Raw genomic sequence first — 72,089 nt, forward strand, 5'->3', positions numbered from 1 at the left:
ACTTGTCATTGTATCCAAGGCGGCACTCATCGCCTCCTCCTTTCCTTCTCAGTCCTTTATATGCGACTCCAATCTTCATGATGTGTCCACTACCCTCCACCTCCCAGTAACAGCGAGTCCCAGTCAGAGCCTCTGTGCATAGAACTTGGCACCAGTAGTCAAATCTGTCAGGGTGATCATGATATTCAGTCTCTGTCCCCTCATATGTCACCTTCTTGTTCCCTTCAGACAGATGGAGGTCTCTGTGTGCTGTGTTGATGTCCAGTGTGAGAGGACAGAAGTCTGAAAGGAGAGAAAAGAAAACGAGTGAGGAAATCTGGGAGTGTGTGATGGGACTGGGGACGGAGCACAACACAATTAACAAAAACCAATCAGGAGCTGCGCTGATAAGACACTAATAGTAAAGAGCTCATCTGATTGGACAGAATCTGTGGGGATTTAAAATAAAATTCTGTAATCACAATGAATCCGAATCCCTTTTATTCTCCAGTATTTCATGAGCAGGAATCTGACTTGGTAGATTTGGAGCTCCTTATAACGGAACACAACATCACAGACAAATAACAGAAATACCTGAAGTGAAAAGACAAACTTCAAACCAAGTTGTAGAATAATCCAATTATAAAGGAGATGTGCTGATAGTGATGTGCCGGTGAGAGTGTGTAGTGTGTATTCCCATGTCACACACACATGTCCTCACACTGTACAAACACACACCTTCACACAGTCTCTGACAGAACACATGAATACACACAGAAGACGGCTAAGTCACTGCTGGGAGAGGCTGTCGCTCTGGCTAAGAAACTCTGGAGGTGTCTGTTAGTTTGAGTTTGAATTGACTGAAGCGTTTGGGAGTTTGTGTGAAGAAGTGCTGAGCTGTTGAGATGAGTCCGTGGTGGTTCTTATGACACGGATAGTAACACGAGATGTCTACAGGTCTGCACAGATGAAAAGCACAGCAGACCTCACCACACACTCTCATTTATTTATGGAGTGTGACGTTGGTGAGCCAAACCAGACACCAATGGAGAATGTGATTACACTTTCAATTACGGCTTTGTGAAACTAAACGAGGATTGGCTGTTAAATATTTAATTTCTTTATCTGGCGTAAGAAGTCCAATCATAGTTGTGCCTTCTTAGTGATGTGGTGGTGTTCATGTCCCAGGTGAAAAAGTGTTTGTGATTGTTGTGCTCAGAACTTTGAAGGAGTCCATCATATTGACTGCTGAATCATTCATTTCTAGTGTTAGAGGTTGTGACTGGCGTTTGTGAAAGTCAGTGGCCATTTAAAACTGTCTCAGGGTCTTGAGCAGCAGGGTGTTGAAGCTCACCAAGACAAAAGACGAGACCCTCATTTCTAGAAGGTGTTTCATTGCCGTTAGTAATTAGACCAATAGTGGTGGTGTCATCAGTAAATTTAACGATTTAACTGAGGATCAGTGGACCTGCAGTCATTGGGGTACAAGGAGTAATATAGAAGGGCTGTCCACTGCCTCAAGGGGAACCTGTGCTGATACAGAGACAGTCTGAGAGGTGGGAGTCCACACAAACGTATTGTTTCAGGTTAATCAGAAAACTGTAAATCCATTCACAGATGGAAGGATTCAGTTCAGAGTGTAGAAGTTTAGTTATCAACAGCGCAGCCCCAATGGCATTAAAAGCTTAGCTGACGTCTACAAACAGGATTCTGGCAGAAGTTCCTTTACAGTCCTGATGTTCGAGCACACAGTGAAAGCCCATGTTAATGGCGTCATCCACAGACCTATGTGCTCGAAATGCAAACTGAAGAGGGTCGAGATCAGTAGCAGGGACAGATTTCAGATGGCTTAGAAGAATCCGTTCAAGTATTTACATTAAAACTGATGTAAGAGCAATAGGCCTGAGATCAGTGCGGCAGCTTATTTTATCACTTTTAGGAACAGAAACAGTAACAGAAGATTTAAAGCAGATCGTGTGAACTGTGCAAAAGACGGGCTAAAGATGTCTGTGAAGAGAGCAACGAGGGGCCTGCACAGGTTTGATTGTGTCAGGTGAGACAGAGTCAGGGCCGGCGGACGTCTTACACTTCTGTGCCGTAAAAAACTTCCAGACGTCGTATTCCTGCATAGAAAAGTGAGAAGAGGGGGAGAGGCTTTCTGAAGAAGTGGCTGCTGATATAACAACCTTAGAGATGAAGGAGACGAGGGGATGAAAGGACTCAGCAACTTGTTGGTCAAATCTGCCATAGAACTTGTGAAGTTTGTCATGGAGGGATGAGGAGTCCGAGTGAGCATTGGGAGACGACTTTTAGGAATTAGTAACAGACTGAAGGCTTCTACACACAGAGGAGCGACTGTTTGCTCCACACTGACGCTCCAGTTTATTTCTGTGTTTCCATTCAGCGTTTCTGACTGCATTGTTTAGCCGATTCCTGGCCAGTCTCTAGGTTTCCTAATAACCAGTTTTAGGGGCTTTTTCTTTCACCTGATGGAGATTCCTTAGATCTTTGGTGAGTGTGGAATGGAATTTAAAATCTATTGCTAGCTTCTGTATGAAAATCTGCATGTTCTCTGTGTGGCTAGGTATTATTATTAACAGAAGTGTGCTTCCAGCTGTGGAATGCAGCTCTCAGCCACTCCCCGGTTGTCTCAAGCAGTGTCTGGTTATTGTCCAAGTAAGATGCCAAACATATGACAAGCTTTCTGATAAGCTTCATTTTCAAATATAAGACTAATCAGCAAAATTTTGTAAAGAATGTTCTGTGGCATTGAATGGAACTGCTCTATTTTTTTTCTAACCATTCTCTTTGAAGATTTTGTTATAAATGCAGCTGAACCCCCCCTTGTCGGGGGCCTTCCTTGCATTTTCTCTCTGTAAGGAAAAGCCACTCTGCTCAGCAAGAAGTCAGAAATAAAAGATTCTGCTTATTAGAAATTGGTGTCTGCCTGCTATTTGTTTGAACCTTCGTCCACACTTTTCTGACACCCAACATGGGGCGGAGACGGACAGGTGACTCCTCGAGCGGGATCGTCCAGAGGACCGGTAAAAGGACCGACTCCGGCCGGGTCGGAAGGACCAGCTCCGGCAAAAGTTAGGACTGGCCTGCCTCGGCGTATCCTGCGTGAGAAGTCCCTGGCCTCCTCTGACCGAATCGAAGGTCGAACCAACTGGGATTTCCCCAGCAGGTCATGAATTTCTTGGTGAGTAGAACGAGGGAGTCCGATTGAGTGAATGAAGTAGCTCCGGGATTTGACCAGTTTACGGGAAGTTAAGGAAAATAAATACTGTATCACTAACGTAGTGGATGGTAACTGGAAAATAGGGAATAATACTTGGGTCCCTCGGGGGACAGTGTAAGATACTACAAGTACGTTAGTAAGTTACTCCCTGGGAGCGGGATAGAAAGGGGTGAGTGGCACACTCCTATTAAATAGAGGAATGGGAGTAAGAAAAGCATAGTATATGAATTGAGTATCTGGGAATAACACTGAGTGGGTGGACGAGTTTTCTGTTCCTAACGTCTGGTCATAATCCTGCTTCTACAGGTTGCTCTGTGGTGGAGACATGCACTAGCAGTTTGGCACATAGGAGGCGTCTGACGAAGGAATTGGTGTTAAGCACATCTTGTATTCTGGACTCCACGCTGAATATTGTTGTACGATTCTGCTAAACAACGGACACAAAACCACTTGAGTACTAATCCGGGAGTGGGACAGGACTGGGAGCAGAACGCCACGAGGGCTGAATTGTTCTACTGTGGTCCAGTGCCATTCATTATGGGAAAGCAAAATAGTAAACCGGTCAAAGAGACTCCTTTGGGAAATCAAAAGTTTCTGTTAGAAGGATTATTTTTGGAAAGTGTCTCGGACATGAGCTTTCACTCGGGTCCGAAAGGGGGTTCACCTAGGAAACTAATAGAAAAGAAAACCGGATTAGACTTTAAGAAAGCATGTAAAAAATGAAGGTAGAGACAGAGCCCAAGCCTGAAAGTAAAAGAAAGAAGACTGAAAAGAAAGACCCCTATACCCCGTAATCTGTCCACCCCCTCCTTACCAAACTCCCCCGATTCCACCTCCTGCACCCCCTCCTCCAACTGCACCCCAGTTAACAGACGAACCATCTGGAGCAAGATTTTATGATGAACAGTATCATTATGACCCGTCCTCACATATTGACCCTGAGGAAGATGATTCAGATCATTCACAAGGTGCTACTGGGTTGCAATGGCAGAAACCAGAAGAGTCATCTGTCTCCCAGCGCACGAGAAGTCAGACCCTCCGCTCTAAACCTATGGGCGGTTTTACTTCCCCCTTCGGCTCCCCTAAACCTTCTGGCCCAACATTCTCTTGCCCCCTCATTGAAGTCCCCAACCCCCGACATGATCCCGCACAACCCCCAGGCAATAATAATCCCACTACCATACCGATTCACCGCAACTGGGATATTCAAGAATTGAAGGATGTGGTGTCTGAACTGCCCGACCCCAAAACGGTCGGTGGACTGAAATCTGTGCAACAGTTACAGCAGCTTGATGACATGTATAAACCAAATGCTGCAGAGTGGACACAGGTGCTCCACCGAAAGCTGGGCACCACGTGGGCAACTGTAAATCACGGTGATCTTAACGGTGCCCCTTGGTGTTGGAATGAAGCTCTTTCCCGAGGCCCCGGGAATAAAGGTCCTTTCCTCGGCCAGTGGGAGCCTTTGAAAAGAGCCCTGGCAGAAAAATATAAAAAGGGCACAGACTCGTCACTAATTTCAGCCGCTAAGCAGAAAAAAGACGAGACAGTGGATGAATGGGTTCACCGGATGCAAGATCTGATGGCTAATCACTCTGGGCTAGACAATGAAAACGATAGAACTCGTGCTGCAGTGTCTCCTTTTGTCTCAGGACTGAGAAGTGATATTCAGAGCAAAGTTCGCATGTCTTGCATAGGCTGGGAAAGTGCTACGTTCGAGGAAGTCAAGCGTCATGCAGAGCATGCTGAGAGACAGACTAAATTAAAAGAGTCAGACACACAGACCAAACTGTTGGCTGCACAAATAAATTACTATACTGGTGGAACTGATCCGGCTAGGGGGAGAGGACGCAGAAATTTCTTTGGAAGGCGAGGGAGAGGACGAGGGTTCCAATTATCAAGCCCTAATAATCCTTTCGCTCAGATGCCTGACACTTCGGAGCAGACGCCAGCGTCATATGCCTGTTACGACTGCGGTGAACTTGGACATTTCAGACGCAACTGCCCACACAAGCGCCCTCTGCCACCCCCTCTCCTTGAGCCCAATGACATTACTTGGTCCTAGGAATTAGCAGGGACCACCAGCCACTTTTTCCAGTTTCCTTTGCTTACTCGTCATGCCGATACTGATCCTTTATTGACTTTAATAGTAAACGGCAAAGAAACTGTCTTTCTTGTGGACACAGGAGCCACGCGCTCCACTTTATCGCTGTTGGGGGTCCCTGCCTCGAAAAGACACTGTGAAGGTTCTCACTGCTTCAGGACAACCACACACGCTACTAGTTTCAAAGCCTCTGCAAGTGCAACTCAGCACCTACAGCTCTCCATTAACTCATCGCTTCCTGTTAAATCATTTGTGCCCTGTGAACTTGCTGGGAAGGGATCTTACGACTAAATTGTCAGTCTCAATTTCTTTAACTAAACAAGGATTTTACTGCTCCATTCCTAAGCTCCTATGCCAAACTACACACCCCAAGCCCTCTTTTGCTGCATGGACCCTTGACATCTCACCACACACCCTCCTCTTGAAAGCCCTTCATTCTTTCCCCTCATGCCTATTTCCCCACTTCCAAGTCCCGATATTTCCCGGCTGAAGTAGACACTCCTTGGTTAGAATCTTTTCTTTCCTCCAGCACATGCCCTGAAACTTTGCACATTCCATGTATTTTTGTTTCATCTACTAAAGCTGCTGCGTCAGTTCAACTCACATATTCACAAAGTATTTTCTATCTAGGTGGTTCAGTGCCCCATGTCTCTATCTAAATCTGACACCGTTCACTGGGTTGAAATTGGGGACTGGGTTAAAAAATGTTTAAATAGAACTGATTGGCTGTACGTTGCACTAGGTATTTTTGACACCTCAGACCATCTAGTTACTAAAATACTAATTCAGATTGATCTGCCAGTTGTTCGTTCCCTGTGTCACCCGTCTCTCTCTTTATGTTCATTGCAAACTGATAGCATTCCATGGCTCTCTTCGATTCCTGATACACTGTGGTCTCAAGGGAAAATGATTTTGGCAGAATAGCAAATTGTGAACCTCTAGTAATCTTTCCAAAATCCTCCTTCCATCCTCGTGCACAATATCCTCTCTCTCCTGAGGCTGAACTCTGAATTGCTGCTGTACATAAAGAGCTCGTTAAAAGGGGGCTATAATTCCTATTAAATATTCTCCTGTAAACTCTCCTATCTTGCCAGTAAAGAAAGCTGATGGCTCTTGGCGCTTTGTCCAAGACCTCAGACAAGTCAATTCTGCTATCTTTCCTAGAGCACCGATTGTTCGTAATCCTTCCACTATTCTGTCTACAATCCCTCCATCTGCACGTTATTTCTCAGTTATTGACTTAGCAAATGCTTTCTTTTCTATTCCTGTACATTCTGATTCTCAGTTTTGGTTTGCTTTTACTTTTCAAAACCGCCGTTGGACATGGACCGTTATGCCACAAGGTTATACAGAGGCTCCTTGTGTATACGGCCAAACGCTTGCTCAAAACCTGGAAGGCTTCTGGCCTGACAGGGAAGTGCATTGATACAGTACGTCGACGATTTATTACTCTGTAGTGAAACAGAGAAGCATGCACACAAGATACGGAATTATTGCTCAAGTATCTTGCAGAAAATGGGCACAAGGTTTCTAAGGCCAAGCTGCAGCTAGTTCAAACCACTGTCAAATATTTGGGGCATGACATCACTTGTGGTACCAGAGCTCTGTCAAAAGACGGCATAACCACTATTCAAAACCTGCCCAGACCGGTCACAAAACAACAGGTTATGTCTGTATTGGGCATTTTAGGTTACTGTCGACAATGGATTTTAAATTTTTCTGAAAGAGCACAGCCTTTGCAAAGTCTAGCTAACACTGCTGACCTTCCACTTTCTGGCTGCATACAGTGGAATGAGCAGGCTGAGAAGGCTCTGTGTGATTTAAAAAGTGCACTACTCTCTGCGCCAGCGTTAGAGCTCCTTGACTATTCTCGTCCATTCACTTTGTTCGACTAAAAGGGAGATATACGAGTTCAGTACTAACACAGCTCCATGGAGAAAAACAAAGGCCAATAGCCTATTTTTCGGAAAAAATTGGATCCAATGGCTAAGGGACTTCCAACCTGTCTCAGAGCAGTAGCAGCCACAACAGAAGCCGTGCTAGCCAGTACAGATATAGTGCTCATGAGCCCCCTAACAGTAAAGGTGCCTCACGCTGTACACTCCATTTTAGTACAGGCCAAAACTTCACATCTCACTACTGCTAGGGCAATACACTATCAAAACATACTCTGTACTTTGTCTAATGTCACAATTGAACCATTTATACAGATTCCAGGTATGCTTTTGGAGTCTGCCATGATCATGGAGCATTGTGGAAATTAAGGGGATTTAAAACCAGTACTGGTAAGCCCATCCAACATCAGAAATTAGTCGAATCCCTCCTCGAAGCTTTAATAAAACCATCAAGACAGGCAATAGTTAAATGCCAGGCCCACACTGGGAAACAAGATCCTGTCAGCAAAGGAAACAACCTGGCTGATTACTTTGCTAAACAGGCTGCCTACAATAACACACTAATTTTTTTTTATTTCAACAGAAAGACGACAAGGACACTGATAATCAAATAATCTCTTTACAGAGTGCAGCCACGGACAGAGAAAAGAGAAAATGGTCCGAAGAAGGATCCCTCTCTGATGGGGTCTGGACTCACAAGCAAAATAACAAACCTTTCCTTCCAAAAAGCTTCTTTTCCGGTATGGCAAAAATCGCACATGGCCTGGACCACGCCGGAAAGGATGCTATGATTCAAGATGTTGAGAGACATTGGGAAGCCGTAGGCTTCTCTACGTATGCAGAGCAATTCTGCAGACGCTGTGCACTATGTCAAAAATTTAACGTAGGTAAAGGTACCCCGGTAAGTCCCGCTGTCACACCTAACCCAATGGGTCCATTCGAACATCTTCAATTGGACTTTAATGAACTAACACCATCTAAAGGGTACCGATACTGCTTGGTAATTGTCGATGTTTTCTCCCGATGGGTGGAAGCTTTCCCTTCCAAACATGCAGATGCAAAAACTGCGGCAAAAGCCTTGATAAAAGAAATCATTCCAAGATGGGGAATACCACAAAAATTGCAGACTGATAATGGTACCCATTTTGTGAACTCTGTAATAAATGAATTGACCATTTGGCTCCAGATAAATGTGCATCACTATTGCAAGTACCACCCTCAAAGCGGAGGTATAGTAGAAAGGTGCAATGGCACCCTAAAATCAAAATTGGCCTTAAGGGATTGAGAGGGAGGACACACCGCAGTTGGGACTGTTGCCGCTTGAAATTCTGACCGACGACCCATGCCTGTTGGCATGGTCATTGGCATCGTCAATCTGCATACTGTGGACAATGATTTTCTTTCCAGTCTTACAGGTCTCCGAGCATCCCTGAAGGAGGTCCACGAGCAGGTTAACCAGGCTTGGCTTAACTAGTCCTCCACCAACGGAGTCACAGATTCCCTTGGGAACCTGGATACTGGTCAGAGACACCCGAAGGAAGCACTGGCATCAACCTCGCTGGAGGGGACCATTCCAAGTGCTGCTATCCACACCTCACGCTAAAGTCGAAGGACTTCCGCCTGGATTCATGCGCCGCATTGCAAAAAATGGTATTCATAGCTTTGCTAGTCCTAATTTTTGTTATCCATCTGACTTTAGGACAAGGACAAACAGGTGGTGACCATCGGGCTCACCAATTGAAGCAAATACATGGGATTTTCCCATGTTAACTTTCCAAATAGGGAAATCTGCCTAGTTCCAGATTGACTTTTGTTCCATTGCTCCCTGTGGGTCCAGTGGACAAGACAAATGGACTGATTTAAATCCCTCCTCCAGTCTATCTGAATGTTCAAGCTGGAGTGATGTGTTTGCAAACACTGGCGACCAGGACTGGGGGTATAATCCGTGGGAAGCCCAGGAACATAATTTAAAACAAAGGTTTTCAATGAATGGTTTATATCCACTTTTGGCTCTTTGGGCCAATGGTTCTAATCCATTTTTGTTTCCCTTTTAGTTGCTTTAACTGTTATTCTTTTGATTTGCTGTTGTCTTATTCCGTTAATCCGTTATTTTATCCAGAAGTTCTTCACTGCCTCAATAACTAAAGCTTATTTTCTCCACACAGAACGCATGCATCTTCTTTCCCAGGCCCAATTCTCTTCCCGGTCTTCTTTCGACCTGGACTGTTTAGCTTAAACTCTCTTATTATTTAAACTTTTAAGTTTAAAAAGGGGGGAATGTGGAATGGAATTTAAAATCTATTGCTAGCTTCTGTATGAAAATCTGCATGTTCTCTGTGTGGCTAGGTCTTATTATTAACAGAAGTGTGCTTCCAGCTGTGGAATGCAGCTCTCAGCCACTCCCCGGCTTGTCTCGAGCAGTGTCTGGTTATTGTCCAAGTAAGATGCCAAACATATGACAAGCCTTCTGATAAGCTTCATTTTCAAATATAAGACTAATCAGCAAAATTTTGTAAAGAATGTTCTATGGCCTTGGATGGAACTGCTCTATTTTTTTCTAATCATGCTCTTTGAAGATTTTGTTATAAATGTAGTTGAACCTTGTCGGGGCCTTCCTTGCATTTTCTCTCTGTAACTTAAAGCCACTCTGCTCACCAAGAAGTCAAAAATAAAAGATTCTGCTTATTAGAAATTGGTGTCTGCCTGCTATTTGTTTGAACCTTCGTCCACATGAGCCATGGCTTTCCATTGTTATAAATCACAATAGATTTGCTGGGAATGAAGACCTCTTCACAGAAGATGATAAAAGATGTCACAGTGTCAGTCAGCTCATAAATGTTTTAAAAACGTGCCAACCAGTCTTGTAATGCTTCACCTGACTCATCAGTCCATGAAATAATAGATTTCTTGACTGGTTTAACTGGTTTTAGCCTTTGTTTATAAGTGGTTAGTAACTGTAGCATAATGTGGTAAGAATTACCCAGTAACGTGCGAGGTAAAGCACGAGCTGCTGCGACTTACTGTAAAAATCTCGTTTAGTTTCATCAGTCCAAAGAAATCTCTCCAGCACTGTGGCTTATCAATACGTCCAGTGTGATGCACACAATGACTCAGCAAAGCTTTGCAGGGCTGAGTGACTGAAGACCCCTGTGATTCTCATAGTGGACTGATGCATATTCAATGCTGTCTTTTAACATCTAATGGCTTCCACAAAATTTTTAATGCCATCTTCATTTGATTTAATTCCTACAATTTATTAAGTCATGAATAAATTAATAAAGTTTCTGCTCTACGGAGAAACTAATAGAGGATGTTGAATACTTTGTCAGCTTTAACTTGTTTCACATAAATTTGATTCTTTTTACTTTCTCGTATACAAAGTATAGAGAAAGTATAGTAATTATGAAAAAATTCAACCTTGAGATTTTAGACCTTCCCGAGTCCAAAAATAACATTTTTTAGAATTATGGCGGTGTGTGTGCAAACACGATATCTCAAAAACGCAATGAGATTGATAGATGAAATGGGCAAAATCCATCAACTGGAAGTGGTACTAAACAAATACTCTATTTTTTTATTCATGCAGCTGCAGAGTCCTATTTATTGAACTTTACTTTTATAATAACTGTTCAATATATTGTTAATTTGATTTGATTTGTTGTTGAGGGTATTTTATTGTACATAATATAAAAATATAATTGTTGTCTTGTGGTTTATTCTTCAAATATCCATTCCCGTATCAGAGTATATGAGAAAATCTATGGGAGACCACTCTATTTTTTAATCCATTGCTTGTCAATGCATCCGTATATCCTTATACTTTGCTTTCATTTAATGCCATGGATTATTATTATTATTATTAAAATTATAAGAGAATGTCTGAAGTAGAAAACATCAGAAAGGTGACACAGGAATACAGAAAGAGGAAACAGCAGGAAGTGCAAAGAAGAAAAATAAGACAATAGAAAAAGGACAAAGTAGAGGATGATATGGCATAGTTGGTAGGAATTCCCATGAGTCCACTTGACACTTCAGAGACTCAAGTCTACCAGACTGCTTTGGCATTCCCTATCCTGAATCTCAAAATCCCATAATGCACCAGGTCACAGGACCCCACCTCACTTTCAGCTCATCAGTCACACCACACTCACATAATGCTTTTTGCTGGCTATACTTTCATATCGTAAACCTGACCTAAGATATTAACAGTGAAATGATGATAAATTCAATGAATTGACAGACTCACATTGTAAAAACTCTTCTCTGCTCCGGGTTCTGGAGGCTGTAGGTTAAAGATTGGAGCTTCACCTGAAAATACAAAGAAAAGAGAAGAATGGAGAATGTTAAGTTTAGGGCTGTCAGTAGATTAATATTTTTAATTGTGAATATTTTAATTTGTGAATAAAGTTTAACTTTATTTACAAAATTAATCGTGACTAATCTCACATTACGGTGCATACAGTATTTCACAAGGTTTATTGGTATCACTTTAGATTAAGTGGCCATAATTACGTTGTATTTTACCATGTAATTGCCTGTATAATTACAGAGTAACTAGGTGTTATTACCTCCTGCTTACTGTGTAATGCTGAGGTTAAGCAATTAACTGTAATTGCTATTCCACAATTTATGTGCATGCCCCCTTAGAAAAACTGTGGAACAACAAATACAATTTAGTACCTAATTATATTGTTACACTGCTTTACACAGTAAGTAGAAATTAATAACACCTAGTTACTCTGTAATTATACAGGTAAATTCAATGGTACATACAGCATAATTATGGACACTTAAATCTAAAGTGATTCTGGTTTATTATTATATCCTATGAACCACATCCTCAGATCTATACTAATAAAAGGCAAAGCCCTCACTCACTCACTCACTCACTCACTCACTGACTCATCACTAATTCTCCAACTTCCTGTGTAGGTGGAAGGCTGAAATTTGGCAGGCTCATTCCTTACAGCTTACTTACAAAAGTTGGGCAGGTTTCATTTAGAAATTCTACGCATAAGGGTCATAACTGGAAGCTATTTTTCCCCATATAATGTAATGGAGTCTTGAGTTGGAGATGGCCGTGGGGGGCGGAGTTTCGTGTGACATCATCACGCCTCCTACGTAAGTACGTAGAGAACAAGGAAGAACTCCAAACAGCTTATGAGCACAAAACGCCATTTCACAATTGAGAAGGCAGAAAAACATTATGAAGCAAATGATGCATACAAGCATATTCATAAGTACAGCTACTGCGGAAACAAAGCACGGCGTGAACCGTAAGTTTATATTAAATTAAGTTCATAGACAGGCTGCCACTAGCTTGTAATTTAGTGCCTGCCCATATAAGGCCGTCCATCAGCGGCAATCCAATACAAACACTGCCGGTAAATGTTCACGGGTGAAGGACTGTGCTTATGCAGAGGAAGATGAGATGGTCAGGGTGGTGTTTGGCACAAACTCATTGAAACTGCAAGAGAAACTTTTAAGTGCCGGGTCTTAGCTGACATTACACGAGATGGCACCAGCACAGCTGGGAACCTTCGATGCAAGAACACCAAGCTGCTCACGGAACTGACGAGTGCACAGACAAAAGCAACAGTTCCAAAGAGTGCTGAACAAAACGAATTACACAATTGAAAAGGCAGCAAAAATATGAAGCGTCTGATAAGCATATTCATAAATGCAGCTACTGTGGAAACAAAGCACACGGTGGAAAAAGTCAATGTCCCGTTAAAGGAAGACAGTGTAAAAAAAACCCGTGTATGCAGTGTGTCAGGTCTCAGATAAAGAAGAAGACGAGCTGTTTATTGATGCAGTAAGGAACTAATCGATGAATGAAACCTCTTATCTTTACAACGATTGACAAACACGGAATGTAACTTGAACACATCCTACAAATACGACCCTGATTGAAAGAAATAATGATAATCAAATCCTTGATGACAGCAACACTCAATAACACTCACAAAACAATTACTGTATATTGACAATCATGTTACTGTATATTGACAATTTTCCCTTTCTTAGCACAAGCACAGCTGAGAAGCTTCCATGCATGTACTCCATAACGCTTTAAAAATAACGATTTAATCACACTTTCAATTCCAAGCAAACGGGAACTTTTGTCAATGCATGATTTCCTGGTACATCCATTACACTGATGCACACATCACAGCTACAAAATGTTAGAGTCGGAATAAAGCGCTCCTACGACTGATCATTTCGACTTCCCGAAGCCTTGATAAAAGCATGGTTTTGTGCACACTGAAAAGCAAGCAAAATTAGAGGCATTACAGAAAGCGGACTTTGTGGCTCTTACTGGGGATCATTGGACTTCCATGACCGTTAGTAATTCTAAATACATCTAATTACAAAATGTTCAATGATCACACTGTTTTAGCCTAATGTACAAAATAATTTTGGCTAATGTTACTCAGAGTTTAAAGAGTAAGCTGGTCAAATTACCTTTTATGTTTCTGACTTATTTTTTAAGAAGAAATCTGCACTTTATGTTGAAATTTTGGTTATTATTATTTAAAGACAATACTATTCTGAAAATGTACTTAAAGTACTTAAACTACTACTTTATTTTTAAGTCTGCCCAATTTTAACCAGGGATGATATTTTTGTTTCTGTTTTGAATTCAAATGCAGTTTAAAAGCTTTTTTTTCAGAAATTAAAACGGCTTCAGTTTACAATATTCATGTCCATGTCTATTATTTGAATCTGTCGCCCACTAAAACCGTTTTAAATTAAAAAAAACACATTTGCGATTTGGGGCAAATTTACGTGTGCGATTACATACGATTAATCAAGATTAATTCTTACACAGCCTCTAATTAATTGGATTAATTTTTTTAATCGAGTCCCACCGTATATATATATGTAGATATGTATATGTTGTATATAGTAGTATATATATATATATATATATATATATATATATATATATATATATATATATATATATAAAACTGTATATATGTATGTGTATAGATGTGTGTATATGTGTGTCTTTTTACTTCTCCGATGCCAATCGCAGGTATTTTGCTATGCAGTGTGTCAGGTCTCAGATAAAGAAGAAGACGAGCTGTTTATTGATGCAGTAAGAAACGAATCGATGAATGAAACCTGTCATCTTTACAACGATTGACAAACACGGAATGTAACTTGAACACAACACATCCTACAAATACGAACCTGATTGAAAGAAATAATGATAATCAAATCCTTGATGACAGCAACACTCAGTAACACTCACAAAACAAATACTGTATATTGACAGTCATGTTACGCTATTTTTAAAATGTTCCCTTTTCTTTTCTACCTTTTTAACACACTACTTCTCCGCATACGCTGGTATATAAATATGTATATATATATATATATATATATATATAACCCGATCTACATACTCGAATAATGGATACTTTATTCGCCATCAGTGATTGTTTTGGTAAAGCCATACTCAGTGTATTCATTAGATGAACGGTAAAAAAGTAAGAGCAAGGGGAGGATGACTTATTGAGGCATGCAGGCTGTAGTGCGTCAACTCTATCTGAATTGCGCGATCACATTTGAAAAATATATCTTTTCAAGTTCTATTTAGTCCATATGTGTCAAACTCAAGGGCATGGGCCACATCCGCCCGCAAGATCATTTTATATACTGTATTATTGTTATTAAAGCCGGTATATGAAGCGCTGGTAACACAATAAACTACAGATCCCATAATGCAGCGCTTCAGCTGCCTTCTAACACTTACCGCGTTAATCAAGTCTACCTTATGATGCTGCAAGTTATTGCGGCTAGCTCACACAATGCTGAAGAGAAAAGTTGATTCTGAAAATAGAGCCTTTAAAAACCGATGGGAGGCTGAGTATATGTTTACTGAACCCGTGTGTCTCATTTGTGGAGCTAATGTGGCTGTAATTACAGAATTTAATCTAAGACGGCACTATAAAACAAAACATCAGGGTAACCTGAATGCAATGCAGAAGATACAGAAAGCAGAAGAGTTAAAAAGAATCTGACACTTCAGCGGACGTTTTACCGTGCACAATCACAAAGTGATTTCAAGTGAAGCTGCTTTTATGGGAGACACAACCACTTGCCCCACTTTCCCTGTTACCAAGTAATGTTAAACCAAGTCGTCACTACGGTGTTCCCAAATACGCACTTTGCTGATAAACTGAGCGCACTGAGTTTGCACGTCGCTTTGGTGACTTTGAAGAACAAAAAAAGTCCGTCTACATGCGTTCTAACCTTGTGCATGTTTGGTAGCACATATCTGTGTGAGAAGCTCTTCTCAGTGATAAAGACTAACAAAACAGCACACAGAGTCGCCTCACTGATGAGCACCTGCAATCCATCCTGAGAATCTCCACAACACAGAACCTCACACCAAACAGAAACTAACCTTGTGGCCAAAAAAGATGCCAGGCGTCCAGCTCTAAAATGACATATGAGCAAAGACAACTGAATGATTTGATTTGTTATTGCTGAAAGGAACACATTTTATTTATATTTCTAGGTTTTGTTATGCTGCATGTTCATATTTGAATTTGTATAATTTTAACAGGATATATTTTTATGGAGAGCAAAATCTTTGGGATATTTAAAATCTAAGTTTATTTTTTATATAAAATTACATAAGAGTAAAGAAATAATTTGCTTATCTTTTTTACCAAGCAAGAAACAGAAAGAAAGAGGAATGTAAGGACTAGCAGATCCAGTGCAAAGAGGTTCATAAATGTACAACACGATCAAAACAGATAGACATACCATTGTACCATTAACACTGTTTAAAAAAAACTGGTGTTTCACTACGCTAATAATATTTACATTTTCAAATATTTACATTAAACATTCAGTTACTCAGATTGCCCAGAGGGGACTGGGCGGTCTCTTGGTCTAGAATCCCTAAAGATTTTTTTTTTTTATCTCCAGCCGTTTGGAGTTTTTTTGGGTTTTTCTGTCCACCCTGGCCATCGGACCTTACTTATTCTATGTTAATTAATGTTGACTTATTTTTATTTTTTACTGTCTTCTATTTTTCTATTCTTCATTTTGTAAAGCACTTTGAGCTACATTTTGTTGTATGCAAATGTGCTATATAAATAAATGTTGTTGTTGTTGATATCACTCAGCTAGTTACAGTAAGAGACATTAGAAAAAATTCTTAACAGTAAAGACTTAGACATAAATGTAAAAGAACAGGCCTTCTTCATGCAACTCAGTGTCCCTTCTGTTTTCATTCTGGTCCACCTAATGGACTTTAACAAAACATGAACAGTCACAGTACCTGGTGGAGTCCTTGACAGGATGTCCTGCTGGCTGATCTTCTCCAGACTCTTTTTAAGACCTGACAGCTCCTTTAGCAGGTCCTCAGAAGAAAACTCAGCCGTGACAGTAAAGCCGAGCGAGTCTCCATCAGCAGGAAGGACACAGAGAGGTGAGAAAGTCTGCAGTAGGAGAGAAGAGGGAACAAGGAGAAATAAAAAGTAACATTAATAAGATGGACCTCCTCTTAACTAAACATCAGTGTGGTGGACAATCATCCTGGGTTTAGATGGAGAGATTACTTATCATACATTCATTGGTTATTTAGAATGTTTCACATAATGGACCAAAAAATGTCATCAGCCTTGATTTTCAAAAAGCTTTAGAACAGAAGTCCAAGAGGTGAGTCATCAGACTGAAGATAAGTGGACTAAAGGCGAACGGACAGGCAGGGGCAAAATTGACTTAGCAGACAAAACAAGGCATTGGGCTCTTTGATAGAGCGATAGATAGAGAGACAGATAAAGAGACAGAGTGGACACTAGGGGTCACTGTTGCCCCTTTAAGCCCAACAGACTAATACTCAGGACACCAGGTAAAAGCGCCAAGAAGTATTTTTAATTGCTTTCTTCTTGCACAGTACTCCCTAAGCACAACAGTCACCATAACACAATCAAATAACACAATAATTACAATTTTGTAATTCTTTGTCCACCTCCACCCTACTCTGGCTTGCTTGCTTGCTGGCTGAGTTCACTACAGTCCTTTGAATAGTGCCCAACCTGAAAGTGCTTCTCTCCTTTCGCCCACGCTGACTTGCCAGCACTTCCAGGCCAAATGAATTTTCTTTAGCCCGTAAGTATTTCTGGATGTCAATCCTCGTGACTCACTAGCGCCCAGGCTATGAGGAGAGCAAAACTCCCCAGGTCCTCCTGCAGCATCTCCTGGTGCCATCCACAGTACCCAGCAGGTCTATAAAGCTCAACTCCAAGCCCCATAGTGCCCTGTAGGAATCCAGGGCACTGCTATGCTGCAGGGAAGACCCCATGTATTATTCGTGGCGGAGGCAGTGTCTAAAAGTAGTTGCCTTCCCGCATCCTTCCCTTCTAGGGCGCCCCATGGGTTGAGCTGCTGGCCGCCTCTTACAATAGATACATAGATAGATGGTATATTTGTCCCAAGAAGGAAATTTGCCAATTAATTTAAATCCAAAGATATAGACACACACAATCTTTAGTATAATTTTACCTTAAAAGGGTCTGCAACTAGAAAGTGTGTGACTTGTCAGAAAGACTTGGGAGCCATTTTGTGCACTCATCACAGTTCTGTAAACTGCCCTGTAGAACACACTTGTGGGACAACATCAGGAATATTGTGTGTTAGAGAAATGACAAAAGAGAATAAATGAAAGATAAGAAGAAGAGAGACAACCCTGGACTGTGGGGTTTGAGCTGTGAGGAAATGGTGAAGGCTTTGAATGTAATCAGTTAAAGGACAGAGACATGAGGAGGAGACATGACAGAAGTGTTTAAATATATTAAGGAGTTGGTGTCTTCTTTTACCAGGTTATGTCATTTAAAATGACTCATACCAAGAATATATTTCATATAAATTTTCTTCCTCAAAAAACTGTGGATTTACCTCCCTATCTTGTACATGAAGGCAGGCACTTTCAGAGTTTTGCATGTGGAAATATTAGGCACATATGAAATTGCACTGAGTGGTCAGTTCTTGCCATTTATAAAAACTCCTTAGATCTCTTGATTTTGAAGTTTCACAGGTCACACACACCCAAGTCTGATCAGACTCACCTGTAGGAAGTGGAGACGGTCCTTGGTCTCTGAAAGGTCCTTCAGCTCAGCTTCTCTCCTCTTCAGCTCCTCAATCTCCTTCTCCAGTTGCTCCATGACTCCTTCAGCCTTCTCCATTTCTCCCTTTTCTTGTTCTCTGATCCTCTCTTTCAATTTCTTGTGGGCTTCCTCGATGCAGTGAATCAGATCAGTGAAGCTCTTCTCATGTTCCCTCATTACTCTTTCCACAGAAAGCTGTTGGATAGGAGAAAAATATTGAATTGAGTCACCTAATTAAAAATAAAAGTCACAAGACACTTTTGTTAGTATTTTGATGTTGTAGAGGATAATTTGAATTAGGAGAAGGGTTGTAGGAGTATTCCCTGCTTAGTATTCCCCTGGTACTCTGGGTAGCAACATCTTCTTAAGATACTTGTAGGTCTGTATGCAGTCTTAATAAGCGGCTCTCTAGGATCTATGGGAGCCATTGGCACAAGCTGCTAGGGACAGCACTACTGTCATGTGAGGACCCTGCTAGTGTTACTCAGGGTGGTCTTTAAAAAGAGCCTCTCCTGGTCAATCTGAGTTTGAGAGTGGATCAGGACAATGTTAACCTGGAGTGGAGAATGAGAGGATCGGAGAAGAAGAAAAAGAATGGCTATTGTTGAGAAAAGCTGGTCTGTTATGACGTAATTGTGTGAAAATAAAATATATATACTGCAAATGTGAAAAGACTAAAACTGTTAAGTTTAACTTCATTAAGGCAAAGTTTGAGCAGACGCAGCAAAGTCTAAAGAGAATAAACTGGGATAAGCTTTTAAGTGTGGAGACAGTCAAGGAGCAGTGGAACAAGTTTAAAAATATTTTACATGTAATGCAAGACAGATACAGACCTAAATTTGGAATTCATAGAAAATGTAACAAAACTCCACAGTGAGTTAATAAAGAGTTAAAAAAGAAGCTACAAAGAAAATAAAGGATGAATAAGGAGTAGAAGACTAAAAATCCAAAGAGAATTGTAAGGCGTATGAGAACCTGAGGGCAACCAGTAAGAAGGATATTAGGAAGGCTAAAAGGCATTTAAAGAGGAAAAGAGCAGATAAGGTAAAAGATGACCCTAAAAGATGCTTTCAATATTTCAGTAGTAAAAGATCAGACTGAGGTGAAGTGCATCAGGCATAGTAAAGGAGAATTAAAAAACACAGACAGTGAACATACCTGGGAATTACGAAGGACTGGAAAATGGCAAATATTATCTCATTATATAAAGAGGGTTACCAGGCAAATCCAACCAACGATAGGCCAGTAAGCTGAATGTGCATCACAAGAAAATTAGCGGAAGGAATTATTAAGGATAAGAATGAGTAGCACATGGCAAGAACACTCAGCCTGGACTCAGAAGAGGGAGGTTGTGTTTTACTAACATGCTGCAATTCTATGAGGAAGCAAAAAAAAAGGCTATGATCAAAGTGGAGCAGATGATATTAATTTGGACTTTCAGAAAGCAGAAAAAGTGCCACATGAGAAGTTGGGCATCAAAATAAAAGATGTTGCAGTTCAGGGAGATGTTTCTAGATGGGTGCCGAATTGGCTTACACACAGGAAGCAGAGGGTGATGGTGTGATGAACCTCATCAGAACTGGCCGATGTTAAGAGTGGAGACCAGCAGGGATCAGTGCTATGGCCACTGCAATTTTTAATGTATATAAATGATTTGGATATGAATTTAAGTAACAAGATGATTAAGTTTGCAGTTCATACCAAAAGAGGTGGATTAGAAGATAGTCTGGAATATACAGAGGAAATTGGACAGAATAGAGGGTTGAGCAGATTTGTGGTATAAGGATGTAAATGTAGGGTATGAGGTACAAACTGTTCAGGATCATCAACCCCAAAGCTGGAGGTGTTAGGCTGTTTTCAGGACCTTTCAGAGCTGCACAGTGACTCCGATATCTTTGAGGCAGTAGGCAGGGATGAAGAGCTCTAAAAGTAGTCATAGTCAGGGATTCAGGAATCATGGAAATTGAGATGAAGTTTTGCTCCAGCTACAGAGAGTCTCACATGCTGTGTTGCCTTCTGGGTCACAGGTAGAAAATGTCTATGGATGGCTACCAGAGCAGTGGATGACCCAGGTGTCATCATCAAGCTTGTCCAGGTGTCACAGAATAATCAAAATAGGTGGGACAGACTGCCAGTTCTGCAGTACAGATTTAAGAGTTGAGTGTAACGCTGAGGAGCAGAATTGACATAGTGGTCATCTTAGGACGTCTACCTGTGCCACACCAGTCCATGTGAAATTAGGAAGATTAGATGGCTTAATACACTCGTAAAATGTTGATGTGGGAAGAAGTTGGGATGGGCTATATTTTAACTGGAAGGGCAATAATGTAAATTTAATATGTGTCACAAATAAATTAATGATAGCAATTATCTGGAAAAGATTGACCAACACAGATCTACGTGAGGAGTGCCAATGAGCAGTCAGTGTGGGTTTAGATGGAGGACTTCATGTTTCAATAATTATATATAATAAAACTAGAAAAGCGTAAACCAGTATGGAGGTCAGTCTGGCAGGAGGGCTTACGTTCAGTCACTTGTTCTTCCTTGACTGTCACTTCTGTGTCTTTTCTGGACTATATTATTGAGTGACAAGTTATATCCCATCCAATTTCTTTGAATAGAAGGATGCACCCAAGTTGAATGATTCTGCTGTGGTTGGTATTTTAGTATACCAGATAGCGCTGGGTGTATAATGTATGTTTATCCTAAATAAATCAGATTGTAAAAGTTTAGTCTGTCCAGGCACAGAAGTGTGTGTAAAGAGTTCTTTTTCTGCCGATGAGAACATTCTTATAAATGGATCCTGGAAGAACTGGGCATGAAACAGGAAGCAATTCTGGACAGTCAAATTACAGTCACTGCCAATTAACCAACCTGACATGTGAGGATGTGGGAGAGGAACTGGAGATACCGGTAGTGGTAAACACCTTATGGACCATGAATGGTGATCTGGAAGGCAACAGAAGTGACCACCGCACCACCTTACTGTCCTTTGTCATAAAATATTAATGATTAAATTGTAGCTCCGCTGCATAGTAAATGCTGTGTGTTTGCAGCTTGTCTGTCTGGTCTCCTTGTGTGGGTATGAAGATAGTCCATACATCCTGTTTGAGGAATAACCAAGTAATTGACAGCGCAGAACATCTGAAGGCTGGATAGCTGGTTGTAATAGGAATTTGCATAAATCACACAATTATATGAAAGGAGAACGAGAACAACAATTGGAGGAAAAAGACTAAACAGAGCTGCATCTGTTTAAAGGAACTCTGTCTGTGAAGACCTGTCTAAATAGGTGAAGGTCAGCGATCGTCTCCAGGGATGTGAATCTTGAATTTAATCCCAACTACCAGACTCGGTGAACTCACTGCACTCCTTTTATTTTAATGGCTCAGGACTGACTAGGAAAAATTTTACATTTAAATTTTCAGATTCTATCATTGGCCATCTTCTCCAATTCATTTCCACATTATAATCAGATAACTTGAACTGTGGAGTATTGTGTGAACTTCAGAGGGGCCCGAGGTGTTCATTTCACTCTCTCTATTTCTATTCACATGTATGTATGGTTATTGTGTGTTGAAAATCATTGTCATCTTCATCTTTGTGTCTTTCACTTTTATTTTTTCCTTCTTTTCTGAAATTTCCTTATAACTGTCTTTTTGACGTATACTGTACATATTCATTTGACTGTATAGAGCTGATGATATCAATAGATGAATGTACGGCAGGACTCTTCATGGGCTGATACTGGCCTGTTCTTATATTAGTTTAGGAAGGTGAGTGGCAGCAAATCGGCTCTTTTCAGCAGATCAGCATGTAAACAAGTGGAGGTGCGCGTTATCGGCACTCAGTCCAGCAGCCTGACACCTTCACTTATGGAGTCCAATAAAGCTGCGATAAATCAGAATGAACAGAGAAAGTCCATTAGGGAATGTTGTGTCGACTGATCCAATCAGAACATCAGTGCCAACCTTCATCATGGAGTTATTGTTAGGGAGAGTGAAGTCACCTTTAGTGGAGGAATGAGAAACCTGAGGACATGAGGGTCTTGTGGTCTGAATTCCTAATGACTAAAACATGAAATGCTGTCAGCAGTGAAACTCCAATAAGGACACAATAAACCATCTTCTCTCCTTCTCCATCTCCGTCCTCACACGTCATCACCACAAACTCACAACCCTTTTAGTTTTTATCCTCTCTTTGATATGAAGTGTTGTCTTAATTCTACTCACCTTCATCTCCTCCACTGTCCTCGTCGTCTCCTTCAGATTCTTCTCTTTCTCTTCAAGTCTCCTCCTAATTTCACTCAGTGTCGCCCCCAACTGTTTCTGTTTGGACACACAAGATGACACATGGTGGTCTCATCAGAATTCTCTTCCACTTTCTCAGCTCGTGGTGTAATTTTGAGTGATTAAATTTGTACAACACATTTGTTTCACATTCCATGACACAACTTACTGTTTCTGTCACATTTGTCTTCATTTTGACACAGTAGGTGACACACAGAGAGTTAATTAGACAAATATCACACAAACATTCAAATAAAGGTTTAATTTAACAGTTCAATTCAAGATGGAGTTTGGGCTTGAAAAGAGCTACAAATAAAGGAGACAGTCTGAAGGCTCACTGGTGTAGGAGTCAGTCTTGAGATTTACAGGACATCACATCGACAACCAGGATATCAGAGCTTCACACATAAAACTAAAGAAACCAAGCAAACCCAGGAGACCTCGGATGGCTAAGGACTGCAATTGTAGGACCAACAAGGCCATTGTGGAGTTCAGACTTGTGAGAACTTTGTCAAGTGTTTGGTCATTTTATGGAGTCAAGTGAGATAACCGAGGCCGAGAAGACATGAGTGAGTCTGAGGAGTTCAGGAAAAAGTGAAATCTGAAGAGGAGTTTAATGAACTCAGAGAAATCTGACAAGAAATCAAAGGAGTCACTAATAGAAATACTTAAAGAAAACATTATAACTGAAGATCTGAGAAATAAATAGTAACACAAGTGAAAGTTAACTAACTCAGAGTTCAAACATGAAGAAGAGCAAATGAGTCACACACAGTGGGCTGCTTTATGGCTTGGAGGGCATGTGGCTTGGCTATTTTACAGAGAGGCGCAGATCCAATTGTCATTGTCAACGTCACAGTAGGTAACAAAAGTAAGAGCAGACTGGCAATTGTGTAAGAAAAGAGTGAAAATGGAGGAGCTAAGATTAGGAGTAGAACACACCGGGTGGTCTTATCAGAAGTGCTGTCTGTGACACAAGACACTCCTGGGAGGACTGGAGAGATCAGAGAGTTTAACATGAGGCTCAAATTGGGTTTAAGATGGAGGGGCACAGGGCTAAGGGGCATCAGGGGGATTTTTACAACAGATGGCAGCTGCACCCCTGGCATGGGATCCACTGATGTTCTTGGAAGGCAAACAAGGAGGTCAGTCGTGGAATTTTAACAAGGAGTTTTAGAAGTCGAGGTTTACAAACTCATAATGAGAAACAGGCAGTGATACTAATAAGACTAAGGGATAAGCTGGGGTGGATATTAATATGAAAGTCAATAAAGTAAAAAAAAGATATATACTAATACAAAAAACAAATAGAATGAAACTAAAGAACTGGAAAACAAAACATAAGACTAATAAATTAAAAGATTATAAAAACAGTAAGCTACAAAAGAGTGAAAACCTCAAATGAGAATGAAAGTGAACAAAAAGAACAGGAGCGTGAGTTTACCAAGTCTTACCAGTCCATGTAGTAGGCCGTGGTGATACTAAAAGTGTAAAAATTAACTTTAAAATGTCTTGTCTACAGGGGATAAATCAAAATCAAATAAGCAGTACACTTTAAATAGGAGATCTGAATATGCGAGGTCATCAAAAAGAAAACAAATGAATGGCAGAAAATGAAACTTGACTAAGGCCAAGAACAGAAATGGATACACAAGATTTAGAAATGTCAGTGTGTTGGTGGTGTAGAATTTCATTAACAACTGACTGCTTCAAATCTGTACAGAGATTTGAGCAGAGAGAATCCAGGGTACAGGCCTGAAATTACGAGTGGGCTACAGACCACCAAATACAGACAGGAGTGTCAGACAGGCACATACAGCTTTAAATGGCTGAGACCCCACTTACTGAACTAATCTGCACATTCACACCAAGCGCACATTAAGATCTCATGATTTCAGTCTTCTAAAGAGTCCAAGGATTAATAAAACAACAGAGGGAGGTCGAAATTTACACTATGGGTTCTCAAAACTGTGATCTGATCGGCCTGCTCATATAGAATGATGCCCCTTCACTCTCAGGCTTACGAGTTTCCACTTTAGCCTGGCATAGCTAGTAGAGCTGACTGTTAGCTATGCTTATTACATCTCTGTTTGTTAGGCATTTGTATAAAAGTGTAAATAATAGAATTATCATGAACTCTTACCAATCACCCACTATTCTGTTTCTTTTCTCATTTCAGTATTCTGCTCTTCCACTTCTCCACTGCCAAGCTGTTTAGTAGCCCATGACTGGGACACCTGAGGTATCAGGAGCCTTGGAATTGAAGAGTTAAAGAACTGATTAGCCTGCCCAGCACAGACGTGTGCGGCAGAACGACCACCAGGAGGTGGGTGGCCAGTAGGCGGAGGTCTTCAGGCGCGTCGTACTTTCTCAGTTCAAAATGGCCGCTGAACCGACAGAGGTTTATATCCTCCAGATTTGCTGACAGTTGTTGTTTGATTTTCTCTCCTCTTTTGTTAGCTGGCCTTGTCTCGATATTAATGGAGGTGCCCTGATCGATACTTTCATGTTACTCAGTTTAAGGGGCGCTGATTAATGTCTGTTTAAACTAATCTTTACTTTTATGTGTTTGAATGTTGTATTGTGTAAAGTTTGTCAGCTTGTCTCCAGTGAACTGAACCTGCAGTGATATGGACAATAAAAAAAAAAAAAACTGCAAACTGAAAAATGGCATCTATACTATAAAGCAAATTAAAACTTTATGCGTATTGTAAGAATTTTAGATATAATCCCAGACATCAATATTAACTGACATGTGAGTGTAACGTGTCTCTTAGAGAGGCTGGAGGTGCTCGAGACACAAGTGATCAGAACACAAAGATCCTCCGCTCAGTTTAAAGAGAGCACTGGCTCACTCGACTGTCCATGGATCATACTGTGAATCTCATCCTGGACTCTTTCATGTCTTCTACCCAGTCTCACCAGGATAGCCTCCAGCTTCCTGCTGTCCTATACAAGCAAACAGACTCCTCAACATTAAGGAACAGATGTCTCTGACAAACTACATTTATGTATCACTTAACTCATGTTGCTTATTTAGCTTTCATTAAACACTAAATTCCACTCACCTTTTGTTCTTCTCCTTCCGTCTTCTGCTCAACCTTTTCATGACCATCACGTTCAGTCACTCCACACATCATGCAGATACACATCTCATCAGTTTTACAAAACAATTCTAGACTTTTCTGATGTTTCTCACAGAGTTTCCTCTTCAGATTTCTATCAGGATCAACCAGCTTGTGGTGCTTCAACACCGCTACTTCATAGTGAGGCTTTTCTCCTGTGTGGATTCTTCTGTGCCTCTGAAGACTGCTTACACGCGTGAGAACAACTTGCCACAATCTGGACAGCAATGAGGTTTCTCTCCAGTGTGTATTCTTCTGTGTCTCTGAACAGCTTTTTCTTGACAACAACTTGCCACAATCTGGACAACAATGAGTTTTTTCTCCTGTGTGGACTGTTCTGTGGTTCATAAGATTGCATCTACTTCGGAAAGACTTACCACATTCTGGGCAACAATGATTTTTTCTCCTGTGTGGATAGTTCTGTGGTCCACAAGACTGCATCTCTTTTGGAAAGACTTACCACATTCTGAACAGCAATATTTTTTTTCTCCTGTGTGAATCTTCATATGTTTATTAAGAGAACTTTTTTGTGTGAATTGTTTGCCACATTCCAAACATTTTTTTCCAGTGTGAATTTGGATTTCTTTCTCCACTTTCTGTCTATCAGTTTTGATGGCTTCTGTCTGTGTTACTCCAGTAGCTGGGAGAGAACTGCACTGCAAAAAGGATGCTGTTAGGCTCTCTGATGTTCTTGCTGATGTCTTTATACCTTTCTCCTTGTACTGAAGAGAGGGCTGACCAAAGGAAGGTGGAGAGAAGCTGCCATTCTGTAAATCTGAAATAACACAAACATTTTAACTGTATTTTCCCCTGAGACCTTTACCCAAGGAGACTTAAACATTTGAGACAATTGGTTATATTTCTCCTGCTCTTCGAACTGAAGCACAGACAGGTCACATGACTTACTCATGGTCACAGCGTCAATAACAGAATTTGAACCTGCAACTTCAGTGTTTGACGTCCAAATTCCTAAGCACTACCTGCCCTTAAAATAAATGAAACTGTTCAAGTAAAGTGGTGGCACACTGGCTGGCGTTCCTTCCTCACACCGAGGTGCCGTTTATGGTCTGGCCACTCCGTGTGTGGTCTTTACATGTTCTGCTGTTGTCTGCTCAAATTCTCCACCTTTCTCTTACAGTGGTGTGAAAAACTATTTGCCCCCTTCCTGATTTCTTATTCGTTTTGCATGTTTGTCACACAAAATGTTTCTGATCATCAAACACATTTAACCATTAGTCAAATATAACACAAGTAAACACAAATGCAGTTTTTAAATGATGGTATTTTATTATTTAGGGAGGAAAAAAAAATCCAAACCTACATGGCCCTGTGTGAAAAGTAATTGCCCCTTGTTAAAAATAACCTAACTGTGGTATATCACACCTGAGTTCAATTTCCGTAGCCACCCCCAGGCCTGATTACTGCCACACCTGTTTCAATCAAGAAATCACTTAAATAGGAGCTGCCTGACACAGAGAAGTAGACCAAAAGCACCTCAAAAGCTAGACATCATGCCAAGATCCAAAGAAATTCAGGAACAAATGAGAACAGAAGTAATTGAGATCTATCAGTCTGGTGAAGGTTATAAAGCCATTTCTAAAGCTTTGGGACTCCAGCGAACCACAGTGAGAGCCATTATCCACAAATGGCAAAAACATGGAACAGTGGTGAACCTTCCCAGGAGTGGCCGGCTGACCAAAATTACCCCAAGAGCGCAGAGACGACTCATCTGAGAGGTCACAAAGACCCCAGGACAACATCTAAAGAACTGCAGGCCTCACTTGCCTCAATTAAGGTCAGTGTTCATGACTCCACCATAAGAAAGAGACTGGGCAAAAACGGCCTGCATGGCAGATTTCCAAGACGTAAACCACTGTTAAGCAAAAAGAACATTAGGGCTTGTCTCAATTTTGCTAAGAAACATCTCAATGATTGCCAAGACTTTTGGGAAAATACCTTGTGGACTGATGAGACAAAAGTTGAACTTTTTGTAAGGCAAATGTCCCGTTACATCTGGCATAAAAGGAACACAGCATTTCAGAAAAAGAACATCATACCAACAGTAAAATATGGTGGTGGTAGTGTGATGGTCTGGGGTTGTTTTGCTGCTCCAGGACCTGGACGGCTTGCTGTGATAGATGGAACCATGAATTCTACTGTCTACCAAAAAATCCTGAAGGAGAATGTCCGGCCATCTGTTCGTCAGCTCAAACTGAAGTGATCTTGGGTGCTGCAACAGGACAATGACCCAAAACACACCAGCAAATCCACCTCTGAATGGCTGAAGAAAAACAAAATGAAGACTTTGGAGTGGCCTAGTCAAAGTCCTGACCTGAATCCAATTGAGATGCTATGGCATGACCTTAAAAAGGCGCTTCATGCTAGAAAACCCTCAAATAAAGCTGAATTACAACAATTCTGCAAAGATGAGTGGGCCAAAATTCCTCCAGAGCGTGTAAAAGACTCACTGCAAGTTATCGCAAACGCTTGATTGCAGTTATTGCTGCTAAGGGTGGCCCAAGCAGTTATTAGGTTCAGGGGGCAATTACTTTTTCACACAGGGCCATGTAGGTTTGGATTTTTTCTCCTAAATAATAAAAACCATCATTTAAAAACTGCATTTTGTGTTTACTTGTGTTATATTTGACTAATGGTTAAATGTGTTTGATGATCAGAAACGTTTTGTGTGACAAACATGCAAAAGAATAAGAAATCAGGAAGGGGGCAAATAGTTTTTCACACCACTGTATATGTGAAAGACAGGCCTGATCTGATCAATTGATAACAAATCAAAATCAGCCAATTTTCACTCCAAATGACTTGACTGATGATCAGAAAGTTAGTGTATCTTAACAACTGATCTAGAATGATAAAAACGTATGCTAGTTCCAACACTACCAAAATAGAGAAAAACGTCCTCGCCAGTCTAACTGTTTTGTCTTCCTACAAGAGATAACAAATTGGTGGTTTGTAATATTTCTGTAAAAAGAAGTCAGTGATGGAGGATTCTCTGCTAACACTTTCAACAATACAAACTTTATTCAGCATCTGAGAAGTCAACACAAAGGGACTGGTGTGAAGAACGAGTGGTTCAAAGGCTGAGGTGACCATCAAGCTTAGTCTAGCTCAGTCGCCTACTCTCACTCAGCCTCCAACAATGGCAGCACTTAGAAAACTCAACCTTATAATACTGACAGCAAGAACGCCAAAGACTTACTGTGACAGCAAAAAAGTGGAATTCGTAAGCCTGGACAACAAGCCACTTTCAGTTAGGGAAGATGTCACCTTCTAGATCATTTATATCCACAATTCTATCTGACAGTGCGTGTTTATTCACGGATTTATTTGTATATAAATTAAACAGGCATTAGATGTTTTGACTAAAATCTCTTTGATTAGCCTTTCAGTGAATGTGTAGGTAGATGGGAGGAAAGGGATGCAGAGTTCCACTGAGCTGGTAGTGAATATAAATCGTTATCAAGAGGACGTCGATTAGTTAGAAATTGTAATCAGCCCACTTATTTGTTTGTTGGGTAGAATGGTACAAGCCTAGTTTTTAGACCTAAATAAAATAATACTAATTATGCATAATAAGCATTGAGTGTGAATAGTCACTACACAGTTATGAAATCTATAACACATTAGTATCATAATGATTTTTTCACCAAATTAAACAATGGTACAAAGACACATATTTCACAAATGATTGCAAATCACAAACACATAAACTGCTTAGTGCGGTGTCTCGAGCACATAGGCGACTCAGAGTGACAGACGACAGCCGAGAGATCCAAAGAAACTTCCTCACCAACAGAACTGCAGAATGCATGAAGAAATTGTCAATAAAGATAAAACGATATTTGAGTCAGCAGCATCAGAGGTGAATCTTTATCTCTGTGAACCTCATACCACAAGAGATGCTGGGCCACTGGCTTTCTGGAGAACCAATAAAAGTCGTCGTCCTACCTGTGCCCTCCTTACACGAGCGAGGATAGCGAGGGTCTGTTCAGTACGACAGCACACGTCGTGGATGACAGGAGGACCAGACTGTCCTCAGAACATGCAGAGAAAATTATATACTTGGATGAGAACCGAGGCGTTCACGAGACTGTGTTGTTTTCTTCTTGTCGGAGTAGACAGCTACAAATATCTAACAGAACATTTTATTTGATTAGAAATATGGAGTATGATTAAGACATGTCTTTAGTATTTTCCAGCTTGTTTTTGTTCCATTATGTGTGCATTATGGGTAAATGTTCTTTGTGTATGCTGTATGCAGTAGCACTTTATTATGGATTGTGAAGTTTATGTATGGCTGAAATTACATTTATTATTTAAAAAAAATAAAACAGTATTATTATTATTATTAAAGGGCGGTATGGTGGCGCAGTAGGTAGCGGTGGTGCCTCACAGTTAGGAGACCTGGGTTCGCTTGCTGGGTCCTCCCTGCGTGTAGTTTGTATGTTCTCCCCGTGTCTGTGTGGGTTTCTCCCACAGTCCAAAATCATGCAGGTTAGGTGCATCGGGGATTCTAAATTGTCCCTAGTGTGTGGTGTACTGCTTTGGGCTGGCTCCTGAGGTTTATTTCCTGCCTTGCACAATATCTTGGCTCCAACAAACCCCATGACCCTGTAGTTAGGATGTAGCGGATTGGATAATGGATGGATGGTATTATTATTATTGATATCAGCAGGTCCTAATGGAATGGGTGATCAAAATCAACTCTAAAGACTCTGGTCAGAGCCTTCCTACCCAATAATATGTCTGAATTTGGGTTTTCTGTTCTAATATGTAATATATGCGAGGATATTTACATCCTCTAGAACCTAATCTGGCCTAAGATCTAAACATACAAATATATCTGCTTGTGTTAGAGGGGCACAGTGTTTAGCACAACTGCTTTATTGTTCAGGTGTCCTGGGGAAAACTCCTGTCAACATTTTTTTCTACATAGGGGCTGCAAATGGTGTTTCTGGTTATTCTGGTTCTTCCCCTCATCCCCAAAAACATGCAGGTGAAGTGGAGTGGTGACTCCAAACTGACCTGATCTAACTGTGGGAGAAAGAAGAGCCCAAGATCATCTCCAAGGGAAGATTTCACACCACTGCCAACTTCTCCAGGCCATGCTGCCCCAGCAAGTTCAGGCCGAGAGCAGAACACAAGATGCAGAAAGAAGACCCCGAGACCCCCTGAATGTCATCATGGCTCATACAGGTAGCTCTTGTCACTGTTAACGTCAAAGTGCGAGATTCCCATTAGAAAGATGAGGCACATATTAGGTGGGCACTGGCTTGAGCAAATTCACTCGTACTTAGTGCAAAAGAGTGAGAATTTTATTCTTATTTCTTTTTCTGGACATTTCTGACTTAACTGCCAGAAAAATTAAGAAATATACATGTCTAACAAAATATGACTTTTGATATTCTCACTGCACGTAAACCGATGTTTGAATATCATACATCACAGCTTCAGTCAAAGCTTCATGATGTTCAAGTCATGCTGAACACTTTAGATTTTTCCTTATTCATCCAAGTTTTTCTAACTTATCATTTATTAAGTAACCTATTGTTTGTTATCATGCACCTGAGCAGTTGGTCTTTATCCAAGTTCAATTAACCGTGTCTTCCACTTTCATTTCAATCTTCTAAAAACATCAAATCAACCACTGTTAGAATTTATAAATGCTCTCTTTCTTTTATATTTAATCACATTACTCACTTATTCCAACACTCCCAGGTGACTCTTCTCCTTCTCTCCCATTTCCCTTGGTGATTTTCTCTTCAGACTCTGATAACTCGGATTTCAGCTCTGTAGAATTCTCCTGAGTAGCCAGTTGTTCCGTATTAGTGGACCAGGGCTGTAAACTGGATGGAGATTCTTCACAGACATCTTGCTTGAAAATATCCTCAGTTTCATGTTTTTGAACTTCAAGACCAATGGAGAAATCATTCAAATCCTCAGCTTTAATGGTAACAGTCACCCACTTGCACTCCTCTTCCTCTTTAAAAACTGAAATATTTTCTTTGTGATCCTCCAGCTTCACACACACAACCTCTGGTGTGAGACGATCACAGTCCTCTTCTTTAATGTCCACCGTTCTTTCATCCATGTCATCTTCTGTGGCAGAGGCCATGCTCTGTGGGAAACTCGTCTCTCTCTTTAAGTGTCTTCTCTTCTCAGATTCACTTCTCACATGGACAGCCCTGAGCTGGAGGCCATTAGACACCTCAGTGTATGGCCCTGTGAAATGGGAAACCCTGTGAAAATAAAAGTGGGAGAATTAAGTTCATAAAGTCAGTAAAAATAATGAGTACACTTCAGGGTCACAGTGCCCTCCATAAGGTTTGGTTCAAAGACACATTTTTCTTGATTTCCTCCTCTGCCTCACAGTTTAAAATTACAAAATCAAACAATTCAGATGTGATCAAAGTGCACTACAGACCTTCATTAAAGGGATTTGCATACATTTCAGTCCCACCATGTAGATATGACAACACTTTATCTACACGGCACCATCATGTTTGGACACAGCAATGGCAGGTCTATTAAAGCCGTCATATTTAGGGCTTTGTTGGATATCCTTGCTGGACTTCAACTGCACATTTGGAGCTTCATTCTGTTAAGTTGTTATATTCTATATCTTATATATGTGCTCCTATTTGTGGAATTACGGGACTGCATCCTGACAGGGAGTAGGATATTCAGGGTTTGAGGAGGTTATTAGTGATGGTGTGTTTTAATGGGAGAGAAGAATAAAAGGTGTGTTGCTAAAATCAAAGGTGTTGTGTTGTTATTAAAGTTTAACATTCGTTGAAGAGGACGGCTGCTAATTATAGAATCCTGCTTGCATTTGACAAGAGAAAGGCATACGAGAGGTGGAAAAATGAAGATCTTTAAAAACATCCTAAAAAATGGCAGGGACACTTTTAGATAATGAAAATGACAAAGCAGTGATGTTTAATTAGCCAGTGACTCTTGAATTAACCAGCTCTGCTCATTACTGTGTGAACATCTCAGATAAAGAGATAAAAACGATGAGCATTGTGAACGTGAGAGTCTCAGAAACCAGGAGTACAGGAGAGAAGCAAAACACTTTGTTAAACTTCACCTCCAATGTGGACCTCCTTCACTGGACTGATTAAACAAACTGCTTCATTGCTCAGGAATCAAAGAGGCAGAGTGGGCCTCCTTACTTAAATAAATTGTAGAGAATTGTAAGACTCGCCTGAAATACGGCAAACTCAAACTCAGAGCAGCTGTTGGTTTGCTGCTAGCCTGTGAATACAATGAAACTGCGGCTACAGACTGACATGAAACGTCAAACAGGAGTATGAGGTCTTCACCTCACTGACATTTTCACACGTTTCAGTGCAGGAAGTGTTGTAAAGACAAAGAGACCATCAGAAATTGTGACACAATTCATTCATTCGTTCTCAGATAAGAGTACATGGAGCTCCTCAGAAACTACTTAGTGATAATGGTGGGGAATCAGAGAGAAGGCAGAGAATTTTAACATTAAAACAAAGACCACCGCTGCATACAGTCCCTGAGGTAATGGACTACCTGAGAGACACAATCAGTCACTCACAGAAATTATACAGAAAGTGATAAAGAATATTGGATGTGACTGGTTAGTGCCAGATTAGCCACGGGCACTACTGGTAAAGAATACCATGCACAATATTTATGGGTACAGCTCGTTTCAGCCGGTGTTTGGCGAAATCCAAATCTTCCTAGTGCTCGTGGACAGAACACCCGCCCTAGAAGGCACCACTAGGGGTGTGTCAGTGGAGCACATATTCTAGCGCTGGACACTCTAAGAAGAGCATTTACTGAATACGAGTGTTCAGACCGAATACAGAGCACTCCAGAGACAGGTTAATTCAGAAAATGATAAATCTGAGACAAAGTGGACGACAAAAGAGTGGACTGTGCAGAATGGAAGGGACCTGCAGATGTCACTGGACAGGGTGGATTTGTGAAATGTGTCAGATGTGGAGGTGCTCTTAGAAGGGCCCACCATTCTAGACTACGTAAAGGTGACAATCGACATACCACCAGCAGTGAGAGAGATGAAGAGAGAGATTAATCCAGCACTACGTCAGATAATGAAGACACTGGAGATGAGAAGGAGACTCTAAACTCTTCAGTCTCGTAGAAGATGTTGAAGTTGAGTAAACTCACGAGTTAAGACTAAGTCATTGTGCTTGTCTAAAAAAGGGGCAAACTGAGACATGTGGACAGAGATGGTGGCATACAGATAAAGTATTAGATTGGGCTGGCAAAGCAGAAATTGGTATAATTTACAGTTTACTGATCCTGACAGCACTGCTGACACAGAAGGGTCTGTCGGCACATCAAGTGTGGATAATCTGCAAGTTGAACAAGAAACTAACGAACTGCGACTATGGGAATTGTGTGTGGAAATACGGAGATATCAGCTGAGTCAGCAAAACAGGAAGAGATAAGCAGGTGGGAAAGAAATGGAGCATCTGAAGAGGTGGAAAACCACAAGATGGATATGTCCTTTAAAAAGAGACTTCAGCAGGAATCGTATCTAAAGACCACCTAGTGGCACGAGGGTCTGAGGGACAAGATAGGAGTGGGCTCAACAGGGATTCACCAACATGGGAATCATAATCTGCTCACCAAGGTCTCTGAGGCAGCACTGCCACTTTAAACAATGAGGACAGACAGTTGAGTTCCAGCCCATAATAGTAGAGTTGCGGCTCAGCAGCTTTCACACATTTTTTATGGCTTCATATGGTCCGACACAAACAGCCCAAATAGCTTTGCTCTGTTCTTCATTTAACACGGCCATCTCTAGTATGCTAAAGAAAAAGTACATAGAAATACTGAAAGTAGTTACAAAGGATAAAATATATTAAATAAAACAATACTGTTTCAAATATCACAAAAATGTACTCGTAATGCGATGCCAGCTGTACATTTTACTGTATCCTTCCAGCAGCACTAGCTTGTGTAATCTTTGTATTTTTATTTCCCATTAACACTAGAATTACCAGAGCCTACGAAAAAAATCGTAAATCCGTCCCACCTTAAATCACTTCTTAAAACCATTCTCACCTCCCCAGCGTCTTTTATCATCTAAATGTGCTGATAAAAGAAAAGCTGCAAGTAGCCAGCCAGGACTGCCTCCGTGGTAACTCTTGGTAGCGAGAACCAATCGGATCGCTCTCCGCTACCAAGATTCTACCAAGAATTGAAAGCACGGGCCAAACGCGGCCCGTATCGGCTACCAAGAATTGACCAATCGCGACCTGTTTCTCCTACCAAGAATTGACCATTCACAGCCCGTTTCGGCTACCAAGAATTGACGAATCACGACTACCAAAACTCGGAGAGGGCGGGCCAACCTCGTCAGTTAATGTATTCTGCAAAAGCTTGTTTGAGTCGGCACACAGACAAAGAGTTGCTTTTTGAACTAAATAAAAACAAGAGGCTGGTATGCTCTTTTTTTTTTTTTAATAATTAACACTAAATTATGTTCATAAAGCAGACCTACACCTTTAATACTCAGAGGAGTCTAATCATGCTGTAGAATAGCGCCTAAACATATAAGTGGTGTGTATGCTTGTTTACTAGAACACATATAGTTATTTTGCACTAAGTATATAAACATTTCTGTAATGGAAGGATTTTTCTAAAGAGAGGGGGGGATCAAGAGAGCAGATGGGCGTTGGTCGCTTCAGCGCGAAACCCAGCTGCATTACTAATGTTTTGGGAGAAACAGCCGGGAATGTTCTAAAGATACAGCCAAGGTTATGCTGACTTGTTTTTCACTTCGAGGGGCTTCACTACGCAATTCTTATTTTTGTGTGCCTTTTGGTACCAGACGCCGTCTCCGTCAGGATAAAGGGGCATGCTGACTTGTTTTTCACTTCGAGGGGCTTTACTGTACACAGCTCTTATTTTTGTGTGCCTTTTGGTACCAGGTGTCGTCTCCATCAGGACCAAGTGCAAAACAACACCCCGCCTGTGGAAAGGTGTGTGTGCTGAAACTAATCACTTCTGTATACACTGCTTGCACGTAAGCCGCTTTGGGCAAGGGACGCTCAATTAGTATATAAGGGAAGGTTTGCCCTCAGTTTCTTTGGAGGCTCAACCGTGGGGACTGCGCACCGCCCGGTATTTGAAAGGCACATGAGTTGGTCCTCTGACAAGACTGACAAGTGGGCCCCCTCAGTCTACTGGTCTAGGATGATGGCTCTGGGTCTTTTTATATGTCTGTAAGTATTGTTTTGTTTTGTATGTCTGCATTATATGTGTTTGATTATTATAATTGATTAAGTAAATAAAATAGAAGTATTGGACCTCTTCTCTCTGATTCTTTGCCTACTTATGTTCTAATCCCTTGAACCATTTTCCCAAATCAAAACATTTTGGCTTAATGAGGATGGGATTTTGGGGAATCTGGTAAAATATTGAACTATTAAGTGAGGCAAAGGAAATCAGAGATGTTTAAGAAGAAGGATAAAGACCCTGGGGAAGCTCCTTTACCTCTTCCCGGCTGGGAGGAAACAGTATGAGAAGACTGCGCCAGAGAATTGAGATGTGGGGGGGGGATCAGCACAATATTGGCAGAATTTGAATCCCCCCAACACCAGTGAATGTACGAGCTGCGCTTAAGAAATGTCAAGTGTCTGCAAAGAAACCCATAACGGGCTTGCAGACGCGGGGGTGGGTTTTGCTAACTGCAGTTAAGAGTCTGGACGGCTTGGTAGATGAAAAAGAAAGGGAGATTAATAAAACGCAAATGGACTTGGTGGGTGCGTTAGGACGGGCCTCGATGGCCGAATCCCAGGTAGCTGTATTATTGCCGCGGGTACAGCGGGCCGAGGGGATGACTGAAAAGGTAGCCTTATGCATAGCCAAGGTGAATGCGAAAAAGATGATTATAAAGAAGTTAGATGAGGAGGCAAGTGAGATAAATACCTGGCTAAACATTTGCGAGCAGCTAGCAGTACACGTAGCAATGTATAAAGAGAATACCACACAGATTAAGCAACGATCGCTCAGTGTTAAAGTGTGTGCTTTGATTTCGGGGTCTTTTGACCCTGAGAAACAGGAGATAAATGCAGGAGAACTTAGTTTGTCACAGATCGCTGCACTCTCATATCTGCTTGCTGATAAGAGAGCCGCTTTTGTTGAAAGGCAAGGACACGCAGCTCTTATGCTGCACGCCGGAGCGCAGTTTATAGCAGAGCAGATTGCAGCGGAGACAGGAGGCAGACACTCAAGTATGCTGGCGAGTGGCTTGCAGCAAGCCAAAGTGAATGCGAAAAAGGAAAATTAAGCGATAGAAAATGAGTATAAAATTATCAAGAAAGCATAATTAACGTAAATATAGACAATTAGAAGAAGTGCGAGCATTTGGTAAATTAGGAAAGTACTATAATAAGAATTCGGATAATTAAAATGTGAAGTTTTGAAAGGGTTAACTTGATTCAAAGAGTTGTGCTTCATGTTACTCCCTGTTAAAAACAATTTGAGTCGTTTTTACAGTCTGATAAGTAAAGCAGCCTTCAGAAAAATGTAGGAGGATAGCACCAAAAAGAATAACAAGCGTTGAGAAGAATATCATGCACGAAAAAGGAAAAGTGCACTGTATTTAACTTCAAAGGTACCTGGCGCCGCTAATGTCTGTGTATGTGAATATGCCTGTGCTGAACTTATTCAATGTGTGTGCCTGTATACTATGTGTATGCCTGAGCATTAATTGTTCTCTGTGTGTGTGTAAATATGTTTGTGCTAAAAATGTGTGAGCGTGCCTGTTACTTGTTCTGTGGTGCGTGCGTGTGTTTGGAAGTAAGAAAGCAAAAACATGGAGACTTCTGGGTAATGTAGTTCGATTAGGATTTGCTGAAGCTGCCGTGTGCATATAAACTTCCAGAGCTCTGAGTAAATATGAGTTAAAATAAATAATAAGTGATAATAAGTAACAAAACTGAGGTAAAGTTGAATGTGTTAAAACAATGGTTTGGGTGATTTTGTGTATGTTATATAGTGTATTAGAGGGATCCCTATGTGTGTATGTTAAATAGGTTTCAGTGTGCTTAAAAGAATGTGTAAAAATATGTGGTGTTTGCAAGAATTAAATAATTGATATTATTATGTGTAGGAATGTGAATGCAAATGTTGAAATTAAAAGAGCTCTTATTTCTAAATTAAAAAAAAATATGAACAGGTGGTGTAAAAAGGTCTCGGATTAAGCATATTATATGAGCACCCCTTTTATTTGAGTACTGGCCAGACTCTGATAAAAGGGAGGATTTGAATTAAAATGAGTAAATTTCGATTGAAGGAGACATTCTTTTAGCAAAATGAAGCAGGTTATTGGTAACACTCCTTTCAAAGCCTATGTTGATTAGTGCTGCTTAGAAAACAAAATTTACTGTATATTGGAGAGGCAGAGCACAAGGAAAGCTGCTATAATGTGAGGGTTACTTGTATGTGGTAATGAAGGTAAGTGTAAGTGACAATATGGTGTGCATTTGTTTAGTGATGGTCAAATGCGACAATGGTATGAAGAATGGCATGTGGCAGTATAAAAACAGCCAATGCCAAACTGTAAGTGAAAGAAAGGGAATAAGGAGGGTTAACTAAGAGGAAAACAGACTGTGCTCTTTGGAGTCAACATTCTGAAAAACGTGCAATAAAACATCTGGAAGATAACAATGAAAGAATGTGCAAGATCAACTGTCTTTGACAGAAGGTTATGGGGAAAAGAAAATCAGTGTATATAATTGAAGTAGATTTGAAGTATTTTCTTAGTTTACCTGATAAACAAGTGGGTTCTTCATTCTAAATATGGGTAGAAATGTGCAAATTTCTTAGAGGGCTTTATAGTAAATAAATAAAAACACATTTTACATTATAGGACATTCTGATATATTGATTTCTTTCCTCATTTCCTTTGTGTGTAATATTGACATGTTTGTGTGAAATACAGTGGAATACTGGGATCGCAACAAAACTAATGGAAGGCTCACTTTTATACATGTATAGAAACTTTAAAAATGAACACCTTGTGTAAAAAGAAAAATGTTTTTAGGACTTTGCATAACTGAACAATGGTTTGTGATTAGATACATGGGGGAAGAAATGTGGAGCCTGACTTTTTTGTTATTTAATGTCACCAAGGAAAAGATTAAGAATTTACCCGTCTAGATTGTGGATTTCTTTCTTGACTCTGCTTGATATGTTATGTTTAATTTTGTTTAAATTTTACATTTTGAAACCAGTTTAAATCTTGGAACAAATGCAGATAATTTGAATATTATGTCAATGTTATTGGGGCCAATTTTTGTAATGATTTATTATTGAGTACTTTTCCTTTTGCAATACATTGATTGACTTTATTTTAATAATGGCTTGGGACATGTTTTTTAATTGAGTGGAAATTGCAACCGCAGCCAAACTGGAAACAGCTATAAAGGAGGACTTGAACTTTGTGCTTATCAATCTAAATTTTTACTCTGACTGTTTAAAGACAAATTGACTTGGACAAGCACAGACTGGATTGAAAAGACTGTTTGTTTTACTGTTAGCAATATTTTTAATAGGGGTACCTCCAACGAAACAGACCTGACATCTTATGACATATTGTTTTTTGGATCCATAAGTAGCTACCAATGAAGAATTAATATGCTGACTATTTAAATGAGCATTTTTAAGTCTTTACATCTGCAGGTGAAAGCTGTTTTTTCCTAGTGCATCATAGAGGACAGCATTTGAAGTTGAACCAGAGATTGAGCTGTGATAAAGGTCTGCAGATAAACTAATTATCTGACTCCAAGGAGAACCCAGCCATACCAAAGAGGGAATCAGGCCATCGATCAGCTGACTACTGGACAACGCACCTTGATTCCAGTTCCAGGCATCATGGATACCTGCTGCCAAGAGCTCAACTATGCTGGTGATGTTTGAGCCCAAAAGATCATCGTGGATTCCGAATCATAGATGACATCTGCCTACTTGGGTCCTTTTTACCTGGGATATTGGACCCCAACGCCTGCTTTGGTCCTTATTAGTGAAGAAAATCTGTCACACTTTTACTCTGCAGGGCTCAATGTTCTTGCTGGAGCCTGCTTTGATTGTCCACTTGTTTGACAAATAGCAACATCTTTGAAATGAAAAGTATTTGAACCGTGAAGTATGAAAGATATAGAAGGGAAAGCTAATTATTTGTAGACAAAGCAGAATATAGGGATTCCTAAATAATATTAATGGGAATACTATATAATTTGTATTTTTACATTTAATTAATTGAAAAGAATAATAGTAAGCATATGGGATTACACACATGACTAGTATTTTGGGGATAAGGGACACATACTATAGGTCAGAACATCCATAACTTCTAGAATAGGATAAAACAGTTTAGGCTAGCATGTTGATGGCGATACAGGTCAAATGATTAACATCATGGCTTGATGAGTATATATGTTATGGAAATCAGTGAAATGAAGTAATAATTTGGCCCATAGGAGATGGAGTGTCTTATACATACAGTGGTGAATGTGAGGTCTGTGAATTAAAAAACCCAGATGAAGTCTGAAGATCTCTGAAGATATGAATCCTTAATAAGAAGCTTGGGTATAACCCTTGAAATTGAAATGAATGTGACCTCAAAAATGACCCGGTGATTTGCATTTTGGAAGGTAGTGCTGACATCTTCCGAAGGGAGGATTGACACCTACTGTCCACAAAATGGCTGCATTAATGTGATAAAGGTGGCTTAAGATTGAGACCACAGCTGGGTGTACATTTGGGCAATTTTATGAATGAGTGTGTTAAGATGTGAGCATGGTGAGGTGTGTAAGGACTTTATCTCTGATTATCATTGTGCACAGCGGTGGCAACCTAAAACTGAGAACTTTTGAGTTATTTAAGATAAATATTTATGCCATCTGTATCACCACCAACAATATTGTTTATAGTTCTGATTTTAGATGAACACAAAATTAGGTACATTAAATAGTTATTTCACCATATTTAGGAATTGGGACATATATTATGTGCTTAGTGTAAATCCATCTTAGAAAGGAAAGGTAAAACCAATATAATTAGTATTAGCTTTATTTGAACCTGGGAGTAGAAATTATTCTCTTAATGGTATTGATATATATATATATATATATATATATATATATATATATATATATATATATATATATATATATATATATATATATATATATATATATATATATATATATATATATATATATATATATATATATATATATATATATATATATATTTGAATGGTATGTTGTTGCTTATTACCAGTTTCCTAATTAGTTATTACTAGAGTTGCTGTCAAACAGGTGTGCATCCAATTTCTTGAACCATGGACATCTTCAGTTAAAGATTTTATTCTTTTCTTGATGACAATGTGGATGATGAAATACCAAATCAGAACCAAGTGCAAAACAACACTGCGTCCCGTGGAAAGGTGTGTGTGCTGAATCTAATCACTTCTGTATACACTGCTTACACGTAAGCCGCTTTGGGCAAGGACGCTCAATTAGTATATAAGGGAAGGTTTCACCCTCAGTTTCTTTGGAGGCTCAACCGTGGGGACAGCGCGCACCGCCCGGTATTTGAAAGGCAATATGGGTTGGTCCTCTGACAAGACTGACAAGCGGGCCCCCTCAGTCTACTGGTCTAGGATGATGGCTCTGGGTATTTTTATATGTCTTTTTATAAGTATTGTTTTGTTTTGTATGTCTGCATTATATGTGTTTGATTATTATAGTTGATTAAGTAAATAAAATAGAAGTATTGGACCTCTTCTCTCTGATTCTTTGCCTACTTATGTTCTAATCCCTTGAACCATTTTCCCAAATCAAAACAATTTCCCTTTGCAATATTTCCAAATATTTATTTTTACTTACTTCAAGCATGTTGGTTTGTGCAGATATATTTACCTGCACATTTCTTTAATGATTTTTTAAGCATTCTTGGTTAAGTTTATTACATTTATTATTAATGCATTTATTAAATATTTGTGCCACACGTGTAAACAGATATAATAATCTATACATATAATAAACATTGAATTGTATATGTAAGTGCCAATCATAGAAAATTAAAGTTGAGTTAAACTCATATTAATGTTTGCTTAATTTGATTAGACATTTGCCATCTCCACATCACTGCATTCAGTTTTTATTCACAATTTGTTTAGTGTCCCAACTTTTTTGGAATCCGGTTTGTATTATATATAAGGCTGTGCACTATTATTTATTCATTCTTATTGCGCTCTCATTTTTATTGTCTCTCTCTTGATTATCTGTGCAGCCGTCTCAGACCATAGTAAAGACGCTGTATAAGGAAGTGAAATGCATTATTATTTGTTATAATTATTTCAATAGAGTGGGCAGGCAGTTTGTTTAAGTGTGATTTTTAAACATGCTTGTTGTCCGTGGATTCAAAGCACCGTTCGTTGAATAGAAAGCTTTTTGTTTTCCTCCATACGACAATGTGCCTTGAGCGGGATTCGAACTCCGGGCCCTGCAATAATTTCTGGTAGATCGTCTATCAAGAATTGCAGCTGTACCTCGACTAAAGCGCGATATCCTCGGCGCAATAGACTCAGCTGCCGACTGAGAATCAAAAGGTCGCGAATTCCATCCTGCACCACTCCGTTTTGAGAAGTAAACTGCTCTTAGTCTTACTATTTTAAAATAAAATGTTTTGGGTTTTTTTTAGTCAGTTTTATTATCTCGGCCGCGTTCACGAGCCCAAACACACCCCACCCCCGCATCTAACACTGCTGTTTTCACGTGGACGCGCTGTAACAGAGGTAAACTCAGCCCCTTCTACATCGGAGCAAGAATGCACATACCATTGCTTGCATACTAAAGTGTCAGCAGGCACTTTTCGTGGCATTACACACATTTTTGCGCATGCCCTCTGCACACTCTTTGTGACTTTAGGCTTTAGGAAGTAAATAAATAAATATATTTATTAATAAAAGCGCAATTGCTGTGTTAGATTTGTAGCTTTTGTGAAAGCATTTGTGTGATACTTCAGGCTTCATACATTATATAGTTTATGCCTACATTTGGTCATCTACTAGTAGAATATAAAAAACGTTTCTGTTTTAACAATGTGTTTACACAGATTACTGTAGAAACGGAACAGACACGGAATGCGTGTGTTCCAAACAACGATCTATTATTTCCACACTAATACTCCACTTCACTCTCAGAAAATCAATCAAGGCATGAGCTGGGAGAAATCTGTGCACATTCTAAGTCGGTGGGGGATGGAATAGCCGGCATCTTGCAGCCTGATTTTATCAGCACGTTTAGATGACAAAAGACGCTGGTGGAGAGCTGTGAACGATTTTAAGAAGCGATTTAACGTGGGACGGATTTACGAGCTTTTTCGTAGGCTCTGGTAATTCTAGTTTTAAACCAATCAAAGTCTCCCGGATACAGTGAAACCGAACGAGCATCTTTCCTAACAAGAGTATAAAAAAACAAAAAAAATCTCAATTCTAATAGGTCTCAGTATGAGTCAACCTGATAGAAATTAAACCTGCACGCACCCTGTAAAGTTATATTGCTCGACGCCACTTCAGTAAAAGTTTGCCGAGGATGGCTGTAGAGGAAAAATCACTAAACAATACGCAGAGCTCGAGAAAAATCCGAAATGAACGACGGGGCAGTGCGGGAGCGAGCGAAAGAAGAAGCGCGAGCCCGACGGACAGCACAGTTCGGAGCATGCGCGAAATCAAAAGGCGAAACGGCGAGGAGAAGTGCACGAGAGCGAAGAGAGCATAAACAATTCTGATTTAACGCGCATCCACCAAGTCAGATGTAGAATTACATTTCACGGGACACCGAACGGAAAATAAATTAACGTAGCACCAGCTAGAAGTACGCGAGCCCGACCATCCACAATAAACTCCCGGAGGTGCATGCGACTTGCTGTGCCGCCTCCGCCTCCACGTTGCGCTCAATTCACAACACTTAAAAGCGAATCACGTGGCATCAGGCACCTCCTCAAAGTTAAAACCGCTCAGCATGTCGCGATCTTCGTCACTGCTGGAATTCCCACCCGTACGCGATACCCACGTTCGACTTTGTCTCACCTTCCGCACCTTTGCTTGATCTTATGGTCCTGAAGAAATCGGAGCGCGAGGGTCTCATAAATGCAAACTAGTGATGTGCTGCTGGATACTGAGATGTCGAGCTTTCGAAACGCCGCTCTAAGGATTGTTTGAAATGCGCAAGTCACGTGATTTTTGAGGTACGCTAGCGTCATGACGTCATTGAGATCCGCGCAGTGAGCAGCCGATTGGTCAGCCCCTCCTCTTCTGAACGACTTTGGCTCAATGCATGAAAGAAGTTGGCCAGGAGGCGTGACCACGGGGTGGACTGGGGGGGCTGGTGGGGCCAAGTCGTGACCACCCTGCGAAATGCTCCGTCTGTCCAATGAAAATTCTGGAGAAGAATAACATTCAATAACATACGTGCCATTCTACTTTTATTTTCTGGCTGGTAACACTAAAGTCTATGCATAGGTGGCTTATTTAAAAGTTGACATCTTCAACCTCTGTCCCTCCGCAAGCTGCAGGCTCCACGGTGGAGCCCAGCACCGCTGCTAGCAGCACAGCGCACCCACGTGTCGGGAACTGAAACTCCAAAAGATGTAGATAAGCCTACACAATCCTCCAGCTGTGCGCCCGTGTCGGGTACTCCAAACCTCTGCCTTCAACAAAATATACAGTCTGGTCTGCCTGACTTAAATATGGATAGCCCAGCCCATTTTAATTAATTATCCCAAACGACACTCATATTATCCCGAAAGACACTCATATGTTTTAGTGTAAGCTGGTATCAGTCTCGACCATGGCTTGAATATTTTGTTGTCCGTGATGCCAGCTTTTGCTTTGCCTGCCGCAAATTTAGTGTTTCCAATTCGGACCACGAGAACATATTCACCAAACACGGTTACACTAATTGGAAAAAAGCTCTGGAAAAAGATGGTGGCTGCATCCACAAACACGCGTCTAGTATCCCGCACGTCAAGCCATGTCTGCATGGCAAGAGTATCGGCGTCGGGCAGAGACGGGTGAAAGCATAGTTCAACTACTAGGTCCAACTCAGATAGAAAAGAATAGATATTATGTGAAAAGCATTGGGGAGGCCGTTCAGTTCCTTGCAGTCAATGAACTGGCTCTGCGTGGTCACAATAACGAAGGTGGGGAGGAGGGACTTATCCTAAAGTTCTTTGATTTCACAATCAAAAAGATGACAAACTTGCAGAAATTGTAAAATACATGCCAGACAACGCAAAATACACATCCAATGTAATTCGAAATGAAATAATTGAGACTCTTGCCAAAATGGTGGTCAAAATTTGACTGCATAAAGAATCATAGTGCGATGAGAACATGAGAGAAACCATTAAGAAGGATATCAGAGAGGCTAAAAGACAGTTGGAGAGGAATAGAGCAGATAAGGCGAAAGACGACCCTAAGAGATTCTTTCAGTATTTTAGTAGTAAAAGAACAGTTAAGGAGGAGGTCGAGTTCATCAGGAATAGTAAAGGGGAATTAAAAGATACAGACAATGAAATAGCAGATGCCCTAAACTTACATTTTTTCTGAGGTGTTTAGAAGATTAAGAGGTGACATGATTGAAGTGTTTAAAATTATGAAGGGAATTAGTACAGAGGATCGAGACTTGTATTTTAAAATGAGTTCACCAAGAACACAGGGACACAGTTGGAAACTTGTTAAGGGTAAATTTCACACAAACATTAGGAAGTTTTTCTTTACACAAAGAATGATAGACACTTGGAATAAGCGACCAAGTAGTGTGGTAGACAGTAAGACGTTAGGGACTTTCAAAACTCGACTTGATGTTTTCTTGGAGGAAATAAGTGGATAGGACTGGCGAGCTTTGTTGGGCTGAATGGCATGTTCTCGTCTAGATTGTTCTAATGTTCTAATGAAAAAGCTGACTCTCCTGGACGTTGCATTAAAAGTGATGGTACCAGGGATCACTGTAACATTGAGAATTTGTCTGTAGTGATTAGATTTGTCCAGAACTCCATCCCTGAAGAACTCATGATTGGCTTAATTAAACTGAATCAGCTTCATTCTGAATATATTTGTAACCTAATTCAGTCACATCTCTCTGAGTTAAGTTACAGCCCAGACAATTTAGTGTGTCAGTGTTTTGATGGTGCTTCTGTCATGTCTGGGGCAAGGGGTGGTGTCCAGGCTTTGTTACAAGTACATTCCACATGTACAATGCTACAACCACCAGCTCCCTTTAGCAGTGATACATGCAATGGAATCAGAACCTCTGGCTAAGAAGTTCTTTGACTGGTCAAATTTATTGAACACATTTTGTCACAGACATTATGTTTCACACACATACAATACACCCATACTGAAAAGACTTCTAGAAATACGATGGACCAGTCATTATGATGTCACAAAGTCCATTGTCAACAATGAGGAAGCTATAAGGGGGCTTCTCTCAGAGGAAGCAGAGGCTGACACTGCCCTGTTTGCCATTTGCATAGAGGCATGTGGTCTTTTGACCCAATTAAAAAAGCAGAATTTCTTCAATACAGGAAAATTCCTCCTTCATGTGCTTGGTGTGCTGAAACCAGCCAATGCAATTCTACAGGCACATGCAGTGGATTTGTGCACAGCTGGGGAGGTGGTGACAGCTTCACTGGCCACACAGAAGGAGATGAGATGCCACTCATTCTGGGAGGGGCATTTCTCTCAGTGTGAAAGTAGGCCTACCAATTCTCTCAAAAGGAAACAGAAAGTTAATTCACAGCTTCATGATAGTATTGTTCTGTCTACGCTCAGGCATGGTGACTCAGATGAACAAATTGCTCCAAATCAGACTTTTAAAAGGCCTATGTTCAGCATTCTTGATAGAGCTATTGTGAAAATGGAGACAAGATTCTCTCAGAGAAATGTTGAATTATTGAGGGCCACATCGCTTCTCCAGCCAAAATCAGAATTATTTCTTGATCACTCTCTCCTGAATCCTCTTCAGGCACTTGTAGGGACAGAGCAAAACAGCATGAGCTTGCAAAATGTAATGGCTGTGGCAAAAGCAATGTTGATCAATAAACTGCCAGCTGATGGTAATCTCTCTGAAGCATGCAAACGCATTCAGCAGTACAAAGAGGCCTTCCCTATGTTGCATTCGCTATATGTCACATCACTCATCATTGGTGTGTCTTCAGCCGCATGCGAAAGCTCTTTCTCTACTTTGAACCACATTCTCACTCCACTCCGCCGAACAATGCTGCATTCAAGGAAGAGAAATTTGATACATGAGAAAACATCACAGAAAATCGACATATGAATGAATTTATTTCATAATTTGCCAAGAGTAACCGCAGACTTGTCCTGTAGATAATATCCATGTCAAACACTGGAAACTGATATCCTAAAGCCTCTCTAATGACTACAATGAGCTATGTTTCTGTTCTTGCTCTCATATGTTGTGTACATTTGACTTTATTGTTTACCTTGTAGATGTACAGTAGTTCTATATTTGTTCACAAAAATAATAATACAAGTTCCATTGCCACTGTTAATTTTACTAAACAATAGGTTATGATTTATGCCACAATTTTTGCTTTTATATGTTATATAAAACTATGTTGTTATTATTATTTGACCCCCCTACAAAAATAGGGATGGATGGATGGATATTTTTTGCCCCACCCCCCAGAAAAACCAAATGCCCACCCACACATGATGTTCTGGTCACACCTCTGAGTTGGCCCTGCTGCATCTGTAAGGTGTGCTGACACAAGTTTAAATTCTATTTGGGGCTCGCGTATGGTCTCTGTCCAACGTTAAAAATGGACTTTTTAAAAAGAGTTATGCAGTACTTGTCTTTAAGTTTAGAAATACGTTTAGCTGACATTATTAAATGTCCAGAGGGGACTGGTGCCCAGAGGGGACTGGGCGGTCTCGTGGTCTGGAATCCCTACAGATTTTATTTTTTTTCTCCAGCTTTTGGAGTTTTTTTTTTTGTTTTTCCTGTCCACCCTGGCCATCGGACCTTACTTATTCTATGTTAATTAATGTTGACTTATGTTTATTTTTTATTGTGTCTTCTATTTTTCTATTCATTTTGTAAAGCACTTTGAGCTACATTTCTTTGTATGAAAATGTGCTATATAAATAAATGTTGATTGATTTATTGATTATTAATGATTCACATGCGACACCTCGTTCATTGGTGTAGAATCGTGTCCACCTAGAATCTGTAACAAATTAGTAAACATATTTTGCGTAAAGCAGGACGTATTTTAACAATCCAGCGTCACCCGATGTCAATCATATCAAAGAGGCTAAGAACTGCTTTACCAAAGCCAAGTTGTATAAGCGCGACACTCCTTATTAAACGTTTTTTTACTATTCAGTGATTCCCAGATCTGTAGCTGATTTGTATTATTGATTTCCAAAAGCAATGTGAGTAAAAGCGAGCTCTGTATATCTAATCACAACTGTCTTTAAAACAGAATCAGCGCCATCAACAGTGTCTTCTGCAATTTAGGGAAACCTTCGGGATTTCTGTGTTAATGAGACAAAAATGTTGAAAAGAAACTTTGCGAATTCATCCAGAGGTGGACATAAAGATCACTCAAGTACTGACAAGAAGGAGCAGCTGGATAAGCACATCTGGAGCCAAACTTCAAAAAACATCTGACTTTGTCAGCATCATCCTTTCCTTGAGAATGCATCTTTTCAAATGGGGTTAAATAAGTAATCTTCTGAAGTGCAGCACCACAGAGTAAAAGATTGATGGTAATGGAATTTCTGAAAGTCTACGCTTTTGTCATTTCTGTATTCTTAAACCATCTTCAGTCCCACAATCCCTCGCAGTCACTGACACATTTAACGTTCCCTGCACCTCACCTGTCGTGTTACCCAAAGCATCAACACTGAGTTTCATTCAAGGCTTTACTGTCCGTCCTGTCACACACATAAAATAAGACACACATTTCTTCTACATACGTGTTCAATAATAATAATAATAATAATAATAATAATAATAATAATAATAATAATAATAATAATAATAATAATAATAATAATAATAATAGCAACCTGGCAGGAATGAGAAGAAGCTCAAGATGGTAATATTTATTTGATGAGCCATCATGGCATCTAGGGTTTACAAAGAATGGTGTGAAAAGGGAAAAACATCCAGTATGCGGCAGTCCTGTGGGCGAAAATGCCTTGTTGATGCTAGAGGTCAGAGGAGAATGGGCCGACTGATTCAAGCTGATAGAAGAGCAACTTTGACTGAAATAACCACTCTTTACAACCGAGGTATGCAGCAAAGCATTTGTGAAGCCACAACACGCACAACCTTGAGGCAGATGGGCTACAACAGCAGAAGACACTACCGGGTACCACTCATCTCCACTACAAATAGGAAAAAGAGGCTACAATTTGCACAAGCTCACCAAAATTGGACAGTTGAAGACTGGAAAAATGTTGCCTGGTCTGATGAGTCTCGATTTCTGTTGAGACATTCAAATGGTAGAGTCAGAATTTGACGTAAACAGAATGAGAACATGGATCCATCATGCCTTGTTACCACTGTGCAGGCTGCTGGTGGTGGTGTAATGCTGTGGGGGATGTTTTCTTGGCACACTTTAGGCCCCTTAGTGCCAATTGGGCATCGTTTAAATGCCACAGGCTACCTGAGAATTGTTTCTGACCATGTCCATCCCTTCATGACCACCATGTACCCATCCTCTGATGGCTACTTCCAGCAGGATAATGCACCATGTCACAAAGCTCGAATCATTTCAAATTGGTTCTTGAACATGACAATGAGTTCACTGTACTAAAATGGCCCCAGAGTCACCAGATCTCAACCCAATAGAGCATCTTTGGGATGTGGTGGAACAGGAGCTTGTGCCCTGGATGTGCATCCCACAAATCTCCATCAACTGCAAGATACTATCCTATCAATATGGGCCAACATTTCTAAAGAATACTTTCAGCACCTTGTTGAATCAATGCCACGTAGAATTAAGGCAGTTCTGAAGGCGAAAGGGGGTCAAACACCGTATTAGTATGGTGTTCCTAATAATCCTTTTGGTGAGTGTATATATATATATATATATATATATATATATATATATATATATATATATATATATATATATAACGATTTATCAAATCTTTTTATTTATAAAGTTGATATATGACAATATATCTTTGACACAATGTATCAGACAAAGGAAATGACAGCAATCCACAGTAACAATAATGAATTGTCAGCAGCTACCTGAATTGTTGTTTCAGCTGTCACTTAATTATATCAACTGAAATGTGTAATGTCAATACAAATTACAAAATATAACTAGAGAGTTAAGTGTCAGGGAGACTCTCACAAATATCGAGCTCAATGCCTTTGAGTGTGTTGAAGCTTCACAAAGCCTCCTTGAACTGCTCAGGTCTGCTCAGCACTTCGACCGCCTTGACAGTTCATTAGCCAGTGCGCATGTCTTCTCGGTGTTTCGACTCTTTATTCATTGAGCTCCGTTTGAAGTACATAAGGCATCAGCAGAGTTCAAAAACTCAACAGAATTGACAGAAAAATGAATATTTGTGGATGATCAATACATTTTAAATGATTGTGCCTGATAATACTTAGTGACAAGAAGCAAAACTAATTTTGCACCATTATTATACATCAGACAAATACTGTGACGGCGTCTTTTCTTCGTAGAGAACTCGTTACTTTTGTGCTCCACAAAATATTATAAAGTATTAATAAATTAAATATCTCAGTACCTGATCGATAAATAGAGTCTGTTGATTTAAAAATGTAATCTTTTCTTTGTAAAATGTACTTAACTATATTACGGTAAAGTACAAGGATAAACCTTCATTTTCTGTCTACTCCGTTTTAATTAAAATAGAAGAAAGAAAACATTTAAAGACAAATAACTAGGCTCATTTTCATTTTTTTTAAAAACTACAACATTAGGGTCGTGAAACCCTAAACGTTGGGCCGTTAAATGTGATCTCAAGAAAATATGAGGGTTAATAATAATACTAATAACAGGAGCGATAATAATGATATAGTGCAATAGGGAAAGATTCGGGGCTCCAAGAGTGGGCGTCTTATTTAATTCCTTTCGAGGCAAAGCTTTCATTTTGTAATCTTTTTAGTTAGCCAATAAAAGGTGTCATTTTGCTTGACTTTTCTCTACATTCATAGTGACTAACAAGGTACAACACCCTAGTACTACAGATGTTCATTTAAAATACTTAATCACACAGACTAACGTTACTCCGTTTTGCGCTTTTTTGCATTCTCTTTTAATGTTTGATAAAGCATCAGAAATAAAAGCTTTTTAAAAACAAGCAAATATTTTAATTAAGCTCAAAACTGAAATCCATTATTTTATATACTTTTATTTGTATTGAATAAGTATTCGAATCCCGCTCATGGCACATTGCTGAATGGAAGAATATATCTCAAGAATAAATAATTAAAAAAAACTTCATTTTCTACGAACGGTGCTTTGAATCCTACATTGCAGAAGTAGTTGTTTATTTTTCTTTTTTGAGTAAACAAAAACTGTTTAATGAATAATTGATTTGTCAAGGAACACATGGACAACACGCATAGTTAAAATCACACACAATCCACAAACTGCCTGTCCATTCTATTGAATCATAATTATAACAAATAATAATGCTTTTCACTTCCTTATATAGCACCTTTACCATGGTCTCAGACGGCTGCACAGATAATCAAGATGAGTACAATAAAAATGAAAGTACAATAAGATTGAATAAATAATACTGCACAGCCTTGTGTTTGTATGCATTTATAAAATTTGGGAAGTAATATATTCTAGTTGATGCTGACATTTAATTAATTTAGGTAAAAAAACATTTGGAAATATTGGAAAGGGAAATGTCTATATACTTACCTGCCTTCTCCCAGTATGTGGATTGTAACACCCAGGGAAACAGGACTATCAACCTACTGTATGCAAACGTTAAAGCGCATACAGCGCCACCCCGCTGCCTGCGCATGGGAAAGCAGATCATAACCTGGTTCTGCTTCAGCCTCACTACAAACCAAGAGTGATGGAGCGACCTACAACTACGCTCATTCAGGAAGTGGTCCCCTGAGGCAGAGCAGGCTCTGAGTGACTGGAACTACAGACTGGGATATCCTGCAGGGGTCACATAGTGAGAACATTGAGGAGGTTATTGACTGCACTACTGACTACATCAACTTCTGTATGGACATTGTAATACCAGTAAGAACAGTATGCTGCTATGCTAACAACAAGCCATGGATTACAAGTGACATCAAAGGCCTTTTGAACCAGAAGAAAAGGGCTTTTAAAGGTGGTGATCAGCATGAGCTGAAGCATTGTGGAGGATGGCCGGCTGTTTATCCCGGCCAATACCCCCAAGCCGCCAGGTGGAGCCCTCCTTGCAGAATGGAGGTCCCCAGAAGACCTGCAGGGCATCATGGACAATGGAGTTTTTATGCACCGCCCTGCTGGATGCTATGGGGGCCACGAGAGGGAGCTGCAGGGAGGACCAAAGAGTTCTTCGTGCCCTATGACCTGGAAGTTCATCATAGGAAGAGCGACGGGCTTCCGGGGTGAGAAAAAGCATTGTTTACCCTAACCCGGAAGGAATAAGGACTTATGGACTGTTGGATTGGGAACACTTCCGGGTCGGGGATATAAAAGGACTGTGGGAGCTCCCAGACGGTGAGCTGAGTTGGGAGGCAGGGTGGCTAAGCGTATGGGAGTGGAGGATTGGTTTATTGTATTTTGTGATTTATTATTGGAGAATTGTGGAGAACAGCGTGCTAGGTGCACATAATTATTATAATAAATAATTATTTGGACTTTTATCTGGTGTCTGACGTGTGGTCCGAAGGTACAAGGGTGCGAGAAAACCCTTAAATCTGTCACTGGCGTGCAGAAGGAAATCCGAGTCCAGCACAGGGCAATGAAAGAGCAGTACAGGAGAAAGCTGGAGCAGAAGTTGCAGAACAACAGCATGAAGGAAGTATGGTATGGGATGAAGATTATCACTGGCTGCAGCTCGAAGCGGGGTGCCACCATCGAGACAGACATGGAGAGAGCAAACCAAATGAACAACTTCTTTAATAGGTTTGATCACCCTAACCCACTCTCACCTCGGAGTACTGCATCCTCCAACCATCCTTCTGCTGATACCAGCATAAGTGAGACATCCCCACCCACAATTACAGCAGCCCATGTGAGCAGAGAGCTGAAAAGACCTCGTGCCAGCAAAACCCAGAAGGTGTATCGCCACGACTGCTGAAGGCCTGTGCGCTGGAACTGGGGAGTCCTCTACAGCGCATCTTCTACCTGAGCCTGGAACAGGGGACAGTCCCAATGCTTTGGAAAACATCTTGTATCACCCCTGTCCCAAAGGTATCACGTTCTGGTGAGCTGAATGACTTCTGGCCTGTTGCTCTGATGACACATGTGATGAATACCATGGAGCAGCTGCTTCTTCACCACCTGAGGCCACAGGTCCACCACGCCCTTGACCCTCTGCAGTTCACATACCAGGAGAAGGTGGGAGCAGAGGATGCCATCATCTATATGCTTCACCGATCTCTCTCCCACCTGGACAGAGGCAGTGGTTGCTGTAAGAATTATGTTTTTGGACTTCTCTAGCGCCTTCAACCCTATCCAACCTCTGCTCCTTAGGGACAAGCTGACTGAGATAGGAGTAGACTCACACCTGGTGGCATGGATCGTGGACTATCTTACAGACAGACCTCAATATGTGCGTCTTGGGAACTGCAGGTCTGACATTGTGTTCAGCAATACAGGGGCGCCACAGGGACTGTACTTTCTCCGGTCGTGTTCAATCTATATACATCAGACTTCCAATATGACTCGGAGTCCTGCCACGTGCAAAAGTTCACTGATGACACTGCTATTGAGGGCTGCATCAAGAGTGGGCAGGAGGAGGAGTAGAGGAAGCTAATCAAAGACTTTGTTAAATGGTGCGACACAAACCACTTAATTCTTAACACCAGCAAAATCAAAGAGCTGGTGGTGGATTTTAGGAGGCCCAGGCCCCTCATGGACCCTGTGATCATCAAAGGAGACTGTGTGCAGAGGGTGCAGACCTATAAATATCTGGGAGTGCAGCTGGATGACAAATTGGACTGGACTGCCAATATTGATGCTCTGTGTAAGAAAGGTCAGAGCAGACTATACTTTCTGAGAAGGTTGGCATCCTTCAACATCTGCAATAAGATGCTGCAGATGTTCTACCAGACGGTTGTGGCGAGTGCCCTCTTCTACGCTGGGTGGTGTGCTGGGAGGCAGCATAAAGATGAAAGACGCCTCACGCCTGGACAAACTTGTTAAGAAGGCAGGCTCTATTGTAGGAGTAAAGTTGGACAGTTTAACATCTGTGGCAGAGCGACGGGCACTAAGCAAACTCCTGTCAATCATGAAGAATCCACTGCATCCACTGAACAGGATCATCTCCAGACAGAGGTAGCTTCAGTGACAGACTTTTGTCACCGTCCTGCTCCACTGACAGACTGAGGAGATCGTTCCTCCTCCACACTATGCGACTCTTCAGTTCCAACTGGGGGAGCAAATGCTAATATTATTATAAGTTATTGTCTGCTTTTTATTTATTTATTATTTCATTTTTCATTTTATTACTATTTAATTTAATATTGTTTTTGTATCAGTATACTGCTGCTGGATTATGTGAATTTCCCTTGGGATTAATAAAAGTATCTATCTATCTATCTATCTATCTATCTATCTATCTATCTATCTATCTATCTATCTATCTATCTATCTATCTATCTATCTATCTAAAACTGAATAACATGGGAATATAACATAATACATGAAGGTTACCAGAGAATAATGCATACATGAGGCTTGTAAAAATAATAAAGTAATTGTCCATAATGAGCGCTTTTCCTTCTTTTGGAGAAAATATGTTTCCACATTTTTATTCAACCCAGGTACTAAAGTGCACCGTAGAGGGTCACCTCCCTGTGGCACGGTTACCAGCACTTCACCCAAGGAGCCTTTTGATTTAATATTTCATTATCCACATTGTCATCAAGAAGAGAATCAAAATCTGTAGTTGAAGATGTCCGTGGTTCAAGAACTTGGATGTACATTTGTTTGACAGCAATTTTTGCAACAATTGATTTGAAAACCGGCAATAAGCAGCAAAATACCATTCAAGGACACAGCGATGCAATCATGAGAGTAATTTCCTGCTTCGGCAAACATAGCTCTTCATGTTCCTATGTTCAAATGAAGCCAGTACTAAGTATACTGACCTTACCTTTTGTTTCTAAGATGATTTTATACTAAACACATAAGGTCAGAATTGTCCCAATTCCTAATTATGGTGAAAAAAACATTTAATATACCTAGTTCTGGGTGTTCATCTACAATCAGACCTTCTAATAATGCTGTTGGTGGCGACACAGATAGCACAAATATTTATCTTAATAACTCAAGAGTTCCCAGTTTTATGCTGACACTGATGTGCACAATAATGATCAGAGATAAACTCCTTACACACCTCACCATGGTCACATCCTAACACTTTCATTCATAAAGTTGCCCAAATTTACACCCAGCTGTGGTCTTAAACTTGAACCACCTTTATCACATTAATGCAAAAAGTTATTTTGCGGACAGTTGGTGTCAATCCTCCCTTTAGAAGATGTCGGCACTACTATCTGAAATGCAAGTCAGTGGGTCATCTCTGAGGTCACATTCAGATTTCAAGGGTTACACCCAAGCTTCTCATTAAAGGTTCAAATCTTCTGTCACCAGCAGAGATCTTCAAACTCCATCTGGGCTTTTTGCTACACAGACTGTACATTCACCACTACATGTATAAGACACTCCATCTCCTATGGGCCAAATTATTGCTTCATTTCACTATCTTTTATAATACACTAGCAAAATACCACAGCAGCATGAAGTAGTGTGTTAAAGAAGTAATGAAAAAGAAACGGAAACATTTTAATAACAACGTAACATGATTGACAATGTAATTGTTTTGTCATTGTCATGAGTGTTGCTGGCATATATATATATATATAAAGTATATATATATATATATAAAAATACCTGCGCTTTGCAGCTGAGAAGTAGTGTGTTAAAGAAGTAATGAAAAAGAAAAACATTTTGAAAATAACGTAACATGATTGTAAATGTAATTGTTTTGTCACTGTTGTGAGTGATGAGTGTTGCTGTCATATATATATATAGCAAAATACCCGAGCTTGGCAGCGGAGAAGTAAAGTGTTAAAGAAGGAAAGAGAAAGAAAAGGAAACATTTTGAAAATAATGTAACATGATTGTCAAAGTAATTGTTTTGTGTATTTGGTGGCAGCGTCACAAGCGTTGTTTTCGGTAGCTGCATCAGAAAATGTACCCACGTCTGACATGCCTCCTTTTTACTGTTTTCTCACAGCTTGGATTGCTGCTGATGTAGATAGGGGTGTGTGTGTGCATATATATATATATATATATATATATATATATATATATATATATATATATATATATATATATATATATATATATATATATATATATATATATATATATATATATATATGTAGTAGATAGGTGTGTGTGTGTGTATATTGTGAGCGGTACCCGGGCACAGACAAGCGGACATGTTGTTTTGACACCACCACACGTTTATTTACAAATTATTTACAATATTGTTGGTCACCAAGACCCCAGTTCATTGGTCACAAAGACCTAATCACGTGCACAAAACCCCAAATACCCAATGTCCTGGCCACAATGCCTTTCTTGGGCCGCCTCCACTCTTCACAGCTTCGTCCTACCTCCACCCGACTCCAGCCTGAATGGCGGAGGCGGCCCCTTTATGGAGGACCGGATGAGCCCCAGGTGTTCCCGGCAATCTTCTGGCCACGCCCCAGTGGCGGAAGTGTCGGCTGTCCTCCCGGCTGCTCCCGGGCACCGTCAAGTCTTCCCCAGCACTTCCTGGTGTGGCAGGAGTGCTGGGGAAACTCATCCCAAGGCATTGGGGCGCCTCCTGGCGGTGGCCACCGGCCCCTACAGGGAAGAGCTTCCAAGCCCTTGACCCGTGGCTCCCAAAACAACCGGAAGGCGCACCCACGTGATCCAGGCGGGCTCTGACCCTCTTCCGGTCCCTCCAGGCGTCCCGGCCGGGTCATAGCCCCTGGCATCCCTGACAGTGCCCCACAGCCAGCGAAGACCACTCGTGGGTAGGCGACCCGCCCCCAGGGCAGCAGAGCTCGAAGCGGGTCCCACTCGAGGATAGCGGGGTCCGCCCCCACTCCTAGCAGGGACAGGGCGGAGACACAATCCGACACCAACCCATGGTGCATCCCTGTGCCTCGCACAGGTTGTGCTCCCCTTTACCGGCACCCGGGGCCTCCTCGGTAGGCACCCCCTCCGGGACCTCCACGCCTTTGTTCTGAGCCACTCGTTCCCCGTTGGCTCCTCCAGCTCTGGCGCACCTGCGCACCGACAGAGAGATCCTTCTGCAGGCGGCCCGACATCAGAGGGCTGTTCCGCCGAAGGGGTTCCTTCAACTTCGCCCGGGTCCGTCCCTACAAAGAGAACACAGGGGCAGAACCGCTGCCAAAGCACCAGCTCGTGCCGACGGGCAGCGTTCCCCCAACCGCACCCCGCACTTGCCTGATCGGCACCCTCTCCGCTGCTTCCGTGTCCTCTCGGCGATGGAGTCGTCGGCCCGCCTCTCTCTCCGCCCGGCCTCAGGGATTCCCTCTGCTCTCCCAGAGGGCAGCCAGCCACAGCGTGCACCCAGCAGCGTCTCACCTTATCGGAGGAATCGGCACCCAGCCCTTTATTCCTCCCTTCACTCTGGGGCGCCCTGGCGGTTTGAGACTCCTTATGGAATAAAAAGCGCCTCTGTCCCGTCTGCGTCCCTATAGTGCGCGTAGAAGACCGCAGCCAACTTCGGGCGGAGGGCGCTAGGACCAGGGCACTTAGCAGCCCGTGTCCCTTCAGCGTCCTCACGGACTCCCCTCGCCCAGCGCATGCAGTCCGGCGCCGCACCTCCTGTCGGAGGGCTGCTTACTCGAACTGATCATTGTCTTCACAGCCTTTTCAGCAGCCCCTCCCATATGCTTTACGGAGTCGGCTGTACTCACCGTCTCCGCTGTACCTCTCCGGCTGGAGATTCCAGCGTCGCGCCGTCCGTTGTCGATAGAAGCGTTCTCAGCGCCCTTGGCGCCTTCCTCTCCAGTACCAGCACCTCAGCCCGGAGGGCACATAGCACCTAACACACGCTGCCCGGCGGGCTGAAGGGACGCCTCCAGCTCCGCCAAAGCAGCCGGCAAAGACAGGAAGTTAACCGGCGCTGAGCCTACCTGACTGTCGGCCTCCGGCGCCAGGCCACTTCCTGTGGGCCTCTCCTCCGCCCAATCGGGTCTCCCCTGCCCGTGATGGACATTCCCTGGTCCCGCCTCTCTACAGTCATCGGCGGGCACGCAAGACACACCGTCAATGGCGTGCCTGTCAGGGGAGGACTTCGGTCCGCGCCATCTTGGCTCCCTTTCTGCGGCGGCGCAAAACGCCCCCCCCGGGGCCCCCGAGGGGAAACCCCCGGGCCCCCCCAAAAAGGCGGGGCCCGCCATGAGCCGGGGCCCCGGGGGTCTCCCCCTAAAAAACCCCCCGCCCCCCCCCAAGGGGCCGGGGCCCCCCCCAAGGGGGCCCCCGCCCCCCTTCCCCAAAAAGGGCCCTTTTTTTTTTCTTTCCAATTTTCTCAAAAAGGGTCTCGTGGTTAAGATTCCTGGTTTGGGAAAAAGGGACATTTTTTAAAATTTTTCAAAAATTTTTAAAAGGAATGCACAAAAAATTTTTAAAAAAAATGAACTGAAATAATTTTCCCCCGGAAAAACCTTTTGTTTTTGTTTAAAAGAACCATATGTTTTGACCCCTTTTTTTTCAAAATGTTTACAATTAGCAGCCTGTCCCTCAATGCCCCTTACATGGGAAAAAATTAATCCGCTGGGGTCCCCTCCTTTGACCCTTTTTTAATGCTTTGCTTACACCTTAGCAACCGTATCTTTACGGGGTTCCCGTTAGCCCCCCTGTTTTCTTGTGAGATAACCCCCACCTCCGCTCCTAAACTTTCCTAGGCCCATTTCCCCGGGCCCCCCCCTCGAGACACTTACACTTCACAACACGCTGCCGGCGGGCTGAAGGGACGCTTCCAGCTCCGCCAAAGCAGCCGGCAAAGACAGGAAGTTAACCGACGCTGAGCCTACCTGACTGTCGGCCTCCGACCGGCCACTTCCTGTGGGCCTTCTCCTCCGGCCCAATGGGTCTCCCCTGCCTGCGGATGGACATTCCCTGGTCCCGCCTCTCTACAGTCATCGGCGGGCACGCCAAGACACACCGGCCCAATGGCGTGCCTGTCAGGAGGAGGACTTCCGGTCAGCGCTCATCTTGGCTCCCTTTCTGCGGGCGGCGACGCGCTTGCCGGGCAGCCTTGCTGTTACCAGCGCCTCTCGAGCTGCAGCGCCTCTCCTCGCTTCGCCTCGCGTTGCCGCTGTGCTGCCGGAGCCCTCGCAAACCAGCATCGCGCGCCACTGGCACGCTGATCCTGGAGGTCCCTGCCTGGAAAACAAAACCACGCCCGGCCCTCAAGGCGGCTGCGGCATAGGCAGGGAACTCACCTCCCAGGTCCCGTCAACCGAGGACACGTCCTCGGCGTGGGCCTCTCTGGCGCCATGCCGTCCGAGCGCCTCCAGCAGCGGCGCTTCGCCTGGAGACCTGCACTGCACTGTTAGCACGCCGCCCGCCCGCTTCAGGGAATAACGGCCCTCCTGCGGACTCCCTGGCGGTCCGTGGGGTTCCTTTACCCAGCGGGGCTGTGTGCACGCGCAGCACCAGCGGCGTGGGTGGGGTCCCCTGCTGCACCGGCCGTCCACAACAATATTTTTTGACAGGTCTCCGCCTTGAAACAGGCGGAGCATCCTGCCGACTTCGCCAGATGTGAGCGGTAACCGGGCACAGACAGGCGGACATGTTGTTTTGACACCACCACACGTTTATTTACAATTATTTACATATTGTTGGTCACCTGAGACCCAGTTCATTGGTCACAAAGACCTAATCACGCACAAAAACCCCAAATACCCAATGTCCTGGCCACAATGCCTTTCTTGGGCGCCTCCACTCTTTCACAGCTTCGTCTCTACCTCCACCCGACTCCAGCCCTGAATGGCGGAGGCGGCCCCTTTATGGAGGACCCGGATGAGCCCCAGGTGTTCCGGCAATCTTCTTCTGCCACGCCCCAGCCGTGGCGGAGTGTCGGCTGTCCTCCCGGCTGCTCCCGGGCACCGTCAAAGTCTTCCCCCAGCACTTCCTGGTGTGGCAGGAGTGCTGGGGAAACAAATCCCCAAGGCATTGGGCGCTCTCTGGCGGTGCCACGGCCCCTACAGGGAGAAGAGCTTCCAAGCCCTGACCCGTGGCTCCCAAAGCAACCCGAAGGCGCACCCCATCGCGGATTCAGGCCGGGCTCTGACCCTCTTCCGGTCCCTCCAGGCCGTCGCCGGCGGTCATAGCCCCTGGCATCCCTGACAATATATATATATATATATATAATGTAGATGGGGTGTGTGCTTGATATATATATATATATATATATATATATATATATATACATATACATACATATATACACATATATATACTTGTGTGTATGTATGTATGTGTCTATATGTATGTGTATAGCTTTGGTCACTGAGTGCAAGGGAAAAATAATAAAATATAGTCTATAAGTTATTAAACAGTAAAACATTAACGCTTTAAGTACAGGTACATTGAGCACTACTGGGTGGTTTGGGTAAACTACATTTTAAAGACTGTGTAACACAACAGGTAAGTAGAACTAACAGCAGCTAAAATGTATATGGATCATCTCTCGGTAGTAGATCCCTTTTGAAAGGCTCTACACGGACGGCTGTGGTATAGAAATTACATTTTCTATGTGAGCGTTCAAATTTGTGCCTCTGGTAATGTGCCTTACCGGCATTTAAAAGAAAATTAGTTTTGTGTCCTCTGCAGTGTGTTAGAGAGAAAGGCTTTGGTTTGGGATAAAAGGAAAAAGGTGTAAAGAAAGGAAAGTTGCCTTTTTCTTTTATATAGTATAGAGAGATGTGTTAAGCTGGCGCTATGATGCCTTTTGGGGACAGTCGCGTGGGTCTTGTGTAGACTGGTGAGGCGTCCCGCCATTAATCGGCTGTGATGGCACTGTCAGTCCTCCACTCGTGCGTGTTCTTCATAATCCGAGCTGACGACCTCATAATGCATTATCACGTGCAAAAAGAAAGTGCAAATCGCCTTAATATTATTTTGCCGTGGTGTAGAAAAGGGGTCCGTGTTTGCACTTGTCTGGGCTATAGCGCAGGGGGAGGATGAAAAAAATTAAAAGTGCTCACTTTGACTTAAGGCAGAAGCGAAGTCAGCGTCTCAAAGGCCGGCACAGCTATGCGCGCGCTGGCTGCTCGACTTTTGCTGGGCAGGAGACCCCAGTTTTTGCAGACACGTTCATGATATCAAAAGTCTCAGCGCTCTTTGGAGGTCATTCATATATTATATATATAGCAAAATACCAGCACCTCAGGAGAAGTAGTGTGTTAAAGAAGTAATGAAAAGAAAAGGAAACATTTTAATAATAACGTAACATGATTGACATTGTCATGAGTGTTGCTGTCATATATACGCCTGCCTAAATAAGTCACCCTCGCTTTGCTCTTTTACTTTTTTTAACCGTTCATTTAATCATGGCTATGTGGCGGGAAAATTATAAAATGGAAGGAGGATGGCTTTACCAAAACAATTATTGATGGCGAATCGATTATTCATAAAGCTTGAATTGGTGATCTGTTTTTCTGTGTTAACCTCATATTTTTACATACTTCTTCTCAAACTAAGGTGGTGCGAGGGTAAAAATGAATCGGGTGAGCTGATCAATGTAATCGGTGTACCAGGAAATCATGCATTGACAAAAGCTCCCCTTTGCTTGTAATGCAAAGTGTGATTAAATGCATTATTTTTTAACGCGTTATGGAGCACATGCATCGAAGCTTCTCAGCTGTGCTTGTGCTAAGAAAAGGAAAGATTTTAAAAATAACGTAACACGATTGTCAATGTAACCTTTTGTAAGTAGTGCCTGGGAGGATTCAGTGTGGAGAAACTCTAGAGACAGCGTGTGTATTAACTTGTGGATTTTTCTGTGAGTATTTGGTGGCAGTCTGACGAAGTTGCTTGGAAGGCGTCGTTACATGAGCTCAGCTCAGATTGAAATGAGATGAATGGGAGGGGTGATGATGGCGTGACTCCCCCACCCGCCTTAACTGTCAATCCCCACAAACACAGTCTCTCGGAATTTGCATAAGCACACCCCTTCACCTACAATTTTAACTTAGTTACAAAGTGATCAAAACTCTCGTTTATATCCTGCGTCCTCTCATTAAACTTGTATCCCGCATTACCTGTGGGCATGTGAAACGCCAGCGGTAGCCTGTCTATGAACTTAATTTAAAGTTTAGGTTTACACCTTGCTTTCTTTCTGAAGGTAGCAGCACTCATGAATATGGTAGTATATGTCACTGCCGCTTCTTATTGTTTAGCTGCCTTCTCAATTATATAATGCATGTTTTCTTAAGTGCTTTTGGAGGTCTTCCTGGTTTTCTACTGCGTTGACAGTCAGTTCACGTGATTACGTGGGAGGCGTGATGATGTCACACGAAACTCCGCCCCCCACATCTTTCCAGCTCAACTCCATTACAGTTAATGGAGAAAAATACCTTCCAGTTATGACCATTAGGCGTAGAATTTCGAAATGAAACCTGCCCAACTTTTGTAAGTAAGCTGTAAGGAATGAGCCTGCCAAATTTCAGCCTTCTACCACACGGGAAGTTGGAGAATTAGTGATGAGAGTCAGTGAGTGAGGTGAGTGAGTGAGTGAGTGAGTGAGGGCTTTGCCTTTTTAGAGTATATATATATATATATATATATATATATATATATATATATATATATATATATATATATATATATATATTGGTAAGGATTGCCGGCTTTTCCATGCCAGTCCACACACCCCAGGGAAGAGCTCTCCCGACAGTAGGATGGAGTCTTGAGGTCCAGCAGGGCCTTATGGACCTTGTAGTGTTTATACACAGCCCTGCTGGATACCTTAGGGGGCCACCAGGAGTCGCTGTGGGGGCTTATAGGGCTCTTTTTGTACCCTATGACCCGGGAGCACGTCATGGTCGCGTGATAGGAAGGACCGGCGATGCTGCGGGTTGAAGAAAAGGACTATTTGCCCTGACCCGGAAGGAATAAGGAACTGTGAACTGTTGGGACAGGAACACCTCGGTCAGGGGCTAGAAAACGGTGCCTCAGTCCAGACACTAAGCTGAGCTGGGAGGTAGAGGAGCAAGTGTCTGGGCGAGGAGGAGTGTTTATTATAGTATCGAGTATTGGATGAGTAGTGTGGAAGGTGCTTGGTGCACTGTGAGTCACAATAAAAAAGTATTGGACTTTTACCCATTGTTTGGAGTCATCCCTGAGGGCTCAAGGGTGCACAACTGCCCTACTTCCACAATATACATACATATATATATATATATATATATATATATATATATATATATATATATATATACAAATACATATATAAACATATATATATATACATACATATCTACATATACACACACACACACACACACACACACATATATATATATATATATATACACACATATATACAGTCTTTGGGGTGCGAGCAACTGTTGCTGGGGTGCCAGAATCCATGAAGGAAGAAAAATGAAAAACATTATTTGTACAAAATCTTAATTTATTTATCCATTCCTAAATAATTAAATGGGAAGGCTATTTCGTATCAGTGCAATACCGTTTGTTAAAACGGATGACTACCGCTCTTACTGCAAGTCTGCTGGATATTATGAACTATCGTTTCTGTTCAAGTTCTATTTAAATTTTAAATAGAAGGAATTTTTATTTAGTCGACAGAATATTATTCGAATAAATCAACTCAAACCTTAAATAACTTATAATATTTTGCTCTCCATAAAAATATATCCTGTCTAAATTATACAAGTTAGAAATAAAGTAAACGTTAAAAGAACAAACATTCAAATTTCTTTACTCTTATGTAATTTTATATAAAAATAAACTTAAATTTTAAATATCCCAAAAGATTTTGCTCTCCATAAAAATATATCCTGTCAAAATTATACAAATTCAAATATGAACATGGTGCATAACAAAACCTGGAAATATAAATAAAATTTGTTCTTTTCAGCAATAACAAATCAAATCATTCAGTTGTCTTTGCTCTTATGTCATTTTATCAGAGCTGGACGCCTGGCATCTTTTTTTGGCAACAAGTTCGTTTCTGTTTGGTGTGAGGTTCTGTGTTGTGGAGATTCTCAGGATGGACTGCAGGTGCTCATCAGTGAGGCGACTCCTGTGTGCTGTTTTGTTAGTCTTCATGACTGAGAAGAGCTTCTCACACAGATATGTGCTACCAAACATGCACAAGGTTCGAGCCGCATGTAGACGCAGCTGGAGCATTTCTGTGGAATGGAGTGAATAAACTGTGCGGGCCTGCAGTATCGTACTTTGCCTTCAGTGTGCCATTACACTGCAGCTCAATCACCTCCATCTGAATCTGCACAGGTGCAGTTTCCACATCGACGGCAAATGGGTTGCAAACAACTCAAAATTCTTTTTGTTCTTCAAAGTCACCAAAGCGTGCCGAACTCAGTGCGCAGTCGCTCAGTTTATCAGCAAAGTGTGTGTTGGGAACACCGTTGTGCCGATTTGGTTCAACATTACTTGGCAACAGGGAAAGTGGGGCAAGTTGCACTGGTGCATTTGTGTCTCCCATAAAAGTAGCTTCACTTGAAATCACTTTGTGATTTTGCACGGTAAAAGCGCCTGCTGAAGTGTCAGATTCTTCTTTAACTCTTCTGCTTTCTGTATCTTGTGCATTGCATTCAGGTCTTTCAGGTTATCTTGATGTTTTGTCTCATAGTGCCGTCTTAGATTAAATTCTGTAATTACAGCCACATTAGCTCCACAAATGAGACACACGGGTTTACCGGCAATGTCAGTAAACATATACTCAGCCTCCCATCGGTTTTTAAAGGCTCTATGTTCAGAATCACCTTTTCTCTTCGGCATCGTGTGGGCTAGCTTCGCAATAACTTGCAGCATCATAAGCTAGACTTGATTAACGCGTAAGTGTTCGCAAGGCAGCTGAAGCGCTGCATTATGGGATCTGTAGTTTATTGTGTTACCAGGCTTCATATCCCGGGCCATTAATAACAACAGTATATAAAATGATCTCGGGGCGGATATAATTACGCGGCCGGATGTGGCCCGTGGGCCTTGAGTTTGACACATATGGACTAAATAGAACTTGAAAAGAATATTTTTTGAATGTGATCGCAATTCAGATCGAGTTGACGACTACAGTACATCGAGCCAGCGTGCTATTGTGGTTTTGCCTGCGTGCCTCAATAAGTTACCCTCCCTCTCTTACTTTTTACCGTTCATCTAATGAATACACTGAGTATGGCTTTACCAAAACAATCATTGATCGTGAATAAAGTATCCATTATTCATAAAGCTTCAATTGGTGATCTGTCTTTCTGCGTTAACCGCATATTTTTTCATACGTCTCAAACCAAGGGGATGAGACTAAAATGAATAAAAGTGCGTACATACTCAGTGCATCCCTCTCGAATCGAACCTCCAGCCAGAGGCGAAGCCTCTACTATTACCGCACGGCGTGTGGTTTTCCTATTTGAGCGTAGCAGTGTAAGTTGGTTTTTGTTCAGCACTCTTTGGAACTGTTGCTTTTTGTCTGCGACTGCGTCAGTTCACGTGAGCCGCTGAATATGGTTTTATATGTCACTTTCGCTTCGCTTCTAATTGTTTCGCTGCCTTCTTAATTATATAATGCATGTTTTCTTCAGCAGCTTTTGGAGCTCTTCCTGGTTTTCTCACGTGCTGCGTGATTACATGGAGAGGCGATGATGTCACACTAAACTCCGCCCCACGGCTTTTGAGCTCAACTCCATTACAGTATATGCAGAAAAATAGCTTCTAGTTATGACCATTATGCGTAGACTTTTGAAATGAAACCTGCCCAACTTTTGTAAGGAAGCTGTAAGGAATGAGCCTGCCAAAGTTCAGCATTCTACCTACACGGCAAGTTGGAGAATTAGTGATGAGTCAGTGAGTCAGTCAGTCAGTGAGGGCTTTGCCTTTTATTAGTATAGATATACCTCACTAAGCCATAATGTTAATCATTTGTCCTGTATACGCCATCAACATGTCTGCCTGAACTGTATCATCCTATTCTAAAGCTTGTGGATGTTCTGACCTACAGTAAGTGTCCTTTACTCCCAAAATGCTAGTTATATGTGCCATCCCATATGTTTACTATTATTCTTCTCAATCAATAAATGTACCTAAATGTTAAGCTCTACATTATTATAATATTTCAATCAATAACGTAGAATATCTAAACTGGACTGGCCCTAACTAGCAATGGTGGAATGCCTCTGTAATGACAGTCACTAACATAATCGCTAATAGATATTTTATGCTGTGTTAGAGGAGATTCTGATTAACTGCAGATTATATAAATCATTGGTCCTTAATGATAACTTATTATCTGATACTAAATGTCAACAGGCATGTAAAAACACTTATATAGAAATATCTATTCTTAACCACTTTGAATTCATAATAATCATGTAGTATTCCCATTAATGCAAACATTCATTGAATATATATTATTTAGGAGTTCCTGTATATTGCAGATAATTAGCTTTTCCTTCTACACCTTTCACAACTTCCTGGTTCAAATACTTTTTGAAAGATGTTGCTGGTTGTCAAACAAGTGGACAGTTAAAGTGGGCTCCAGCAAAGAACATCAAGCCCCTGCAGAGTAAAAAATATGACAAATTTTCTTCTCTGTGGTTAGGATTTAAAGCAGGTGTTGGGGTCCAATATCCCAAGGTAAAAAGACCATGTGGATCCCAGAAATAATGTCTCCTAAAGGTGTCAGATCTTTTCGTTGGTGGTACCCCTATGAGAAATATTGCTAGGGATAAAACAAACAGTCATTTCAATCCAGTCTGTGCTTATCTAAGTCAATTTGCTTTTAATAGTCAAAGTAAGGTTTGAAATTAATAAGCACAATGTTCAGCTTTCCTCTCAACTTGACTTTTTATATTCAAAAATAAATATTTAAATGAAACCCTTCCTTTATAGCTGTTTCCAGTTTGGCTGCAGTTGCAATCTACTCTGTTGAAAACATGTTCCTCATAACAAGTAAGTCATTATAAAAATAAGATTAATTTTAATATATATCAAGGAAAATGTACTCAACAATAAATCATTAAAAAATTGGTCTCATAATAGTGTAGGCATATTATTCAAATTATGTGCATTTGTTCTATAATAATTGGAAAATGCAAAAGTTAAACATTTATTATATTAACGCTTCCTTTTATTGACACTTGTCTCAACATTGCTATTATGATCTTACTATTAGAGGAGATGTGGGAGTAGGAGAGTATCTGAAACCAATCCCATTAATATAATCTATACTAATAAAAGGCTCTCACTCACTCTCACTCACTCCCACTCACTCACTCACTCACTCACTCACTCACTCACCTCATCACTAATTCTCCAATTTCCTGTGTAGGTAGAAGGGTGAAATTCGGCAGGCTCATTCCTTACAGCTTACTTACAAAAGTTGGGTAGGTTTCATTTCGAAATTCTACGTGTAATGGTCATAACTGGAATTTTTGTATTTTCGTCCATATATACTGTAATAGACTGCAGCTTGATAGCCGTGGGAGGCGGAGTTTCAACAGTAAACGCACTTCACCAATCACATTTCAGCCATCATTTGTTGCCAGGCAGAGGCTTTCACAATCTGTTGTGGAAGCATCAACTAGAATAAATGTTGATTAACTGGTTGCTTCAAACAATCAGATTTTTGAGTTGTGTCATGGGCCCTTTAGCAGGCGAAAGAACGCGTACCGTGATTCAGACCCATTGATTGGTTTGGGAAGCGATATGGGGAACTCTCGAGGCCATTGAACACACCACAAATGCTCGGCGAAAGATGTCAGGTGCCTCGGAACACCATGGCAGGATTCTGGACAATTATTTGACAGACACAGACCAGATTTCAAGCCCATAAAAACCCTGATGTTTGTCACGTTTCCTCGAGCCCAAAGTTTGGGAATACAAGAAACATTTCACGCATGTGGCCTTCACCACTTTAACACAAGAGCCACAAAACGGTTTTTGAACTGTCTCGGCTAAAACAGAACTGACTGTAATGAATGCCATGGATGATTTTGTAGGAGAATCTCCCACTGATCACCTTGACTTCCTTCATCAAAAAAATCTGAATGAGAACATGGGCGCTGTTCACATTGGTATATTTGGGGTGAGCATTCCTGTGGACGCGCTTCGTGAGCAGACATTTTCAGCCCTAAAGCAAATTGAAACTTATGCCAGAAATACCATAGGGCGGGTTCGCCTTTCAGCATTAGTTACGATGGTGATAAAAGGACTTTTGATGGAACTGAAGGACGGATAATCTTTGGAAGAGTAATTGAATTGTTTTGAAAAAGAGGGGGATGGATTTGTTTACAAATAATCCGAATTTTGGTGAGTAAAATGTTGATTTTCCTAAATAATATTGCAAGTTTATGAGTTATTATTGATGTTTTTTATGTGTGTCGCGGCTGTGGCTGCAGTAGAAAGGAAGTTGTCCATCCAGGTTTGTCTATTCAATAAAGGCATTTATTGTGTCTACAGGAGTATATATATATATATACAGTATATATATATATATATATATATATATATATACACACTCGATCTACATACTGTCAAATAAATGAACCACACTGTTGCACTACAGAGTGGCTTTGCCTTTACACTGATGTCTGAGGTTCGATTCCCGAGGGAGTGCAGTGCGTATGTATGCCTGATGAGCCAAATTACTGCAAAACACGGCCGCTCTGTTTGCATTATTTGACAGTAAAAATATTTCAATATATTCAATACATATATATTTAGCGCATCCCCATTCATTTTACCCTCCACACCCCTTGGTTTGAGAAGAACTATGAAAAAAATATGGGTGAAGCGAAAACAGATCACCATTGAAGCTTTAGGGAAAAATGGATACTTTATTGCCATCAATAATTGTTTTGGGAGCCATACTCAGTGTAATCCTCCTTCCATGTTATAATTTTTTATATATTTTTTAAAAAGCGTAAAAAATTAAGAGCTAAGCGACTGTGACTTATCCAGGCAGGCGACAGCTCAATAAGCTGGAATTTGGATATAGTAGGTTTTATTTAGTGACAGAAATATCTTTGGGAGGAATGATGAGTAAGTGAATTCATCTTTAACTTCTATGGTGAAGAAAAAGGGAATGATGACTAAATTTACATTCCTACCAAACATATTTCTTAACAATACAAATATAAAAAAAAGCCCCTTTTCAGGACTGTGTATTTCAACAATAATGTTTTAAAAATCCAAATAACTTTACAGATCTTCATTGTAAAGGGTTTAAACAATGTTTTCCCGCATGTTCATTAACCATAATCAATTAATTAACATGCACATGTGGAATGTGTTAAGACCTTAACAGCTTACAGAAAGTAGGCATTTAAGGTCAGAGTTCTAAAAAGGACACTAAAGACTTGTCTACCGACTGTGAAAGATCCCGGGTCCCTGCTCATCTGTGGGAAAGTGCATTAGCATGCCGAGGCATGAGGACTGCTGATGTGGCTAGGGCAATAAATTGCCATGTCCCCACTGTGAGGCGCTAAGACAGGGTCAGGGAGACATGAAGGACAGCTGATCATCCTGCAGTGGAAGACCCACGGTAACAACACCTGCACCCGGATCGGTACATCCAATATCACACCCCGCGTGACAGGTACAGGATGCCAACAACTGCCGAGTCCCCACCAGGAACACACAATCCCTCCATCAGTGCTCAGACTGTCCGCAATAGGCTGAGAGGGGCTGGACTGAGGGCTTGTAGGCCTGTTGTAAGGCAGGTCCTCTCAGACATCACCAGCAACAACACGCCTATGGGCCGACCCACTTCGCTGGACCAGACAGGAGTGGCAAAAGTGCTCTTCACTGATGAGTCACGGTTTTGTCTCACCAGGGGTGATGGATGGATTCGTGTTTACGTCGAAGGAATTGAGCACGTCTGGGACCTGTTGGATCGCAGGGGTGAGGGCTAGGGCCATTCCCCCCAGAAATGTCCAGGAACTTGCAGGTGCCTTGGTGGAAGAGTGGGGTAACATCTCACAGCAGAACTGACAAATCTGGTCCAGTCCATGAGGAGGAGATGCACTGCAGTACTTCAAGCAGCTGGTGGCACACCACATACACTGGTACTTTTGATTTTGAGCCTCCTTCATTCAGGAACACATTGTGAAACATTTTTAGTTTATGTCTTATGGTGTTGACTCTTTTAGTGTTCATACAAATATTTACACTTAAATTTACTGAAAGTAAAAACAGTTGAAAGTCAGTGGACGTTTCTTTTTGCTGAGTATATATATATATATATATATATATATATATATATATATATATATATATATATATATATATATATATATATATATATGACAGCAACACTCAGAACAGTGACAAAACAATTACATTGACAATCATTTAGGTTATTTTAAAATGTTTCCTTTTCTCTTTCATAATTGCTTTAACACACTACTTCTCCACTTCTGAGCTATTTTGCTAGTAATTTAATAAAAGCCAAATATTATAGCTCTCTTACAGGGAATACAAATACGTCCAGGGATGGAGAACAAACAAAAGCCAAGAGATGGTTGATTGTTATGGAGGTTATTAGTTACAGAGCCGTGTTCTGTGGAGGTTGGTGTAAAAAGCAAGAAGACTTCAGCCAATTATTATAAATATAAATTTGTCTCCGTGTTCACTGTACTCTTCCCCTAAATGGACGTCAATGTATACCAGCAACCTCCAGTGAACATCTCATAGTCAGCATAGCAAGTAGAGTCACAAAAGAAATCCACAGTCTTGACGAGTAAATTCTTAATTGTTTTTAGACATTAAATATAACAAACACAATTAGGCTCCACATTTCCTCTCCATGTATCTAATTATAAGACATTGTTCAAATATGTAAAGTCTTAAAAACATTTTCCTTTAACACAAGATGTTCATATTTGACTGTATCTGACATATCTAAGATTAACAACGTTAGTGAAGTAAAATATTTTATTCCTTCCCATTCAAAGGCCTTTAATTTATTTCAAAGTTCACTTATCAGAAAAAATGATCTTGGACTCCATCTCTAACCCCTTATAACCTGCCATCTAAAAGCTTAAAGTTTCTATACATGTATCCTAAGTGTTCTTTCTTTCTTTCTTTCATTACTAATTATTGTTATTAATTAAAGTACCAATCATTTAGATCTTAGGTTTTAGAATCTTAATGAAAATGTATCATTCAATGTTTCATTAAAGCATCAAATTATAAAAGTGAACCTTTCATCAGCTTTGTAGTGATACAAACACCAGCTTTCCCTTTTTATTTCACACAGATATGTCCATATTACACAAAAGGGGTTGAGCAAAGAAATCAATATATCAGAATGCCCTATAATGCAAAATGGCTGTTATTTATTTATTTTTAAAATGCCCTTTAGGAATTTAAAACATCCCCAACCATATTCAGAATGAAGAATCTGCTTCTTTGTTAGTTAATCTTCCCAGAATCTCAAACTGAAAATACTCATTCCAGTTACATCGCTGATTTCTTTTCCCCATAACCTTCGCCAAAGGCAGTTTATCTTGAGCCCGTGGTGATCCAATTCTGTGGCGATGAGGACAAATACAACTATCAAGAAACCATGCGGACAATACCACAGCAAGACTGCATTCCCAGAAAAAGGCTGCACAGTCACAGAGAATATTAAACCCAAAAACAAATACTTTTAAGCTTCAACACAAATAAATAAAGCTTGAACAGTATGAGTGCAACCACTTTTAAACCCACACACTCCACTATAGTAACCCCCTTACACAACCTCCTACAAAATCACAAGGAAAAAGAAAAGGACAAAAGG

At 41.2% G+C, this 72,089-nt stretch overlaps 2 protein-coding genes across 2 annotated transcripts; both read right to left on the bottom strand.

The window, feature by feature from the left end:
• Positions 1 to 16,368: 16,368 nt before the first annotated feature.
• LOC120522249 (E3 ubiquitin-protein ligase TRIM47-like) lies at positions 16,369 to 25,946 on the bottom strand. Its single transcript, XM_039743311.1, has 4 exons — positions 25,709 to 25,946; positions 22,584 to 22,679; positions 18,313 to 18,546; positions 16,369 to 16,683 (listed from the first exon to the last, which is right to left on the bottom strand). Exons 1-4 carry the CDS (start codon positions 25,790 to 25,792, stop codon positions 16,369 to 16,371), a joined length of 729 nt encoding a protein of 242 aa, XP_039599245.1. The 5' UTR covers positions 25,793 to 25,946.
• Positions 25,947 to 26,109: 163 nt separating this feature from the next.
• On the bottom strand, positions 26,110 to 31,916 carry LOC120522250 (zinc finger protein 2-like). Its single transcript, XM_039743312.1, has 2 exons — positions 31,484 to 31,916; positions 26,110 to 26,540 (listed from the first exon to the last, which is right to left on the bottom strand). Exons 1-2 carry the CDS (start codon positions 31,896 to 31,898, stop codon positions 26,110 to 26,112), a joined length of 846 nt encoding a protein of 281 aa, XP_039599246.1. The 5' UTR covers positions 31,899 to 31,916.
• Between the last annotated feature and the right edge of the window lie 40,173 nt (positions 31,917 to 72,089).

This window comes from Polypterus senegalus, unplaced genomic scaffold (assembly GCF_016835505.1).
Source record: "Polypterus senegalus isolate Bchr_013 unplaced genomic scaffold, ASM1683550v1 scaffold_3807, whole genome shotgun sequence".
Lineage (NCBI taxonomy): Eukaryota > Metazoa > Chordata > Cladistia > Polypteriformes > Polypteridae > Polypterus > Polypterus senegalus.

Coding starts and splice junctions, on each gene's coding strand:
- LOC120522249 (XM_039743311.1), bottom strand. CDS start 25,792: ATGTGTATCTGCATGATGTGTGGAGTGACTGAACGTGATGGTCATGAA. Junction 22,680..25,708: donor CGGAAGGAGAAGAACAAAAG/GTGAGTGGAATT, acceptor GTGTCCAAACAG/AAACAGTTGGGGGCGACACT. Junction 16,684..18,312: donor ACCGTCTCCACTTCCTACAG/GTGAGTCTGATC, acceptor CTCCTACTGCAG/ACTTTCTCACCTCTCTGTGT.
- LOC120522250 (XM_039743312.1), bottom strand. CDS start 31,898: ATGGCCTCTGCCACAGAAGATGACATGGATGAAAGAACGGTGGACATT. Junction 26,541..31,483: donor ACCTGGGAGTGTTGGAATAA/GTGAGTAATGTG, acceptor GTGTTATTTCAG/ATTTACAGAATGGCAGCTTC.